Source organism: Ornithorhynchus anatinus, chromosome 6 (genome assembly GCF_004115215.2).
Source record: "Ornithorhynchus anatinus isolate Pmale09 chromosome 6, mOrnAna1.pri.v4, whole genome shotgun sequence".
Taxonomy (NCBI): Eukaryota; Metazoa; Chordata; class Mammalia; order Monotremata; family Ornithorhynchidae; genus Ornithorhynchus; species Ornithorhynchus anatinus.
In genome coordinates, this window is record NC_041733.1 from 24,760,109 (window position 1) to 24,831,267 (window position 71,159).

Genomic DNA, 71,159 nt, shown 5'->3' on the forward strand with positions numbered 1-71,159 from the left:
TGGGAGAGTAATAATGTATTAAGCTCTGTGTGCCAGGTACTGTTCTAAGCTCTGGGCTAGATACAAGTTAATTGGTTTGGACACAGTCCCTGTCCCACAGAGGACTCACATTCTTAATCCCAATTTTACAGATGAGGGAACTAAGTCACAGAGAATTTAAGTGACTTGCCCAAGGTCATACAGCAGACAAGTGGCAGAGCTGGGGTTAGAACTCAGGTCCTTTTGACTCTCAGGCCTGTGCTTTATTCACTAGGCCATGCTGCTTCTCTTCCAACAGAGTTAGTAGACACGGTCCCTGTCCACAACAAGCTTATAGTCTAGAGGGGAATACAGATATTAATATAAATGTGTAATATAGGATAGTTTAGTCTTCCATGGGTTCTCTTGGCATCCTGTCCTCTTCATTGCCAAGAAAGTACATCCTGTAGACACACACAGTTCATTTCTGATGTGGCATAATGACCATTTAAATACTCTCCTCTCCTTTGAAAAGCAAAAATTGTGCTTCATACAGCCTTCCCTGACATTTTAGCTGTGACTTTCTGCAAGCTTGTCTTCCCTCCAGCCTCCCCAAGTTCACAGTCTTATTGGGGTATATAAACCCTACATGACAGGGGCCTATACTGGTTAGTTTGCCAGAACCCTGTCTCCCATTATGGTCAGTCTTGCCCCCATTTCTTCACTGTGGACCTCCTAGTGCTATTAGCACTGTGGTGGATTTAAGATAATTAGATTAGACACAATCCCTGCCCCACATGGAGTTCACAGTTTAAGTAGGTGGGATTGGCATTTAGTCATTTTCAGTTGAGGAAACTGACACAGAGAAATTAGGTGATTTGCCCAAGGTTACATAGCAGACCAGTGGGAGAGCTGGGACTAGAACCCAGTTCCTCTGACTCCTGGACCTGTGCTCTTTCCATTGTACTAAATGCTGGGGTAGATACAAGATAATCAGATCTGATGCAGCCCTTTGCCCCACCTGGGGCTCACTGGTATCTTCAATTATTTATTCCAATATATTTTGGTATTTCTTCTTCTGCTTGTAATTTGGACTGCTTTTCCCTATGTGCAGTACCTTCTCACACTGAAGGCTTTTGGCAAAATTGTAGCCTCTTACCCAGCTCTATGAGGCCTTGGCAGTTTATCCCTATCTGTGTAGCATATTACCACCTGGAAGTGTTTGCCATCTTCCAACTTGGATTTTTTTTCTAATGGTATTCAACTGCTTAATATGTGCTAGGCACTGTACTAAGCACTGGGCTAGGTACAAGATAATCAGGTTGGACACAGTTTCTGTCCCACATAGAGCTGACAGTCTTTTACAGGTCAGGTAACTGAGTCACAGAGAAATTGTGATTTGCCCAAGGTCACAGGAGGCAAGTGGCTGAGCTGGGATTAGGGCCCAGGTCCTTCTGACTCCCAGGCCAGAGTTTTTTTTTTCCTAGGCTTTGATGTTTTGCTTTACTTTCCCCTTTTTCACTTACGCAGATTAATTTCCGACATGGAGTCCTTGCATTGTTTGCTGGGAGACCCCAATGTGTATACTTCCTAAAAAGCACCTGTTTAAACCTATTTTTTTCTCTCGGCCAATTTTCTACCTATCCCAGAACATTCCCTCTAATCCCATGAGTACTCAGAATTTTCTAAGTGACAAAGTTTCATACCAGAAGCTGAGACCTTTTAAAAATCTAGATATATTATGTCTGTTGGTTTCTCCTTTGTATTCCTTTAAAGAACTCCATCAGATTGGCAAGATATGATTTTTCCCTTTTCATCAACCATGTTTCTTTCCCCAACAGGTTGTTTTTTCTGTGTACTCACTGATCTTAAGTTTGATTGTAGAACCTCAGGAATAGAAGTGAGACTTGCTGTTAATAGTGAAGCAATGAGGCCTTATGGTAAGAACTTGGGTCTGGGAATCAGGATCCCTGAGCTCTACTCCTGGCTCTGCACTTGACTGCTGTGTGACCTTGGGTAAGTCAGTTAACATCTCTGTGCCTCAGTGTACTCATCTATTTGATGGAGATTCGATGTCTGTTCTCCCTTCTCTTTAGATAGTGAGCTCCATTTGGGACAGGGTCTGTGTCCAATCTGCTGATATATATATATATATACTCTCCAGGATTTAGTGTAGTGCTTGGTTTATAGTAAGTCCTTAACAACTACTGCAGTTATCTTTTTTTAATAGTATTCGTTAAGCATTTGTGTGCCAGGCACTGTCCAAAGCTCTTGGTAGATAGAAACTAATCAGATTGGGCACAATCCATGTCCTAATTGGCTCATAGTCTTAATCCTGATTTGACAGATGAGGTAATTGAGGCCCAGAGAAGTTAAGTGACTTGCCCAGGGTTACACAGCAGGCAGGTAGCAGAGTGAGGATTAAAACCCAGGTCCTCTGACTCCCAGGCCTGTGTTCTTTCCGCTAGACCACACCGCTTAGCATTAGTAGCCCTCGTAAGCCCTCACCAAACTCCTTTATGGCTCACTGTCTTTCCTGTTTGCACATTCCTACCACAGTTTCTGGGTTTTCTTCCTCAGAGTTGACCATCTTGCAGAACATTGGACTTCAGCACTTGGTACAGTAGGAGAAAATGACACGGGAGCTCCACGAGGAGCTGTTAGCAAGGGCACAGGCCTGTGGGATGTTGCAAGGAAGGGAGCAGGAGAACAAACCCAAAGACCTTGTTGTCCCACAAGAATTTGTAATCTCTTCTCACTCTAAGGTTTTCCATTTTTTAAAGAATGACCTTTTCTCTAATGACCCTCCAGTGATCTGTAAAAGGTTTCATTTTGGCCACCTAGTTTTTTGTTCTGTGGCACATATTTCACTTGGTCTTCTCAGATGGTTTTAAAAATAGCTTTCAGGTTTCTAGGTTTGTGACAGCAGAGATGCCCTGCCATTTCATACCACTCATGACCCTGCAAAGCTGGGGGTCAATGGAGAAGTATGTTCCCCAGGCCCATCCCTGCTACCTCACGACTTGAGGGTAGCATTATGGAGCTCAAAGAGAGGCTTGTAGCAAAGAAGGGATGGGGTGGTCACAGGGACAAAGCTATTTTGCGTGTTTTTTGTTTTGTTTTGTTTTTTATAAAGTCCACTATACCAAATAGACTGTGAGCTCGTTGTGGGCAAGGATTGTGTCTGTTGTACTGCACAGTGCTTAGTACAGTGCTTTGCACCCAGTAAGTGCTCAATAGATATGGTTGAATGAATGAATGAATGGATAAAGTCACACAGGGCAGGTTCAAGGTTTGGGGGTATCTGGGACTGACTCAGGCCAGGGATGGTATTGAGAATAGTCCCGGAGATTGTGTGAGCGGGAATGAGGAATGTGTAGGGAAAACAGCATGAAGGAAAAAAAAAAAAAAACCTGGGTAACAGGTGGCAGCTATAGGGCACCTGAGGACAGCAAGCAAACACAACCTCACACTCTCATCTGTTGCTAGTAAAGTAATTTAACTACTTATTCCACCTTTTTCTTTAGGTCAACATTTTTGGGAGTTCCTTTTTCTAAAATTACATGTCCTTATGTTTGGTTGCTTTAGCTATTGCCCCTCTCCTTTTTCTTTTCCCCCCAGCAACTATGATAAATTTCAGTGAGATTGAGTCACCCTTTCAAAGTTACCCTCCCCTTTTTGTTACACCCAAGCCTTTTTTAATGTGAGTCTTGCATTTTTGAAAACCCGTACATTAAAGAGAACTCACACTGTGGCACTCACCTGTTCCACATGCAGGCTCAGAGGCACACAAGCCATTTTTCCTGACACCACAGTGTGCTGTGTCCAAATGATTTTGTTTTGTCAGACAAATGTTACCTAATTGTGACAGTCTAGCCAAAACATGTAGTGAAAATATACACTGGTGAAACTAAACGTAGCCAGAATTAAAGCCAGTATATCATCCTTTCTGATAGTTTCTAGGACTAGCTGTTCCAGAAACCATTTATCCAATCCAAAACTTTACATCCGCTTCTCTTCCTGATGAGCTTACGGTAGGAACTGTGTGAGCTAATAGTAATGATAGTGTTTACTCAGTGTCTGAAGGCAAGACACTGTACTAAGCACTTGGGAAAATACAGCAGAAGAAAAAACATATGTTCTCTGACCATAAGGAGCTTACGATCAAATGGAAGAGACTGATCTACAATATTACTTGCAATTAATAAGAGCAGCAGGAAGAACAAGGATAAGTACTAGACCAAAAATGCCAGGAAGAATATCAAAATACATTGGAATAAATACTTGAATGTACCAGTGAGCCCCAGGTGGGGCAGAGGGCTGCATCAGACCCGATTATCTTGTATCTACCCCAGTACTTAGTACAGTGAAAAAAGCACGGATCTGTGTGTCAGAGGACCTGGGTTCTAATCCCTGCTTGGCCACAGGTCTGCTATGTGACCTTGGGCAGGTCACTTAATTTCTCTATCCTGCAGTTTCTTCATCTGTAAAATGATTAACTGCTGCTCCCTCCTGCTTAAAGTGTGAGTCCTATATGTCCAACCTAATTACCTTGAGTCTACCACAGTGCTTAGAACAGTGCTTGACACTGAGTAAGCGCTTAACAAGTGTTTGTTGGACAGAGATCAGTCAGAGGAGCCGACAAGCCTAGAGCCGTTGATGGCAGCTGGTGGAGGGAGCGCCAGTCTGAAAGGGAGGCACCAAGAGATTCATTGCGCTGTGCTAGGGAAAACCTGTACGGCTCCGGCTCCACTCCCCCAACCCACAAGAACAGCTAAGAAGCCGAAGCCCAATTTGGGGGCCAGAGGTCGGGAGGAGGGGTGACTTGCAGTGACTTGCTGGAGTGCACAGCTGGAGGATAAGGTTGGCCAGGCAAAGAGCAGTCTGAGAAGCAGGTAGGTGGGACAGAACAAGCCAGCTCCTGCTATTTGGGACAAGGGGACAATCCCGGGACCTGGTGTTCTGTCATCTGGAGGGTTTCAACTGGATCCTTGGTCATGTTTGCCTGCTCCCCTCTTGCTGACGGCAGTGGCGCTACCTAGTTTAAGTTGATCCCACATATATCACTGGTTTTTAAAAGCTACAGTCAGGGAAGGGGGCTAGTAAGAGGAGGAGGAGGTCGAGTTGAGGTTGCAGGAGAGGTCAGCAAAGCTTTTAGGATCAGGAGGGGAGGCTGGGGAGGAATTTTTAGTGTATCTTTTACTTACCTGTAGGACTCAGCAATCAGGTTGGGGCTGCTTCTGGGACAGGACCCAGTGAATTGCTAGTTAATCTCAGGAAAAACTCCCCTGTGATATGGCCACATTTTTGAGAAAAACAACTTGGCTGTATCATAGCGTATACCTATGCCTTTCATTTTTGGGTAGGTGCAGGGTGCCCCTTCAGTTTGTGAGGGAGCAAAGTTTGACCACTCTAAAAAACTTCTTTGGCAAAAACAATTGATACTGTTTTTGGAAGGTAAACTTTAAATGGGAAGTCGTTCTTTTAAAGCACTAGAAAGTGAAAGGCTAAGTTGAAGCTTTTGCAATAAGCTTCCATTTGAAAGTGTTGAGGACCAAGTTTTCTCTACTATTCAATAAAATGAATAAAGATTTTGCAACAGGAAATTGCTGAAATATTTACCTTCTTTTGAAATATGCCTGATTGCCCAATACCTGTTAGTTGTTCCCATTTGTACATTTGATGTAGCTTGCTCTCTATATGGAGACATGTTAAATGTGAAGGGACTCTGAGAAAAGTTGTGATTACTCAGTACAGTTGAAAGGTTTAAGAGATGAACTTAGTGAAGAATGAATTTGGCTTAAATGATAGCATGCTTTCATTTTTGTTTTATTCATTTAGTTGTTTTCATTCAAATTTAGGCTACATCGTTAAAGGATAAAATATGTAGCTTCTGTCTTTCAGGAACTTCAGATGTAATTTAAATTTTGATAGTGATAATATTAGGGAGAAGAGTTAGAAATTCATATTGTCTGTGCTTTCTGCTATGAAACTGAACAGTACAGAAAAAAACTGAATGCAGTGAGGTGAAGGCTTGAGTAATGCCCCTTCCAGCCGATCCAGTTTAGAACAGTGCTTGGCACATAATAAGTGCTTAACAAATACCATTATTATTAACCTATGAGTACAGCACTTCCTCTCTGCTAATTCCCTTCGTGAGTTTCGGTTCTCTTTGCCCCTCTGAGACCATAGCCTCCAAGATCACCAGTGATGCCCTTCTTACTAAATCTAAAGGCCTGGATATCCTAACCTTTCTCAACCTCTTGGCTGGTTTTGATACTGTGGACCAATCCCTTTTCCTGGAAACACTATCTTGCCTTGGTTTTATTCAGAACAATTGTCTCCTGCTTTTCTTATTTCTCTGACTGCTCATTCTTGGTCTTTTCGACTAGTTCTTCCTCTTCCTCCCACCATCTAATTGTGGGGATATGCCTGGGCTCTGTTGTGGGTTCCCTTCTCTTGTCACTTTAAACTCATTTCCTCAGGGAACACATCCATTCCTGTGGTTTCAACAACATATCTGTGCAGATGATGCCCAAATCTGCCTTGCTAGTCCTGACCTCTCTCCTCTGTAATCTCGTGTTTTTTCCTGCCTTCAGGACATTTTACATGAGTGTCCTGCTGACATCTCATGCTCAGTATGTCCAAATCCTCTCCTAATAATAATACTTGTGGTATTTTTAAGTGCTTACTATCTGCCAAGCACCGCACTAAGTAGTGGGATAGATACACGCTAATCAGATCCCACATGGATCTCACAGTCTAAGTAGATGGAAGAACAGGTATTGAAGCCCCATTTTGCAGATGATGAAACTAAGGCACAGAGAAGTGAAGTGACTTACCCAAGGTCACACAGCAGGTATGTAGTGGAGTCAGGATTAGAATCCAGGTCCTTTGACACCCAGGCCCATGCTCTTCCCAGTAGGCCAAGGCCACACTGCTTCTCCTCAGCCAATATTTCAGTTGAAATCACACCGTTCTCCCTGTTTCAGAATCCCACATCATTAGCATTATCCTGGGCTGCTCCCCATATCCAGTGTCACCAAATCTTATCAAAAAATTTCCAGGTGCCATCCCTTCCTTTCCATCCAAATGGCCATTGCTCTGGTAGTAATTTGCTTATTGCATTCATCGCTTCACTAAACTCCCTGCCACATCTCTCCCCTCTCCAGTTCCTTCTTCTCTCTGATTGTTTTTCTAAAGTATCATTATGCCCATCTCCTCACTCCTCAAAAAGCCCCAATAGTTACCCCTTCCACTCTGACCATTAGTTTTAAGGCACTAAATCTACCCTTTCCCTCCTACCAATTCAGTCTTCTCTCATTATCCCCCAAGCTGCACTCTTCATTCTCCTCAAACTAATCTATTCACTCTGCTTCATTCCCCGCTTTCCCATCACCATCCTCTTGCTCACACCCTCCCGTTGTAGAAGTGGAACTCCCCCTTCTAGAGATCTCAATTACCCCCATCTTCAAACACCTTCTAGGAGGCCTTCACTGATTTATCTTTAATCTCCCAGGATACTCATTCAATCGTATTTATTGAGCACTGCCTGTGCAGACCACTGTACTAAATGCTTGGGAGAGTACAATACAACAATAAAGAGTCACATTTCCTGCCCACAATGAATTTACAGTTTATATCACCCCCAACTACCACTGGAGCACCTCTGCACCACCTAAGCACTCGCATATTCACTACCCAAACAATTATTAAAGTATTTTACATTTCCAATTACTTAAACACTAATTCACGTATATAATCCCTTTTTCTACTTCCTCTTAATCTGTAAATTATCTTCGTGTTTGTCTCCCTGGCTTGATTGTATAGATTGTAAACTCTTTGAGCTAGGATCATGAACACTAATTATTTTGTGCTCTCCCAACCGGTAGTACAATGTTCTGCAGGCATTTAAATACTATTGATTGAGGGTTGTTTTTTTTTTTAACCTTGGCTCTGCCCCGGGATTATTGAATGGCCTGGAGTCAATCCAGGTCCCTTGAAATAGCAAGTTTTGTCAATCAAGTGAAGCTTCCAAGTCCAAAGATCAAAAAGGGACTGGGAAAAACACAATTTTCAGCTCCCGGCCCTTTTCAATCCATTATTTGCCACTTTGGTCAGTTTAGATATTACACTTGAGCCCACAGGGTCATCCCGAAAGAAACGGTTAGAGAGTTTAGTAGGTAGTGTGGGATATTATGCCAAAGCGGGTAATGAGGATTGAGTCCGGAGGACGCTGATGGGACAAAGGGGGCAGGGACGTTTGGGAAACCCGAGAATGATTGTAAAAGGAAAGGATTTCGGGTATGTAAGTGTGGGGGAGAGGGTGGGCGGGTGAGCAGCAGCCGGTCAGCAGGGCCTCCAGCCCCGCCAGGGGAATCCCCGCGTTACCCCGGGCATCTCCTCCGTCCCTCCTTGAGGAAGGAAGCAGGAAAGGAGGAAGGAAGAAGGGCAGGAGAGTGGTGGGGGAGAGGGCGGGCGGAGCTTCGGCCCAGTGGTGAGCAGGCGCGAACACCGCCCCCGCCCCTTCCCCTCAGCTGGCGCTCCGCTCGGGCTGCCCGCAGCGCACCGTCTGCACCTCCCGCACCGCCATGGCGGCCCTCAGCCCCAGCATCGTGGTGAGTAAGGACCAGTCGGGCGTCGCTCGGCGGGTCCGGGCAGAGAGGCCTCGGGGGAAGGCTCTCGGGCGGAGCGGGGGATGAGGAGGGGGAACTCCCCCGGTGTGGGGGAGGCGGGCAAGGTGATGGCCGGGAATCCCGCCGGCTCCAACAGGTGGAAGCGTCGGTTGAGGAGGGGCAGGTAGACCTGGTGGCCTGAGGAGAGGCCTGGGGCCCATCGTGAAGCCTCCGGGCTCGCGTGGAATTCGGGCCCACAAAACCCACAAAATCCCCTCCCTAAATCCGCCCCTGACGCCCTTGGGGGCCCTGCCCTATGGCGGCAGGAGGGGAGCGGTCGACTTGGGGCAAAACGAGGCGTTTTTCGCTTTAAACGCTTTAATTCCCCCCACCCCTCCTCAATAGCCGGGGCCGCTGGAAGCCGAATTGGCGATGACCTTTTTCGTCCATCTATCGACCGTATGAACCCTCCGAGCGTGGTGGGGGTGTTGTGGTGGGCGGCTGGCCAACAGTTGGAAAAGAGTCACGCCAGTCGGTTAGGAGTAATGTACTCAAGGTTTATATCCCCAGGATTAAAGAATGCAGCCCAGAATCTTCCATCGTGCTTCGGCTCTGGAGGCACGCACTAGAGAAGCAGCGGGGCTCAGGGGAAAGAGCTTGAGAGTCAGAGGTCATGGGTTCTAATCCCGCCTCCGCCCCTTGCCAGCTGTGTGACTGTGGGCAAGTCACTTCACTTCTCGGTGCCTCAGTTACCTCATCTGTAAAGTGGGGATTAAAACTGTGAGCCCCACGTGGGACAGCCTGATCACCTTGTATCCCCCCAGCGCTTAGGACAGTGCTTTGCACCTAGTAAGCGCTTAACAAATACCACCATTATTATTATCACTCGTGGTTTATCACTAGTTTTAGGGTTCAGTGAGCCTTACTGATGTTGGGCACGTACATTAGCGCATCAGTAGTTCAGTCATTCTACAGTTTTTGCTGAGCATCACACTCAGCGCGTGGGAAAGAATAGTGGAATCAATAGACAGTTTAGCCGCCCTCAGAGAGTTTACAATACAACGGAGGACTACCGTTAACATAAATTTGGATATGAAGAGGGTGGTACCGATGTTATATTTTTTTCACATTACTAGAGGTGCTCAAATATCGATCTGGGGAACACATACTGAGTGTGCAGCATAGCATTCAGTCTCTATTGCCTCGGGCCCACAGATACACTCTTGGCAGCTATTAGGTTTAGTCATTGGGCGTTTTGGGAAATTGTTTTGTTTTCTGGCTAAATACTGTATCGCAGACAAGCCAGACGTAGGCCTGTCGGAGAGGGCAGAAGCATTGCGGAAAACCAGCCCAACAGGAGGGAGAAAAAGCTTGCACTCAGAAGAGAGAGATTCTTTAATTTTGCATATAGGAGGCAGCATTTCTAGAAGAAAAGCCATGGCCTACAGAGACAGATAAAAACGGATTTCTGGTCTGTAATCTGTACACAAGGGCTTAATGCAATTACTACTAATTGTGTAAACATCCGCAAAAGACAGGAGTCACAGGTCTAGTGGTTCCTTTTACATAGATTTCTTCACTCTTCAAAAACAGTTAAATGAGAATTTCAGCCTATTTTGAAGAAATTAAAATGCCATTTTCATCATTTAACTATCCTCTGACTCAGTTTCCTCATCTTTAAAATATCCTTTCCCTCTTACATTGTGAGCCCCTGGTGGGGCAGGGAACTGTGTCCCATCTGAGTATCTTCCATCAACCCCAGCCCTGAGCATAGTGTCTGGCACATAGTAAGTACTTAACAGATACAACTATTGTTATTATTAAAATTACTGATAGCCTAATTTATATTTAGAATTACAATTGTACTTAGGGTTATGTACTTATGGGGCTCTCTTGCCATGTCCTACGCTCTCGAGTCATCTCAAACCCATAGCGACTCCATGGACACATCTCTCCCACAACAACCCACTTCCACCTGCAGTCGTTCTGGTAGTGTATCCAAAGAATTTTCTTGGTAAAAATAGGGAAGTGATATACCATTGCCTCCTGCCATGCAGTCAACTTGAGTCTCCGCCCTCGACTCTCTCCCATGCTGCTGCTGCCCAGCACAGTTGAGTTTTGACTTGTCGCAGATTGCCTTCCACTCGCTAGCCACTGCCCAAGCTGGAATGGAATGTGCATGCACTAACTAAAGTTTGCTCTATGTGTCAACCCACTGTGCTTTGTTTATGGTATTTGTTAAGCACTTACTGTGTGCCAGCCACTATACTAAGTGCTGGGGTAGGTGCAAGTTGATTAGGTTGGACACCATCCCTCTCCCATATAGGGCTCACAATCTTAATCCCCATTTGTTGAGGTACCTGAGGCACAGAGAAGTGAATTGACTGGCCCAAGATCACACAGTAGACAAGTGGCAGAGCCAGGATGAGAACCCATGTCCTTTAAATTCCTAGGTCAATGCTTTTTCCAATAGGTCATGCCACTTCTAATATACTCTGTTATATTGTACACTCCCAAGCGGTTAGTACAGTGGTCTGCACACAGTAAGTGCTCAATAAATACTACTTTTGGTTGATGCAATGTATTGCACAGCACTTAATAAGTTCTAAGGATTTACCAGATATGGTACTGTCAGATGATCTACTGGTGATGTGGCCTATAGGATAGAACGTGGGCCTTGGGAATCAGAAGGATATTGTTTCCACTCCTGGTTCCGCCACAGGTCTGTTGTGTGACCTTGGCCAATTTCATCTCTAAAATGGGGATTAGGACTGAGGCCTATGTGGGACATGGACTGTGTCCAACCTGATTATCTTGTATTTACTCAGAGCTTAGTACAGTGCCTGGCACATAGTAAACTCTTGAGATACCATAAATAAATTCCTACCTATGAAATTAAATCATTAATATGTTATTAAGATAAAATTAATGGGTGAAAATATAGGAGTTGATGCAAGACCAATATGACTACTGAATGTGTTTTTTATTTAATTTGATGTTAGGGTTTTTTTAACCTGGTCCTTGTTTGTTAACAGGATTAAAACTTAAGATTTTAAATAGTAAATTATATGTTTAATATTTTGAGATAAAAATAGTATTTTAATATCATTAATCCAGATGAGAGTTTATGATGCCCCAAATCATCCAAAACAAGATTTGAGCTTCTCCTTATGGACAGAGACAGTACCTTCCAATTGTGCTATATTGTAGTTTCCCAAGCCCTTAGAGTGCACTGCACACAGTAATAATAATAGTAATAATAATTATGGTACTTGTGCCAAGAAACGATCTAAGGGCTGGGGTGGATAAATTAATCAGGTTGGGCACAGTCCTTGTCCCATATGGGGCTCACAAATCCCTGGAGCCCCCAACTCAGAATGGAGCATCTTTAAATTGGCTGGTGAGTCAGGATGCAGAGGCTCACAAGTGCCAGGCAGTGTGAGGGCAGCAGGTGATACCCGTCAGGCTCTGCCCTGGCACATGGAGGTGGTGAATGCTCAATAAATATGATTGATTAAGCAAGGTGTTTATCAAATTCTCTAACATTTAGAGTTCCAAGATGAATTTTGATTGCTAAACTGCAAACTCCCCTCTCTAGATTGTAAGCTCATTGAGGGCAGGGAATGTGTCTGTTATGTTGTACTCTCCCAAGCACTTATAGTGCCCTGCACACCGTAAGCGCTCAATAAATATGATTGATATATGTGAGTGCAGGCACTGAGAATCTTAATTTTAGGCAAACAATATTAAAAACAATTGGACATTAATTTTTATGTTGGAAAAATTTCTACAAAGCAAATATCCACTTATTTTCAAATGCACAGTGTATGTGTAATTATCTTGGTTCCATTTTCTAGTTTATGTTTTTGGAAGTGGGTTCTAGGATGTTCTGATGTTTTAAGTCTTTGTAAAACTAGACAAAACAACAAAACAAAGCCTTTGTGTTAAGTGTTTGGTTTAGAATTTGGAGCAGGTAATATCAGACAAGTAATGTGGCCTAGAAGGAAGAGCATGGGCTTGGGACCTGGCAAGTGGACCTGGGTTCTAATCCTAGGTCTTCCACTTGCCTGTTGTATGACCTTGGGCAATTCATTTACCGTCTCTAAGCTTCAGTTTCCTCATCTGTAAAATGGGAATTCAATAGCTGTTCTTCCTCCTACACAGACTGTAAATTCCATGTGGGACAGTCTATGTCTGGGCTGCATGATCTTCTATCTAATCCAGCAATTAGTTCAGTGCCTGGCCCACAGTAAATGTTTAACAAATACGATAGTTGTTGTTGTTATTAGAAATTAACTTTGGGACTGTATAAAATAAATTGCAATCTAGTTGTCAAGAGGATTAAGAAAATAGTGATTCTTTGTAGCAGAGGTATTTAAATACCCAAGGATTGTTAAACTTCTGAGGAGACTTGGAGTGGGGTTATCTTTATTACTGTTGCTTAATATTGGAGTAGACGAGTATGCATTGCCATTGCAGTAGCCATTGTATATAGTTTCAGTTCAAAGATATGATCATTAACTTCCAAGGATATACATAAATTGTCCTTTATAAAATTGACAAGTGTAAAGATGATTAGTCTGGTGGCAATAGCAAATAACATTACTTACCTATGTTACTTCTCTTGTTGCAGCCTTTGTACTTTATACCAGAACTTTTCCAAGTTACCAATAGGGAATTTTGTACCTCTTGAAATTGCCCCTTTATATGTAGCTTGAATTATTCCCATTCTAATCTTCTAAATTCCCTTTTCAGATTGGAGATGATGAAGCTGGTTATGACTTAGATTTATTTTGCATTCCTAAACATTATGCTGAAGATTTGGAAAAAGTTTTCATTCCTCATGGACTTATCATGGACAGGTTAGTGGCAATTTAAAATCTCTGAAAGTTGATTTCATAAAAATGTGGGGCTTTTGCATTTTTAATACAGATTTCTTCAGTTGTTGATATTTTGGTTGCTATTGTAAAACAAATGTTGCACGCTGTTTTATCGTTAGAAATGTTGTTGGTCATTAGATGTAGCCTGTGTTTAAACTCTCCTCAGCAGAAAAATCACACAATTCTCATTACAGGCAGGGGCAGCTATAGGTGGTATGTGAGTGAAGCAGTCACGTCAGGGCACAACATCAAATGGGGTGGCAGCATGGCAGGATGGGCTATATGTCTGCTCATCGGAAATGGCACCTCTTTGAACAGGAGTCTGGGAGAGGAACACATTAGCTGTGGAGCAACGGAGGGAAGATTCAGGGGTCGCCCCAGTGACACATACTAGATATTGGAGTTTAAAAATGGGATGTAATATGCACCCGCACCCATTGTGATGTAATTATGCTACCCGGCATGGAACCGGGTGGCAAATGTTTTCCTAAGGGTAGCCAAATGCCTGAAACCGGTCCTGGCTGTAAGTCGTGGTTCAGTCGTAACCTAAAGGAGATGGCATTAAGGAAATTGGGGATGTGATGGTAAATCATCAAATCCAAGTCCCTTTCTTTTCTCTCCTCTCTGAACAAAGGGGGAAATGGGATGAGACTGCCAAGAAGAAAGAGCTAGTTTTCTCCTGTTATACCCACTCAGACTTCTTTTTTTTAAAAGAGATTGCAAGACCCAGGTGCTATTAAATCCCATATTTCAAAAAGTGTCTCTCATTTTAAGTAAATAGAATATGAAAATCCTTTAATTCTTTGCAGGAGGGAATGCTTAAGAAATGTTTGTAAAATAGTTTAAATATGAGAGCATTTTAATTTCATTTTTCTCTCTGTAGGACAGAACGATTGGCTCGAGATGTTATGAAGGAGATGGGAGGCCACCATATTGTAGCCCTCTGTGTATTGAAGGGTGGCTATAAATTCTTTGCTGATTTGCTTGATTACATAAAGGCACTGAACAGAAATAGTGATAAATCTATTCCCATGACTGTAGACTTCATTAGGTTGAAGAGCTATTGTGTAAGTATGTTTGGCATTGCCATTTGGTTTTACATTGAAACTACAAGCCCATTTTCTTTGAAAGTCTGCTGAAATTTTATGCTGTGGTTCTCAGACATTTAAGTCATGCTTCTGGAAAATTGGGGGTAGACTCTCTTGTCAGAGCAAAAGTAGTAAGCTAGAAAGGCTTAAAATATTTCTCTTTAAAGTCCTTCCTGGCTGCAAGAGCACTTTGGATGAAGGACGGGTATTTTGAAAAACCTTGTTTCTTACCCTTAAATATTTTACCTTGTTATACCTTAAAAGGTGATTTATACACACCAGTTATATACATTTTGTCAAAAATGTAGCTTTATTTAATTTTTAAAATTAAAAACACAAGGAAAATAGATTATTTTATAATGTTTATATAGTTGAGTTTCTAGGAAATTGAGGCATTCTTTGCATAAAATTAAGTGGCAGAAAAAGTTGAAATTTTCTGAAAGAACAAGAAAAATAGGCTGCCGTTAATACTTAGAGACATTTCCCCAGCTCATTGATGACATTTTTTAGATTAAGGGGAAAAAAAACTTGTTTGGATTGCCTGTCAGATTCTCTCGAGAAAAGTTAACATTTAAAATATTTTTTCAGGGTATTAGTATACACTATCAGAGGATTTTCCTACTCCAGTTAATGCCTAAGCTATTTTTGAGTAGGGAAGAATACCCGTCTAGTGTGCACACAGAAAATCAGTAGAACTTTACAATTTGTAAATTTAATAAGATTACAATCAATCATGAAACATCTATTAAAATAGCTCCAGTATTGAGATGTTAATGATAGGAGGATGAAATAAATCTGTACACTGAGGTTGACTTGCTGAAAGAAATTTGGTTTCAGAAAAATTAAGTACAAAACAGCCACCTGCCCTATTTATTAAGAACTCTTCAAGAGTTACTAAATTTTGCTTTGACATGCAAAGAAAAAAATCATTATATTCCTGTGCTTCCTTACCATGGTGAGTTGATTTATCCCTCGGGTCTCCTTCGGGCTGAAACCAGATCATGAGAGTAGAAAGTAGAGATCATGACACTGTATTCAACTCTATTGACAAACTCCATGAAATCCTCCGTAAGATCATACCTAGAATTGCAGGGCCCCATATTTTCAGAGGGTGTGGTGGTCCAGCATGGGATAGGAGCAGGGCTGGGCGAATCAAACCAGAACTTGTCTCTGGTAGTTCCTCAAGGAAGATGGGCCAGTTTTCAGAATCCATATGCAGGGTGAGTCCTACACCACTAAATGTGGGTGTATTGTACCACTCAAACCCACAGGTAGAAAGCTGATTCTTCTCCAACCCAGGCCATTTGAACAGAGGTTACAACTGTGAACAAACAATATGAAAATGGAGAAATATATTAAGGGATACAAGACATGTAAACACATCAAGTTCTTAAACAAACACTATTTACTGCACTATGATATGTAATTATTTAATTTCCATTAGACCTGGATGCAAAAATTAAAAGAACTGGTGAAAATGCAATGTTTTGCCAAAGTTGGAAACACTTGAACATTTGATGATATAATGAATCCTCTGAGTTACATCTCATGTGATTTAAGCAATCATATAGGGATTTAAGAAGTCATGCTAACCCACTTGTCCAGTTCGCTTATCAACTGGGTGGTTCCCAACACCCAATATCTCAACCTTAGAGCTGTGGGTATTACTCTTCAAAATTGGCAGCTAGCCTTTGGAGTTTTAGCACATTGTTCTTCAGTTTTAGTTGAAAAAATAGAAATGTGTACAAGTAAATGGAGATTTGCAAATTTCTGAAATTGCAGCAGAAATCCACTGTGTTCTTCAATATTTTTTTTCCATTCCATATACAGCCTTCAACGGCAGTTCTCTTTCCAAACCTCGAGGCCACCGTCAAAAATTCCTTATTAAGTAGCTTCATTAATTTCTAATTGAAACAGCCACTTCTGTATTTCTGCTAGGATTCCATGCAATTGCAGAAAAATGGGAGCAAAGAGATACTGGGAAATGTATACCATTTCCCAAGGGCCAGGGAGTTTCAGGCTGGAACCTCTGGGTCTGGGCTAAAACCAAACCAGCTTCCAAGATTAAGAAGATTAGATAACTCTTGGATTACATCTAGATTTAGGATCTGTACCCTGTAAGCACTTGATATTCCCCCACCCTAAACCCCACAGTCCTACTGAGCATATATGTAACATTTATTAATGTTATTTATTAATGTTAATGCCTCTCATTTCCCCCATCCCACCCCAAATTTTAAGCTCATTGTGGGCAGGGAATGTGTCTGCCAATTCTATTGTAGTCTCCCAAGGGCTTAGTACAGTGCTCTGCACACAATAAGCACTGAATAAATACAATTGGTTACTAACTTTTGCCCCACTCTTCACCTGACTGTGTTTAACTCAGGGCTGACTCCTAGTCTCTATTGCAGGCATGAGGGGTAGTGGTAGTGGAGATCTGGGTGGTTCTTCTGTGGCTCAGCAAGGACTTGGGCTTGAGGTTGCTGGTATCCTGTCTCCCTCTCTGGAGAGGAGGTTCCTCCAACCTTCACGATCCTTTTAAAGTATAGAGTGTCTTGGGATCTTGTACTCTCCCCAGTGCTTAGTACAGTGCTCTGCACATTGTAAGCACTCAGTGAATACTGTTGATTGATTGAAAGATGGCCAGATAATGACCTTTTAACTAAGTATCCATTGTTGTAGTCTTCTGTTGAAATTTTCTAGCTATTTGCCCCCAAATATGACATAGTTCTTTTCTGTGGCTTATAGCATCATATCCAGTCTAGAGTTAAACAGCTATTCATTTCTAATGCTTTGTCATCTGATAATTTCTATATTTATATTTTTTTTCTCAGAATGACCAGTCAACGGGGGATATAAAAGTAATCGGTGGAGATGATCTCTCAACCTTAACCGGAAAGGTATGTATCATGAAGTCTAAGTAAATGAAACCTCTGTGCCCTGCATGAACATTGTTTTTTCTGGGTGGGGTTATGGGCAATTGTGGGCCAAAAGTCCAAACCATTTCAAGGTGGGCAGCTATAGGTTAGCATACAGAGACATCCCATCTGCCCCAGTTCCTGAGTTCTTGATATTTCTGTTGCTGGCCTACCTCCTGGGCTGGACTGCCAGGACCCTGGGATTCTGTGTTGTCCCTAGGCACAGGTAAGCAAGGGAGAGTGGCAGAGGACTTCAGAATGATGGTAGAGTCCTGGAATTTGTCCAAACACATGCTGATCAGGGAGGAATGGTGTGCCAGCATTCTCTGAGACTCATGCTGATCCCTTCCCTGTACTTACACTCAGTAACTAACAGTATATGCACACTAAATATTAGGGATCATCTAGTTATAAAGAATTTAATATTTTGCAGCACTAGTACCTACAAGTGCATTGAAATTAGTTGTTTTTATTTTTCCAACCAGCTCTAAAAAGTAAGCAGTATTTATTGAGCCTCCAAAATGAAGTACACTGCACTCACGACCATAGTAGAAATAGTATGGCTCCATTCTACAGAAAGAGACTGGAAGGTTGAGGAGCAAACAGAGCGAGGATTAGAAATGTAGAGTTTCCAAATTCCCACTCTGTCCCTTAGCTTTCTGAGCTGTGCTGTTTCTCTGAGCAGCAGTTTGGAAAGAGTATAGCAGGAGCACCAGCTATTCTGAATTATTATTTTTAAGTGGATGATCTGTAAGAAGCATAAAGAAATGAGCAGACTTCTTTTATTTTTATTTCCATATTTCTAAGCATTGGTTGAGCGAGTGAATATCCATGAAACAGTTCTATTTCTAATTACATGTGGTTTCTGTTCATATTTCTTTGTTCTTTCCAGCACTTTAGAAATGTTTGCAAAACAGTAATCTTAAAATATTGCATTCTATTCTTAAATTTGCTAGTGATTCTAAGAACTACCTCAATAGTGACCTCCTGTTGAAACTAAACTGAACAAAACAGGGATGGCCCATATAGTTCATTTCCTCAAGAATAAAGTGTAACTAAATGGTAAAATAAAATACACTAATCTACTTAGTCTAAAAATGTAAGTGAATTCTGGAAATGAAGGTCAATTTTTAGGACAGTGGAAGTGTTCAGCATGTTAATTCACCTATTTCTTATCAGAGTTATACATTTTGAATATTTAATTGCCTAAATTATGTAATACTTTTCCCAAGTAATGTAACTAATGTGACTTTTTTTGTTTCTAGAATGTCTTGATTGTTGAAGTAAGTTCTGCATTTCCTTTTACATTATTTGCTTGCTGATTTATAATCTAGTATGCCTCTTGTTGCAAGATGAGGTAGGTAAAGAAATAGATTCCAGTAAACTATAAACTCCTGGTTATTAATGGTCCTAATACTTTGCACTCATAATGACAGTCAGTCTAAAGCTTTGTCAAATGATCAGGAGTAGCAGGGAGGTGCAGAGGGAGCAATTTTGGGGGTGGTTGTAGCCACAGGGGAAGCATCAGGTTAGGTGACTGGAAGAGCCAGCCCACAAGAGTTGCAAGGAGGAGAGGTTGATATGGTTTAACTGCCACATTAAATCGTGTTTGAAATTGAGGAAAGATAGTTTGACCCTAATTTGCTTGACCCTAGGTATTGTGCAGTATTTCTGAAGAAAGATAATTGGGGATATTGCTGGATTTTGAGGAAGGCTTTTGTTGTGACTTACATACTTTTGGTGGGTTCAATTTATAGTAGTCTCCTGTTTAATCGCTTTGAATGGCATATATTATATTTGAGTGACTTGAAAATTAATCTGATTTTTTCACTGTAACATTTATGTCTCTCTGAAGGTGGCTCTGAAATTCTGTAATTTCTTTTGCCATTTGAATGTATTTTCTTTTCTTTATTAGGATATTATAGACACCGGTAAAACAATGAAAACCTTACTTTCTCTGGTCAAGCAATATAATCCCAAAATGGTAAAAGTAGCCAGGTATGTAGTCATGCTACAAGATACTTTTAAATACAAAAGAAAAAGTATTTTCCTGTCATCTAATTGCTTTCTAAAATATGATTTTTTAGAAATACATTTTTCCTTAGTCAATCATTTTCTCTCTGCAAAGCGCAGTTTATCAATAGAAACTTAATAGTAAATGCTATTTGTATATGAGTTTATTCAAGCACCTAAAAAATCCATTCTAGTCCATTCATTCCATTATTCTGTCTCTCATAGTGGTATCAAAATTTAGGTGGAGGATCAGTGTGATAAGTGCCCTTGACTTCTATCCTCATAATTAAAGATGTCCTATCAATCAGTGGTATTTATTGAGTGTTTATTGGGTGTAGATCACTACTAAGGGCTTGGGAGAGTACAGTACAACAGACTTTGTAAACATAATCCCTGCCCACAAGGAACTTAAAGTTTAAATGGTGATACAAGTCATTGAAATAAGTTATAGTTACAATAAAAGTGCTGTGGGGCTGAGGTGGAGTGAATGTCAAATATTTAAGGGGTACGGATCCATATGCATAGATGATAGAAAAGGGAGAGGGAGTAGGAGAAGTGAGGGCTTAGGGAAGGCTTCTTGGAAGAGGTGTGAAGCTTTGAAACTCTAACTTTTCCCCCTTTATGTTGAGGAATTTGTCTAAACCCTTCTGGGACTCATTTGTCTCAGCAAATACCCTATGGTGATGAATTCCTTCAATACCTCTTTCAAGTTTCAGTGGGTGATGCTAGTTCTGATAATGTGGGATTTGGTGGATTTGAACGTTCCTCCTTTCTGCTCACATTAGAGCAGGCTGGCCAAACTAAGCCATATTAACATCTGACGCCTCCTGGGTCTGGAGTAGGTCTGGAGCTGCTTGGGGCTATAAACCACAATGACACAAGGAACCACCTTATACATCAGCATCCCAATTACCATGTGGCCTCTTCTTTTCCCTCAATTCCCCTAATTCATCCTGAAAAGGGGGTGAGCTACCAGAGAAACTTGAGCTTTTTTTTGGGGGGGGGAGCAGGCTTGGTGTACTTAGAACTCTTGTTCACACATGTACCCTTGATTATTTTGACTGATCAGTGCCTTACCTCCTCCTCCCTTCCCTTCCCAACTTTCATGTTTAGCAGAGTAATTTAGCATAGTAAATGTTTTTGACCATCCCTAATTCTCACCCTCTAACTGTAAACTCTATGTGTGCAGGGAACACGTTTACCAACTCGGTAACACTGTATTCTCCCAAGTATTTAGTACAGTGCTCTGCATTCATTCATTCATTTATTCAGTAGTATTTATTGAGTGCTATGTGCAGAGCACTGTACTAAGCGCTTGGAATATACAATTCGGCAACAGATAGAGACAATCCCTGCCCAATGACGGACTCACAGTCTAAACGGGGGAGACAGCAGAACAAAACAAAAACAAGACAACATTATCGAGATAAATAGAATAAAGGGGATATACACCTCATTAACAAAATAAATAGGGTAATATATACAAATGAGCACTGTCCTGTGGGGGGAGGAGCAGAGGGAAAGGGGGCTCAGCTGAGGGGGGGGGGAGAGGGAGGAGCAGAAGGTGGAAGGGGAGCAGAGGGAAAAAGGGGTAGCTCAGTCTGGGAAGGCCTCTTGGAGGAGGTGAGCTCTCAGTAGGGCTTTGAAGAGGGGAAGAGAGTTGGTTTGGCAGATGTGAGGAGGGAGGGCATTCCAGGACAGCGGTAGGACGTGGCACTCAATAAATACCATTGATAGACTGGAAAATAGGCCCAAAATTGTAAAGTAACTTGAAGTGAGCCAGTTGTAGAGTTGTCCATTAATCCCATATTTTCTGATTCTGCCATGTTTTATTTTAAGCCACTTCAAAGTATCTGACAAGCCACATTTCAGTGTAGCATGTCCAACCTTGATAACAGAATCAAGACAGAGCAGTGGTAAGATGGCCGGGGTGGTGAGTGGTAGCCAGAACAAGGGGTAAGCTCATTACGGTCAGGGATTCTGTGGTATTGTAGTCTCCCAAGCGCCTACTATGGTGCTCTGCACATAGCAAGTGCTCAATAAATACTACTAATTGACAGGCAGGATTGTCTTGTTAGTAAGCTTAACCAGGTTGGGGACTGAAAAAGAAGAATTTTTAAAGTAATAAACTCTTTTGGAAGCCTCTGAGCCATCTTGACTTCATTAGCAGGATATTAAGAAACATGGCACTCTCCTGCTGGTTCTACTTACTTTTTGTTTTTAAAAATGTCTTTTTGGGGTAGAGAACATATTCCACCCAGTATTCAGTTGCCTCTCAATTGAGAATTGAGCCTTTGAGCCTTTACTACCCACTTTATCATGCCTCCAAGAAATATTACATGTGTAAAAATTGTATTCATAATGGTGAAGACTGAAATTCATAAGAATTTCTCAAAGATAAAAGTGTTTGCTTGAGAAATCCATTTAGGATATTTAATTTCGGTTTCCACAGCTATTAATAATAGACATTACATTGTATGGTATCCTTGGCTTTTGTATTTGCTTATGTGTGTGGTTTTTTTTAATTAACAGCTTGTTGGTGAAAAGAACACCTCGAAGTGTAGGATATCGGCCTGATTGTAAGTATTATTAGTATTAGATGTAAGTATTAGAGGCAGCGTGGCTCAGTGAAAAGAGCACAGGCTTTGGAGTCAGGGGTCGTGAGTTCAAATCCCAGCTCTGCCACTTGTCAGCTGTGTGACTGTGGGCAAGTCACTTAACTTCTCTGTGCCTCAGTTACCTCATCTGTAAAATGGGGATTAAGACTGTGAGCCCCACGTGGGACAACTTGATTCCCCTGTGTCTACCCCAGCGCTTAGAACAGTGCTCTGCACATAGTAAGCACTTAACAAATACCAACATTATTATTATTATTATTATTATTATTTAGTGAGCATTAATAATGCAACATAATAAAAACCACTATTATTTAAAATGCAGGAATAATATTTGGAATATATCAAGCTGGCATTTTGGCTAGAAATATGTGATACTTTTAAATAAACTTTCTCTCTTTGTCTAAGTGATTTTAATTATTTCATTTTAGTTGTTGGCTTTGAAATTCCAGACAAATTTGTTGTTGGATATGCCCTTGACTATAACGAGTACTTCAGAGATTTGAATGTAAGTAGTGCTTTTTTTTTTGTAAGGTTAAAAAGCAAAATGCAGGGGAACAAAATTCTCTCTCAGCCTCCCGTTATCCAAACTGAAGATTTTGTACACCAGTCTAGTGACTTCATTAGCCCCATAAAAGGCAGTCAAGAACAGTTCATTCAATCAGTGATCTTTGAGTGCTTACTGTGTGTCAAAAATTGTACTAAGCACTTGGAAAAGTACAGTACCACAGCATTGGTAGACATGTTTCCTGTCCATAAGGGGCTTATAGGCAGGGGGAATGGAACTGAAATAAATGGAGTGCACTTTTTGCTGTCTTGAACAGTTTAAACATTGTATTTGAAACTTATTCCTCCTCCTGTTATTCATAAAATTAATGTGATCCTAAATAAGACAGCCCAAGCTCTAGCTTAAGGATTTTCATTCACTATTGTTCAGATTCTTCAGTCACTGTTTTCAAGTGGCAAATAGCTTTGGATAGCTGCATGAAAAGCACTGAAGAGTAGAATACTTAAATGTAAACTTATGTTGTACACAAGGTTTTATTCTTCAACTTTGATTAGAAATCCCTTGTTTTCTAATGTTAATTTTTGGGCTTTCCTTTCCAGCATATTTGTGTGATTAGTGAGACTGGGAAAGAGAAATACAAAGCCTGATTGAGGAATTCCATTGCACTAACAGTTGAGTTTTGAAACTTTCTGGGTCCTTCCCTTTTATCAACTTCAAGTCTGAAACACCAGCTGAGATTCTAGAATGTTCTAGTGTCATGACCATTTGCTTGTTAGAGGTTTTTGCATGCACAATATAAAAATCCTGTCAAATTTTATATTTTACAAATGTCAGGCCACTGCTACATCCTGCACTCTACATTTTATTTGCACTATGATCCTAAAGACTATCAGCTACCCCTGGATGGGTTTTAGTGTTTAAATCATCATTTGACTCCTGAATGGTAAATTTCTTAATCTGCATCAAATCTGAATTAAAACAGTTAAAGATTATAAATGAAAGAGACATTTTAAGATGAAAATATATTAATTTTTTAGATTGGTAATTTAATTTTGTATTTCAGTGAAATAAATGGAAGTATTTGGATATTGACAGTCACACTATAGAGGTGTTATAAAGCTAGAAGAGCAGTCAGTTACATTATCTGTTAGAGACCTGTTACAAGATCCAAAGAGTTTGATTATGTTCTGATAACCAAATCTCCTAGAATTGCTTTATCATTGTTTTAGCAGGGAATCTAATAGTGTGTGGAAAACAATTCATTCTACCTCTTATCTGGGAAAAATGAAAGACATAAACATTTGGACCAAACAACCCATTTGAATGTTTGTCTGTCCCCTAGTTGCTTTTAAACAAAAACCAATATACAGTATCCTGGAAATACTACATTTACTTTTACAACTTTACAATGCAAAATGTTACAATAAAGGCTGTCTCTTTAAAATAAACTGTGTGGATGCCATTTTTCTCTAAATTCAGCTATCTTCATTCACTTTTCTATTTGCTATTTTTTATTTATCTCTCTCAAAGTTGTCTTAATGTTTAACTTATTTGCAAGCTTTCTAAACCCTATTTATACTGATTTATTAATTACATCCAGTCCTGTCCAAATGCATGTCTTCACTACACATTTCAGCTGGAACACAGGAAAGCGAAGAAATGTCTGCCTCACAGTGCAACCCTGTTTGGACACAGGACTGCTGTGTTGGAAGAAGTGGTTGTGGGTGGCATTAGGCACCATAAGTACCGCCTGAGTTTTTCTTAACAGATTTTTGCAAGAACACTCCCTGTGTTTTAGAAGAGCTGGTTGTATAAGCAAGGAGTGGTCAAGGCACACATGGAAACCTCGCCTCTATTTTTAAACAAATGGTGTGCTTAGATCGTGAGCCCCATGTGGGACAGGGACTGTGTCCAACCTGATAAAAGTGTATCTACCCCAGCAATTAAGCACAGAGGAGAACCACAGTAAGCACCTAATTATTATTACATTTTTGACCATTAAATATGAGTCCAGAAACACAGCTATTTCCCAACACCAAGGAGAGCTTGGGAAATACGAGAGAAGTGAGGTTTGGACGTGGGAGGGGATTGTCAAATAAGAAGTGAAAAATCAAAACTCTTCAACATTCCAATTATCTATATTTCAAAAAATTCAAGCTAAATACCTATTTAACAGATCCGTCCAATCCACCTGATGGGATGTTGACCCGAGTTCTACTGGATCCAGAGAGGCTACTCTGAATAGTACAGCCCTCTCCACTGGGACTGAACCAGTTTGGCACCACTTTTCACTATGACAATTGCTTTGATGATTGAGCTGCTGCTAACTGATTGTTGATAGGACTAGACCAGGCGTTTGCCTCCCTGGGACTCATGCCAGAGGGAGCCAAGCCAATCCCTGATACATGTACTAGGTATTGCTATTTTTGATTCTGAGGATTCTGTGCATGCTCTAGAACTGTGTAATGCTGCCCAGTCCAAAGGAGTCTTGTTTACATTACACTAATTTCCTCGGTGTGGGAATTACAAAGAGCAATATGTGTATATCGAGCAATTTGCCTAGATCTTGAAAACCTATTTGGTCTGGGCAAATTGCTCGATATACACATATCGCTCTTTGTGTGATCAGTTATTGGTATCGTAAAAGAAGCCTTGAAAAATTTGGAGATCAAATTAAGGAGGTCACGAGGACTTTGTAAAATCCAGTGTTAAAATTTTACCCTTGAATGAGAAAAACTTCTTGTTACAATCACTCTAGCCCTGTAAGTGAGGGATTCAAATCACAGTTCCTTGTAAAAGACGGTAGGTTTTTGAACTAAAGTGTAGTCCCAGGTAAATATGTGGGACTTCAATCATATTTACTGAGCACTTACTGTGTGCAGAGCACTGTACTAAGCGCTTGGAAAGTACAATTCAGCAAGAGACAATCCCTACCCAACAAAAGGTTCACAGTCTAGAAACAAGTTCTTCATAATTTGAAACTACACAATGATTGTCATGTTACATCTGAATTAAGGATTTATACTCATTGGCTTGGCATTTAATCTGTGTGGTACCACTACGCTCCAGAATAGCAATGTTTTCTTATTAGAAACTGATTGCTGTTGAGGGCCCACCACTATTCAGCATTTTTGAATTTTATGGAAGATATCGCCCTCTGCTGATACCATTTGTAAAATGACTTAGGTTTGGTGGTGAAAATGACATGGCCAAAACTACCCAACTCTCAAGAGCATTTAATAATAATAATAATGGTATTTGCTAAGTGCTTACTATGTGCCAAGCACTGTTCTCAGCGCTGGGGGGATACAAGGTGATCGGGTTGTCCCATGCGGGGCTCACAGTTTTAATCCCCATTTTACAGATGGGGGAACTGAAGCACAGAGAAGTGAAGCAACTTGCCCAAAGTCACACAGCTGGCAAGCAGCAGAGCTTGTATTAGAACCCATGACCTTTGACTCCCAAGCCTGGGCTCCTTCCACCGAGCCATGCTGCTTCTCATTTATTTTCTCAATAGACATGGTTTTTCATAGTTGACTGTATTTACCCTTTTTTCCCCTTCAAATTTTGGGGGAGGTGTTAGGTGAAAAGCAGCGTGGTCCAGTGGAAAGAACACAGGCCTGGGAGTCAGAGGATCGGGGTTCTAATTCCGACTCTGCCACATACCTGCTGTATGACCTTGGGCAAGACATTTAACTTCCTTGTGCGTCAGTTCCCTCATCTGTAAAATGGGGATTCAGTTCCTGTTCTCTCTCCAACTTAAACTGGAGGCCCTGATTATCTTGTGTCTACCTTTGTGTTTGGCAAAGATTGGGTTTAACAGATACCACAACTATTACTATGTTGGATCATCTCACAAGTCCTTTAACAGGTATTTGGTTAAGATGCTTCAGTGAAATCGGTTGGTATTTAGAAAATTTTCATTCCATTATTGTGTTTTGGGATTCTTTTAATTTGCTCCTCTGCTTTTTAAAATATATTTTTTTAAACACCAAGCGGAAGTTAGTCAAAAATTTTCATTTTAGTATTAAATTATTTGGTTTTATTCATTCAATAGTATTTATTGAGCACTTACTATGTGCAGAGCACTGTACTAAGCCCTTGGAATGAACAAGTCGGCAACAGATAGAGACAGTCCCTGCCGTTTGACGGGCTTACAGTCTAATCATGTACATTGCTGTCAGCTGCACACTCATTAGAAGCCAACCGCTTTGCTAGTTCAATTTTTAATCTGCTAAAAGCCCCCAAGGAATTGACCAAATGAAGTATATTAAATTATCTGCTCACGTTTCCCTTTTTTTTCCTGCTTTATGCAGTAATTTTTGCTATTTGCATTGATTTAAATCTCTGCATTCTTAAGATTGGGGGGCACTTCCGAATAAAGTGAATGGAGATAATAAATGTACTCTTTAATCCCCTTTATGTTTTTACTGAGGTACCTCATCTCACTTTTGGGATATAAAAAAATTACCTGTGGAAGTGGGGATTCAACATAGTTGTATCCTTTCAGAGACCTGAAGGTAACTTGTTGAGCTCTCCATGCAAAGTGGTAATGTTGAAATGGATTGTTTCTTTCCTTTTATGGGAAGATATTCTAAGAATTGTTATCCTAATCCACCAGTGCATCACTTGACTATCAAGGACTCAATCTTGTTATGAAGACAGCTCCTGGGATCCAGCAACATCGCATACTATCTCCTTAAATTAAGTAGGATTATGCTATCTGGAACATATTCACTGAATGCACTTGAGAATTGAAAAATGTATTTAGAAGCTGTATGAAGAGGAAAAAGAGAAAACGTACATAGGACATCAGGTTGTTTCAGGTGTATGCAAATCTGGCCAGTAAAAGCAAGGATGGGTGTAGGCAAAGAGGATTTGGAGCAGGCAGAGAAGTTTTGACTGACCGATAGAAGAAAAGTTATATTCAAAGTGGTTTGTCTGGCAGAAATGGTCACAAATTGCACCTGTGGCCAGAATGTCTTTTAAAAAATACACAGCCTACTATGTGAAGCTGCATTGCCTACTGGGACAGTATGGCCTACTGGAAAGAGGACAGGATTGTGAGTCAGGAGATCTGAGTTCTAATCCTTCACTCGCCTGCTGTGCAACTTTAGGTAAGTCATTAACTTCTCTGTGCCTTGGTTTTCTCACCTATAAAATGGAGATGAAATACCTGTTCTCCCTCCCTCGTAGATTGTGAGTCTCATGTTGGTCTAACAGTGCTTGGCACATAGTAAGAACTTAACAAATACAATTATTATTATTGTGGCACCTTTTTTTCAAATCAGGATGTTGATTCAGGTCACAACTGGAGCACCAGTTCAGGGAGGCCATTAGCTTCACCCAAAAGGCTTTGGGGGCAGATTGGGCAGCTAAGGTTAGCCCATCTGGATTCTTTGATTAGGGTGGGCCAGCTAAAAGCTGGAGCTGTAAAAGGGCACTAGGACCACAACAGGGCTTAGACCACAACCAATAGTATTTATTCAGCATCTATTGTGTATAGAACACTATTCTAAGCATTTGGGAGGGTTAGAAGACATGCCTCCTGCCACAAGGAGCTTAGTCTAGGAGTGTAGAGGGATGTAAAATACAGATGAAAAAAGATAAAGGAAAAAGTATATGTGTGTATGTGTGTTCAATCAGTTTTATTGAACATTTACTGTTTACAGAACACTGTAATAAATAATTATGGTAATTGTTAAGCGCTTACTTTTTGCTAGGTGCTTTATTAAGCGCTGGGGTGAATACAAGCAAATCGGGTTGGATACAGGCCCTGTTCCATGTGGGGCTCATAGTCTCAATCCCCACTTACAGATGGAGTAACTGAGGCCCACAGAAATGACAAGGTCACACAGCAGACAAGTGACAGAGCTAGGATTAGAACCCATGACCTTTGGACTCCCAGGCCCATGCACTATCGATTAGGTCATGCTGCTTATCTACTAAGCACTTGGGAGAGTACAATATAACAATACACAGATACATTCCCTGCCCCAAACGGGGTGGGTGTGTGTGTGTGTGTATGTGTGTGTGGATGGCTTAGTGGAAAAAGCACGGGTTTGAGAGTGAGGTCATGGGTTCTAATCTTGGCTCTGCCACCTGTCAGCTGTGTGACTTTGGGCAAGTCACTTAACTTCTCTGGGCCTCAGTTACCGCATCTGTAAAATGGGGATTAAGACTGTGAGCCCCACATGGGACAACTTGATTACCTTGTATCTACCCCAGCCCTCAGAACAGTGCTTGGCACATAATAAGCGCTTAACAAATACAAGCATTTTTATTATTATAAAAAAGTGCTTTAAAATAGGCCTCCTGGCTCCAGCCTCAGCTAGGAGTGAGTTTTCATGTTGTGCCTTGAAACGGGTGCCCTGGACACTGTCAGGTCCCTGTTGCTTTTCCTGTTTGAGCCCAATCCCCTATCCTGTCTCTCAAATATCTTTGCTCCCCACCCCAACCCTGTGTGTGTCTGAGTTCCCTCATTTGGAGATGTGGGTGTATGTGTGCGCGTGTGTCTTATTTTCCTAGGATCTCCTGCCAATAATTCATTCCTGCATTCAAAATGAAAAGTTGGCATACCTGTCAAATCCTCTACATTATCCACTATTTTGGACTCTGAGGAGTTATATTGGAAATTGTACAGTCAATAATCCTGGATGAAAAGAGGAAATGCAGTAATTTTGGGTGGGAATAGATGGCCAGAAATCTTAGTACGCATTAGATCCGAGTTCTTGCTCTGCTTAGACACTATATTTAGTTTTGGGTGTCTTATTAACTCAATACAGACTAACAGTCATTTTCAGGCAAATAAACGTTTTATTAAATTGCTACTCCTATTCAGGTGACACCCAGAACCACTTCACTTTGCTTATGCTGTTTCATCAGCCTGGAACTCTCCCCACTGCTGCCCCATCCTAACAGACAAGTGTACCCATTTTCCCCTGTATCAAACAGAGGATCAAAACAAAGGCTTCAAGGATTTCCACCTCCACTTCATTCTTTATCTTACCTTTCAGTCCTCTTTGTCTACTACACCCTAACCCTCTGTTTGTCCCAAGCTTTACCTAATTGTGCCCCATTCACAACTATTCATGCTTTCCCCACCTTCCTAGACACCTACTCTTCATCCTCCAAATCCACCCGCCTACAGTTCTCCCTAACTTCAAAATCCTCTTAAAATCCCACCTCCTCCAGGAAGCTTTACCTAATTCTTGGTATTCTATCAATCAATTGTATTTATTGATTTAGTACAATTGTATGTATTGATTTAGTACAGAGCATGGTACTAAAAACTTGGGAGAGTACAATATAGCAGTTGGTAAACACATTCCCTATAATCCCATCAGCTACCCCTAGCACTTATGTTATTAAACTATATATTCAATTATTTATTCTATTTCATCCTGACTTTATACTGCCTCCTATTATTCAGAAACTTATTCATTAATTCAATTGTATTTTTTGAGTGCTTATTGTGTGCAGAACACTGCACTAAGTGCTTGGGAGAGTACAGTACAACAACGACACATTTCCTGCCCACAGTGTGTTTACAGTCTTGGGTGTGAGGGGAAGAGACATCAATACAAATTAATTACAGACTTACAGTCAATTTACAGTCAATATTACAGTCAATAAATAAATTACTTATGACATTTCAAGTTGACTAACATTCTAAAATCTCCATTTCAGCTTTCCAATCAATCAGCATTTATTGAGTGTTTACAGAGCACTCTATTAAGCACTTGGGAGAGTACAAAGTAACAGAGTTGGTAGATCTGTTCCCTGCCCATAACGACCTTACAGTCTAGAGGGGGAGACAGACATTAATATAAATGAATAAATTACAGATATGCACTAAATCTAAAATCTACTCTGATTCAACTTTCCAATTAATCGTATCTATCGAGGACTTACTGTGTGCAGAGCACTGTACTAACCACTTGGGAGAATACAAAATAGAGTTAGTAGGCACATTCCCTGTCCATAACGAGCTTACGATCTAGAGGGGTAGACAGACATTAAAATAAATTGTGGATGTGTACGTAAGTGCTGTGGGGCTGAGGGAGGGGTGAATAGAGGGAGCAAATCCAAATGTAAGGACAATGCAGAAGGGATTGGGAAAAGAGGAAATGAGGATTTAGTCAGGGGGAGATGTGCCTTCAATAAGGTTTTGAAGGTGGGGAGATTGTTGGATATGAATACATTTATTTCAGCTTTACACTACAAACCTCCTTTATGGCCATAGCTCCATAGATACAGATGGTGGGAATGCTCATGGGAGCCAGAGGGAGTTAGGGAGACCAACTGAAAACTTGCAAGGGGGTGGTGGAGAAAGGAAAAGAAAATTTAAAGAAGGCATGGGGTGAAACAGGAAGAGCCGGGGGTAGGGGATAGATACTTGATTACCAGGCAGAGTCACCTGGGAGGGTCAAAACAACCATTTTACTTCCAGTGAAGTAAAAGTCAGCTACCCTATCCTGGAACCTTCTTGACTCAATGGAAGTTAATTAATGTAGCAACACTGTCCTGTCCTATGCTGTCGAGTCGTCTCCGATCCATAGTGATGCCATGGACACATCTCTCCCAGAACGCCCCACCTCCACCTGCACTCGTTCTGGTAGTGTATCCATAGCATTTTCTTGGTAAAAATACAGAAGTGGTTTACCATTGCCTCCTGCCATGCAGTCAACTTGAGTCTCCACCCTCGACCCTCTCCCGTGCCGCTGCTGCCCAGCACAGGTGAGTTATGACTTGCAGCAGATTGCCTTCCATTGGCTAGCCACTGCCCAAGCTAGGAATGGAATGCGTATGTCTCTGCTTGACTCTCCCTCCCTTAGTCAAGACTGGTAAAGCCCTGGAAACTCTCCAGGTGCAACCCTAAGAGGGGGTACCAATATTACTCATCCATAATTGAGTATACAATTCTGGATAATGTGGGTAAAAAATGAGGTATCTAACCTTGGTTGAAGAACCAACCCGTGCCTCCCTCCCCATTTATAGCATCGATCCTATAAGAAAATTGGTTCCAACTTTAATTTTTTTGATTTGACATGGTTTCCAGGAACCAATGTCCTAAGACCCATGATCTTTTATATCCATGTACTTCCTCATGCTGCCACTATTTCTAAATCATTTATGTCTGTATCTCCCATTTGACTGCATGTTTCTTAAGAGTAAAACATGTATTTTGCTTCTATCATACTCTCCCTAGGGCTTTGTAGTGTTCTGCATTCAGGCCCTCAGTTAATCCACTGATTGATTTGGAGGTGAGACTGAAGAATGCAGCTATTTCATGTCACATTTTGAGAAGTGTACATCTGGCTTTTTAGTTGCGTCTTGCTAACATTTATTTAATTTACAGTTCAGCCATTCTGAAGGTAAACAGATGCATCACCAAGAAATTATAAAATGCAACATTACTGCAACTTAGCAATTGACCTACAAGTGACTCTAATATTTCTGAGTTTTGCTGTGCAGATGTATAGCACTTATTTTCTCTCTTGCTAATGTTATCACAATGCTATTGGTGTTCAGCCCTGTAAACAGCTACTTTATGAGGGGAAACCAATTTAGTGCTATTGGATGCCGGTAGAAAGAGATGCAGACAGATAAAAGAAATGTTGCAGGTGGATAAGTAATATGGCCAAAGAGTATAATAAAAATATTTTTTGAGAACAATCAGGATTGTGAAATTACCCTGAAGTCTTTAAAAGGGCAGTACAAGCAACTAGGCTGGTCAGTCTAGCTTTCATATCTGAATAATAATCTTACGGCCCTACACTTGAGACTCAATTATGCCAAGGGAATAGACACCAAGATGACAGCCACAGATACCTACATTGGAGGCAGGGAGGCGGGGGGAGGGAGCAGAAGAGGGGATGCAGTCATGTTGAGTCCTGGTCCAGCCCCATTGTCAGCTTAGCCTTTGATCCTAACCCACTGGTCCCTATTGCAAATCAAGTGAGTATGAAGCCTCACCTGCTCCAAAAGAGGATGAGGAAAGTAGGCATCCTGGTTCTGATTAGTTAAAATTCAAAAGGTTTTGTGAAGCCTTCCTATAAACCCACCTTCTCCAGGGGCCATTCCCTACCAATTTCTAACACCCCTAATCACGTCATTACCAACAGCCACCACCCATAATTATAATGTTGGTATTTGTTAAGCGCTTACTATGTGCAGAACACTGTTCAAAGCGCTGGGGTATATACAGGATAATCAGGTTATCCCACGTGAGGCTCACAGTTAATCCCCATTTTACAGATGAGGTAACTGAGGCACAGAGAAGTTAAGTGACTTGCCCACAGTCACACAGCTGACAAGTGGCAGAGCTGAATTTGAACCCATGACCTCTGACTCCCAAGCCCGGGCTCTTTCTACTGAGCCATGCTGCACCCATGTTCACTCAGCTCTGGTTTTTTTCACTACTTTAGACTACAGGCTCTTTGAAGGCAGGAGGTCATATACATTAATGGTAGTGTACTCTCCCAAGGGCTTAGTATAGTGCCCTGCATGCAGTTAGGTCTCAATGAAGGCAGCTGAAGAGAAAACCTAAAATAACCACTCCTCTTTCCTGCTTCAACCCAAATCAGATAGGAGGAACCAACTGCTATGTGTTCGGACTTTGTCACCTTCCCACCTCCATAATAAGGTAAGAAAAATATGGTCTAATTTACTTTTTAGAGGTCCTGAACTGGTTAGAGTCATTCTCACTTAAAAATGCCTGGGGAATAATCTTGAGTTTTAGCAATTTCACAAGCATCTGTCCTGGAGTCTAGTACTAGGCTCTGCTCACCGTATTAATTACTTAATTAGGAGCAGCATTTAGTGAGCAACTACTATTTTATCATTATTCACATAAGAGAAAAGATTGGGTGTTCATTAAATTCAAAGATGGTTAATTGGGGAATTACTAGCATCTTGGAGAAATGGCTTACAATTCAACATTATCTTGAAGTTGACTGCAAGAACAAACTTTTTTTCACTTAGGGAGAAAAACAAAAAAACTTTTACATTTTTATATTTTTGCTTCATCTTTCCTTATGAGTCTTCTGCCAACCCCTTCCCTCACTTATTCACTCGTTAGCTCCTTGGGGGCCAGGGACCATGTCTTTATCTCATTCACACACTTTTTTTCCCAATGTACAGTACTTTGCACATAATAAATGCTTAATGAATATTACTACAACTACTATTACTGCTATGCAGATATTCAAGATGGATCCTGAGTAGCTAGAATATTTTGGCAGAAAAGACTTTGGGGTCATTTGGGACTAAAAAGAACTGAATTAGAGTTGAGTGCGAGTCCACAGTGGAGTGCTTTATATATGGTTCTTTCAAATTTAAAAGTGCTCCCTCTGAAAGTGAAACTTCCTGAAGGATGTGAGTGTGGCTGAAAGAGTAATTATAATAGCAATTAATTAGTAACCTCTTGGAATGCTGTATTGTAGTTGGTGCTTGGGAAGTTTTGAAAAATAAAAGAACACACTCCTTGCCCACAAGAAGCTTACACTCTAATAGGGGAGACTTCCATAAAAATATTCACAACACTGTCAAAATAAAGAAATTGAGCAGATATAGAATAATAGTAGTGGTACTTGTTTAGCATATACTAAGCAGCCAAGCACTTTACTAAGTGCTGAGATGGCTACCTTACTATTACGGGCTCTCGTTATATCCCGGCTAGACTACTGTGTCAGCCTTCTCTCTGACCTCCCTTCCTCCTCTCTCGCCCCGCTCCGGTCTATTCTTCACTCCGCTGCCCGGCTCATCTTCCTGCAGAAACGATCTGGGCATGTCACTCCCCTTCTTAAACAACTCCAGTGGTTGCCTATCGACCTCCGCTCCAAACAAAAACTCCTCACTCTAGGCTTCAAGGCTCTCCATCACCTTGCCCCTTCCTACCTCTCCTCCCTTCTCTCTTTCTACCGCCCACCCCGCACGCTCCGCTCCTCTGCCGCCCACCTCCTCGCCGTCCCTCGGTCTCGCCTATCCCGCCGTCGACCCCTGGGTCACGTCCTCCCGCGGTCCTGGAACGCCCTCCCTCCTCACCTCCGCCAAACTGATTCTCTTTCCCTCTTCAAAACCTTACTTAAAAATCACCTCCTCCAAGAGGCCTTCCCAGACTGAGCTCCTCTTCCCCCTCTACTCCCTCTGCCATCCCCCCTTTACCTCTCCGCAGCTAAAGCCTCATTTTCCCCTTTTTCCTCTGCTCCTCCACCTCTCCCTTCCCATCCCCGCAGCACTGTACCCGTCCGCTCAACTGTATATATTTTCGTTACCCTATTTATTTTGTTAATGAATTGTACATCGCCTTGATTCTATTTAGTTGCCATTGTTTTTACGAGATGTTCTTCCCCTTGACGCTGTTTAGTGCCATTGTTCTTGTCTGTCCGTCTCCCCCGATTAGACTGTAAGCCCGTCAAACGGCAGGGACTGTCTCTATCTGTTGCCGACTTGTTCATCCCAAGCGCTTAGTACAGTGCTCTGCACATAGTAAGCGCTCAATAAATACTATTGAATGAATGAATACAAGATACAAGTCAATTCACAGTCCCTGTCTCACATGATTTTGCTGGAATGAAACTTGGACAGGCAACTCCCCAATAAGAGAAGAATGACCCCAGGTAGACTTGTATTTTCTGATTGAGATTATGTTAGATGGTAATTGCTGCCTTCCCCGCTCCCCCCACCCCCTGCTTGCCTCTGCCACAGTGGTCAGAGCTCAAGCTGAATGGATGGGTGTCAGAAATGTCACAGCTGGAGATTAATGCTGGACCTTGGTGGCAGTAACCTTTAATGCTAAATACTAATTGTACTGTTTGTTAGGCATTTACCGTGTGCCAAGAACTCTACTAAGCAACAGTGTAGGTACAAGATAATCAGGTCAGATACAGTCCCTGTCTCAGATAGAGTTCAGTTCAAATAGGAGGGAGCACAAGCACTGAGTTCTCCCTCTGTAGATTGTAAGCTTATTGTGGGAAAGGAATATGTCTACCAACTCTAGTATATCATACTCTCCCAAGTGCTTAGAGGATTGATCGATTGAGTCCCCATTTTACGGATGAGGAAACAGAAGCCCAGGTAAATTAAGTGACCTGCCCAAAGTCGCACAGCAGGCAAGTGGTAGGGCAGGTATTTAAGTACTTATGATGTGCCAAATGTCATGCTGAGTACTGGGGAAGATTCAGGATATTCGGATACTCCCACAGGGAGCTCATAATCTAATCTAATCATAATCTAATCCCCATTTTGCAGATAAGAAAAGTCAGAGAATGAAAAGTCAAGTAACTTGCCTGACATCAGACAGCAGGCAAATCTCAGAGCAGGCAAGTAGTGGTGGCATGATTGGAACCCAGGTCCCTGGACTGGGAAGAGGGACTCAACCCAGGCCTGGAGCAGCAGGTTAGCTAGACTTCCTCTCCTAACTCATCTTTCAAAATCCAAACTGTAGGTCCAGGTAGGGAAGTGGCCTCCTGGAGGCTTAGTGCAGCACTCTGCACAGAGTTAGTGCTCAATAAATACCCTTCATTGATTAATTGATTGATAGGAGGCAAAGAGTTTACTATGGAAAGGAAATAGAACTTATCCTGGAAGGGGGAAGCCCTTGGTCTCTGGAGAAAGAGCTAGGTTAGAAACAGAGAGGGTTAAAATAATACTGACTAGGCCCTGAAAGTCTTATTAAATAATCACCTATTTCCCTACACTTCATGTGTTTCCCACTCTCTTTATATGGTTTCACAGGTAATTTACAGTATTTCCCCAATGCTATGGTAATTATGAGGAACAAGGGAGAACAAGGGTAAGAACAGTCAAACTGGTTCTGTATCAGACGGCTAGCCAGAAAAGTGGTTCTGCCTGACTTGCATTTCTCAATTTCATTCAATGATCCCTGAGCAAGAAAAATTGACAGGAAGCATGGGAGCAGAGCTGCTTTTTGAGGGTGGTTGATGCAACACATGCCAGGTACCATGCTCTCGTGGCCCCAGGTTAAGGCCAGCCACAACCCTTGAGAGACTAAACTTGACACTTCTCAAACTCAGACCAACCTATGGGTCTGGAACCTAACAAGTCAGTAAGCTTCATTCGATCTCACAGAAAAGAACACGGCCACATTCAAGCAGGGCTCAGTAGGACTAGAACAGCCCCAAGTATCACTCTCAGTTATGGTATTTATCAAGTGTACCATGCACTGCGCTCAGGGATAGTGTAACTATATCATCATAAGATCATTCTGTCTTGTTTGGGGCTCACAATCTGAGGGGCGCAGAGAGCAATGTTTTCTCCCCATCTTTCAGAGGAGAAAACTGAGGCACAGAGAGGCTAAATGATTTGCACAAAGTCACACAGCAAACTAGGGACAGCTCTTGATGCCCAGCTCCATACTCCTTCCACTAAGCAACACTGCTATACTTAATAATAATAATGTTGGTATTTGTTAAGCGCTTATTATGTGCCGAGCACTGTTCTAAGCACTGGGGTAGACATAGGGGAATCAGGTTGTCCCACGTGGGGCTCACAGTCTTAATCCCCATTTTACAGATGAGGGAACTGAGGCGCAGAGAAGTGAAGTGACTTGCCCACAGTCACACAGCCGACAAGTGGCAGAGCTGGGATTCGAACTCATGAGCCCTGACTCCAAAGCCCGTGCTCTTTCCACTGAGCCACGCTGCCCTTGCCTCTCTATGTTAGGAAAGCAGTGGCTCTCTGAACCACTTCTACCCATCACTGCACATGTCCAGTAGAATCACCTGTTTGGAAGTCACGCAATCCCTGGGAATGTCAGCGAATGATGTCAAGTACTTTTGATGACTACACAAGATCAAACATTGGAGACATCTGAAATGAGAATAATTTATAGCTTTATCATCCTTATCTTTTTAAATGTCATGGAAGTATTTAGCCTAAAATATAGTTCTTTGCCTACTCAATGTATTTGAACTAATTTAAAGAGAAAAAAAAAAAAGGAAAGAACTGTTGAGATCTCTCAACATCAGCTCCTGATGTAGATATAATGAAATCTAATTTTCTCAGGGATTTCAGTTGTACACATTTTGGGATGTAAGCTAATTAGGAGAAATAATGAATGTGATGGCTAAGAGATTAAGAGGCTGTAACAGTAGCGTCATAAATGAATTTGTCCCAGGAGTGCTACTTTTAAAAAAGACCACAATCAAATGAAAACAAGATTGTATCTTGCTTGCTTTTGACTTTCACTGAGTTCCTTTTATTAGATCGAATGACTGAATGGTTAGGCAGACATTGTATTGTTTATGGCATTGGAAAAAGGATTGTTGCCTAGTAGGAGAAAAGGTATTGATTGAGCTCTCACTACTGGGTGTAATGCACAGGACTAAGCACTTGGGAAAGTACAATAATAATGATGGTATTTATTACATTCTTACTATATGTCAAGCACCATGCTAAATCAGAAACCGTCTCTGTATCACATGGAGCTCACGGTCTAAGGGAGGGCAAAGAATTTAATCTCCATTTTACAAATAGGGAAACTGAGGCACAGGTAAAGTGACTTACCCAAGACTATAGAGCAGTCAAGTGGCAGAACCAGGACTAGAATCTGAGTCTCACAGCTAACAGACTCATGCTTGTTTCACTAGGCTATGCCACTTCCCTAACAGGAGACATGTTTTCTGAGCCATAGTGAGTTTACTGTAATTCTAATGTGGGAGACAGACAAAAAAATATTTAAAATGGGACAATCAGATTAAATAAACTGATTGTACAATCGATTATATACGCAACACACACACACACATAAGGGCTGGAGAAAGGGAGGGTATAAACAATGAAAGTTCACTCAGTGTTATCGGCTCCCTTACCTCCTTCCTTTTAAATAGCATATTTTTTTGTGAAACCATAGCATTACTAGCATTAGCACATTTATCATTAATTTTACCATTACTTGCATATGTGAAATGCAAACAAAGATTAAGATAACTAAGCATTGTCTACCTGGAGCAGTGAGAAGTCTGGAGAGTCCCATCTTTAAGGCATATTTTCTACTAGTCTTAAAGTTTATCACTTTATTGATTCTGTTTGCTTATTATTGTCCGCAATCCATCATCATCTTTATCTTTATCTGCCTATCCCCAGCTAGATTGTGAGCCCCATGTAGGACAGGGACTGTATCTGATCTGTTTTGTTGGAATCCTCAACACTTTGCATAGTGCTTGGCATCTAGTAAACACTTAATAAACCCCATAAATAACTAAATGCAGAGTTATAATTCGTTATGAATTATCCCATTACAAATAGACCCATGATTCAACACGTGTCTATTCTATAGCTGATCATTCCAGCCACCAAAATAGCTGCTAAATGGTTTTTAAAAATAATTCTTCCATTTCCGCCAGTTTTTATTCTCAGATAGTCTTTCAATTCCGATCATTCAGGGAAACATTTTTTGCTTGTAAAATGAAATATAAAATGTGCTTATATTTCAAATTATCCTGATCCCAGAACTGTAGGGTAACATTCCATTATGACTTCCCTAACTGTTATGGGTTTACTGAAGAAGAGCAGCTTTTTCCTTCCCTCCATAGTCAGGATGGAACTGTTTAGTCAGGACCCTGTTTGCCTTTGGAGACTTCCTTCACTAATGACTATGAAGGACAAAGGAGTCATCAAATCTAGCCCCATTGTTTTTAGTGGAACCTGTTGGGAAACAAGTCCTAATTTTCCCCTTGTGAGCATTTATATTCACATAAATGAGCACATAAACACTTTTGTATCCCATAGATGAACATTTAACTACCCCGGATGGCATGTTTTAAGTGAGCCAATGAGGACACAATTTCACGAGAGGGGAGATAAGAATCCCAGGGTGAAACATTGATGCTCACCTCATAACTTAGTTTCTCAGGAAGAGTTCTGCCGTTTGTACAGCCTCTCCTCAATAGTTACTGCTTGCTAGACACCGCTGCTCAAAAGCAATGGGTAATCCATCCAGGGCATCATCTATCGATCTATCACACCAAAGTAATCAATGCCGTAGGTGTGCGTGTGTGTTGCCACGACACCTAGACTCTGGAAATACGTACGTATTTCTAAACTCGAAATTGCCTGCAACCTCCGACCCGGTAATTTTTTCAGTCCAACTATGTTGGTGAGTTTCTTCTCTTGGAAAAAAGGAAACCCAGGTTTAAACAAAATTTGAAGTCTAAACATATTTTACCTAGGAAACCTTTCCCGAAAAGTTGCTAAGACTCAGAGAGATGTTCCCATTCTATGTAAATCCTAGAGTAGAGCTTCTGGATCTCTCCCGTTCACCCTGGACAATGGAAGCGCCCGTCAGGCATCCTGACATGGTCCCGCTTGGAACGGCTTCCAAGCAAAAGGGGAAAGTTTTCCCCTGGAAAACCAAAGCTTCCCTAGCAGGGACCAGAGAGCGGCCGAGGTCCGGGATGAACCACGACCCCGATGACCTATGCCTCCGACCTGGCTCCCAGGTGCTGTTTTGGTGATTGGACCGAGGCCGGTCTTGGGTTGACCGGTAAGCGCCCGGTGACTCTCAGTGCTCTGCACATAGTGAGCGCTTAACAAATACCAACATTATTATCGATTGATCGGTATTACCACGCGTCGACTCCCTCGCAGCTCCGGGTGGTTCCATCGATCAGTGGCAGCGGCCAGAAGGGAGGGAGGTCGGTGTCCGTGGGGACCGGACGGGAGGGACGGTCGGGGGGTGTCCTGGAGGGGGAGAGGGCGGGATCTGGTGGGTCGGGGGCTGTGGCTGCCCCGCTTGCCTGAGCCCCGCCCTGCGCCCACCTTAGTCGCCCTGCCCCGGCCCTACCTGCCCACCCACCGTGCACCCGCTCCGCCCGTTCGGCGCCCACCCTGCGCCCTGGTCCTACCTGCGCCCGGGCCGTGCCCGCCGGACTTTCCCGCCAACGCGGGGACGGATGCCCCCGCCCGCCCAGGCCGAGTCCCGCCAACAGGGAGAGGCTTTTCCCGGGAAGCCTCGGCGGCGGGCGGCTGGAAACCGTCCGTCCGTCCTTCCAGCGGAGCGGCGGGCCCGGCGGGCGGGAGGAGAGGACCCCGGGGCGGAGCAGGTCCCCCCTGCGGGCTCGGCGCGGAGCCCGGGGGCCCGGCGGGGGCGGGGCGGTTCCCGGGGAGGGCGGGGGAGCCCCGCCGGCCCGACCCTTGCAGGAAACTTTTCCTTCTGGCGAAGCCGCCGAGCCCAGGCCGAGGCCCTTGTGCGGGCCCGGAGCCCCGGGGCTCCGGAGCCAGGTGCAGGTGCAGGCCCCCCGGGGACCCCTCCGGACGGGCCGGCTTCCCGCCGCGCTCCCTCCCGGGATCTCCTCCGGTCTCCCGCCGCGCTTCCCCCAGCCCGGATTCGTTCATTCCTTCAGTAGTATTTATCGAGCGCTTACTATGTGCAGAGCACTGTACTAAGCGCTTGGAGCGGGCAATTGGGCAACAGATGCACAGGTCCCTCCCGGGCTCCCGCCGCGCTCAGCCCTCGGCCGCCGGGGCCCGGCTGGCAGCCCCGCTTGCAGCAACCCTTGGCCGGGGCGAGGAGCCCGGGCGGTGCGGGGGTCGGCCGGTCCCGGACCCGCCTCCCCACCGCTTCTCTCGCCGCCCAGCTCCCACTCATTCCCCGCCTACCATGCTCCCATTCCTGGTCGGGGCAGAGGGCGCGGCCTTCCTTAGCCAAGGTGGGTGCTCAAGATGCCCCCCTCGCCTTCGTCCCCCCACCAGTGTCGTGTCCCACGCCCTCCTCTCCTCCGCTCAGCTCTGCGGAGGATCGGCCCGGCTGCAGGAGCTCATCGCAAAACTGCAGCCCACGCCACCCGTGCCACCTGTGCCCGGGGAGGGGCGACCCTCGCCCACCTCCCTGGGGCTCCTTGGCACCTAGCGGGCAGCCGGGCTCCCCCGGCCGGGTCCGACCGCCTTTCCGCAGGTCGGCATCGTCGCTCCCTGGGACTCGGCAGCGAGAGGGCATTGGGGTATTGCAGAAGCTCAAGGTGGCGCACACCCCTGCCAGCCTCGGGAAAGGGAAGCAGCCTTGGGGCGCTGTTTCTCGGCCGTCTCTGGAAAGCGGTTTCGGAAAACCGCTCCGCTGGGTGCAGGCGACCCGGGGGATTCCTCCCGCGGGCAGCGGGCACCGGGCAGGCCGGCGGCTCGGGCTTGGCCCGGAGAGAAAGCCCACAAAAACCGTAGCACCTCCAGAGACCTTAGCACAAGATGCACCTTGGAGAGGTCATCTAGTCCAACCCCCTGCTTTCGGGGCAAGGCCACACTTAAACCATCCCAAACAGATGGGAGTTTCTCCGGGGTTTAGAGGACTCTCCCCGCCCCCCCGCCCCGAAATGCAGATTCCACATGTTTTCCAATGACCGATGAGGCCCTGGCCGCTATTCTTTACACGGCAAGGTTTTCCAGTTTGCTTACTGGAAAACCCTTCTCATGGAGAGTTGAATCCATCCCAGCAGCCCGGCCGTCCACTCTCTCCCTTGAGCAGTCCGGTGGCCAAGAAGACCCAAGGCCGCACTAGGCCGGTGGTGGTGACAGGATGACTTTCCAGGCCCACCGTCGAGGCCAGCAACTTTCTCTCACCTCCTAGGTACCTTGGCATCGCATATTCGGCACGTAGGTCATGGGTTCTAATCCCGCCTCTGCGGCTTGTCTGCTTTGTGACCTTGGGCAAGTCATTTCACTTCCCCTGTGCCTGTTACCTCGCCTGTAAAATGGGGATTCAGATTGTGAGGCCTATGCGGGATGGGGACTGTGTCCAACCCGATGACCTTGTATCTACCCCAAAGATTAGAATGGTGCTTGTTAGAGTAAGCGCTTAACAAATACCATGATGATGATTATTATCTAAAGACTAGCCCCTCTTGGAGAGGGGGAAATAAGATGACGATGGAAGCGAGGGTCGCTTCTGGAGGGCCTTCCAGAAAAAGCGTTCCTCGAAGCAGGGATGGAATCCCGCAGTGGGCTTTATTGGTGAACATCCTTTTTTGGGTGGGCACGCGATAGATTGGAGATGTCCCAACTCCCCGCACAACACTTGAACGCATCCTTCTAAATCCGGTCACCCTGGCCGACGGGACCTTTGAGCCGATGTCACCGGTCACACCCCATCTTAAGCCGTTTTTCCACATCGCGGGGCCGCCCGGGATCAGGTATGCCGGGAAAGCAGTTCGCTCCCTTTTTTTCAACTGGGATAGAACTTGGGAACGATCGCCAGTGGCGAGGCGAACGGCGGGGCCTTCCTTTCCACCCCCGGAGGAGAAGCGCTGCCCTCCTCCTCCTTCCGCAAACGGGGTGGGGGGAGGGAGTGGGGTGTCTCTGGCCGCGCCGAGAAGGTCCGCCAGGTCCGGGGGGTGAAGTTCGCCCCGAGCGCGGCCTTCCAGGACGCGGCCCAGGCTCCCCGCGAATTAAGAGGCCGCGCCGACGGGACGGGCTGCCTGTCGCTCCAGGCGTCCCTTAGGACTGTTTTGCACACAGTAGGCGCTCAATACGATGCAGCTACGGGTTCGGCCCCCCCCGCTCCGGCCCTTCAGGAGGGGTTTGTATGGGTATGTGTGGGGGGGAGGGGGCGTGGGCGGTCCCGGGGCCTCCCTTTCTCTACCGGTGGGTAGCCCGGCCTCCCCTCCCAACTCTTTCCCCGGGCTCTGGGCTGGCCAAAAGCCGCCGCCCGAAGCGACAGCAGCAAGCCTAACCCCGTCTGTGCCCCGCGGCCGAGGGGCGGCCAAGTGGTGGGGAGGGAATCCGTCCGGGCCGCCGGCGGGAACCCGAGCAGTCCCATCGGAGGGCGCAGCACCCCGCCTTTCAAGTCACGATTAGATTGGGTTTCTCCCCTGGCACCTTCGTTGTCTTCGGGACATTCCCAACTCTCCCACGGGACCAAAAATCAGTTTGGAAACTCCTTTTCTTTTTATCCTTAGCCCGGTCCCCCGTCCCCGCCCCCGTCCCGCCACCATCGCCCCGGAGAACCAAACGCACAGACCCGTTTAATGAGTCACAACTCGAACGTTTAATGAATGAAAACATAACGGCAGGTAGATGCTCGGTACAGATCATAATGGGAAACACAGCAAAAAAAACCCCGATCCCTGCGAGGAAGCGGACTTGACTCTGTCGGGTTGGCAGGCGGCGGCGCGGAGGGTCCGGCCTCGCTCAAGCAGCAATGCAATACTGGAGAGCAACGAGGCATCCCCAAACTCCAGTATTTACGTGCTGCTAGGGCACGGCCGACACATCGAGCCGGGCGGGGCCTCGCTGTCCCGGCCCGCCGAAGCTCCCCGGGACCCACCGGGTGGGCCCAGCCTTTGCTCGACGCGTGCCCCGGGTCCATCCTGACCGAGCCCGGGCACCGCCGCCTCTGCCCACTTACCTGCTGGCTCGGCCCGGGCTTCAGCACCCCCCTCATCACCACCGCGCCGGCCGAGCTCTCCCTCCCCCGCATCGCCGCATAAACGCCCCGGCCCAGTTCTCCCGCGTTCTCCTTGGGGGATTGAGGCAGCCCAGAATGGTCTGTATCTCCTTGTCCCTACAAACCATGATGTGCTGCTACAACCCCCTCAAGGCTGCTCTGTGGGCGCGCCTTCCAAAGGCCGAGGGAGGTTCGTCAGGACCAAACATCGAGCAATCGCGGAGCTGGGTTTTGAACGAGAAGTGCAGGCAGATCACTCCTGAGACACGCACATCGGCAACATGCAGTTTTGAGATAAAGCAGTATTCGGGGCCAATAGTTTTAAAACCTTCGAAAGCGCTCCGTGGAAGGCCATTTTATTTAGGGCGAAATTTTAAAAGCTCATAGCATCAAAAACTTACTTAGGATGCTTGTTGGTAGAGTTTAAGCACTCGAATTTTTGAACCACCCGGAAATAACAGCCATACCACCTGTTCAGGAAGGAGTGAACTGCAAAAGAGTGAAAAATTATTCTCCCCCGCACAGGTAGGGATAATTCACCAAACAGCAGAAAATTATATTTTACAGTCCGACTTGGATGCCTCCCTTTTCCCCCGGCCCTCCCGGTTAAAGAAACCCCGGGCCGCTAAAGATGCTTGACAAAACCCATCTAACCGAATCATGCTCGATTAGACTGTAAGCCCGTCAAACGGCAGGGACTGTCTCTATCTGTTGCCGACTTGTTCATCCCAAGCGCTTAGTACAGTGCTCTGCACATAGTAAGCGCTCAATAAATACTATTGAATGAATGAATGCTCTCTCGGGTTGGAAGTTGGGTGGGGGAGGGGAGGGCTGGGGCTTTGACGGGAAGAAGCAAGGAATCGAGTGACAGCAATAGCGAAGGGGGATCGGGAGGGAGGGTTTAAAGGAAAAGGTATTTTCACGGCCGGCAGGTTTTTACTTAGAAGGGAGCAGTCGGTGCGGCAAATACCTATGAGAGGAAACCGATCATGGAAGATGCCCACCGAGTCATACAAGCCAATGATTAATTTGCATTTTTTTCACTTTCAGATTGAGTTCACTGTAAATGTCTTGGCATTTTTATTTCCGCTTACTCACCTCGACGTTAGTAACGGTGCATAATGTCAGTGGCCAAAGGAACTAGAATACAACAAAACAAGTTTAAGTGCACTTTTCAACTGACAGCAATTCCTACTACACTATATCGATCGGGCTTGTTGGTATTACGGTCTCGGCACACTTTCGAAGCACTTTAAAAGAGGGAAACAACCTAAGTCTTCAAACGCATTTGAACTTAACGACCTGGCTGAAGAATAATTTCCCATGACCGTCCCCTGCCTCCCAAAGCAGCAGACACCTGCTCCCAAAAATCCCGTCGGTGTGGAGAAGTGTCAATAAACAAAAAACAAAACGAAGAGGTGAACGTTAGAGAGTTGATGCCGAAACACTGCCTTTGTTTCAATCATAACAATATACCACGGAATCCGAACGGACAATAGCCAGAAGTATGTTGAGGGACAGTTACTTTGTTTCGTTTAGCTATTTTATCTTTATCATGGAAGTGACTCATAAAGGCTCACACAGTTAACAGAAATACCGATGTCGTTGTAAATGTTAATCTCGGCTCAGAGGGTCTTTCTGAACAGGGGCAAGATCTTTAACATTTCTCTGCAGAACCAATCGGACGAAAATTGTATCGGGAGCCCAGACCACCATAGTCTCGAGAAAAACTATATCGCGCCGCCTGTATTTCTCCTTTTCCCCTTTAACCCTCACGTGCTAGAGGATTCATCTAACATTGCCAGCTGCGGTACTAAATCCTCGGGTGCCTATGTTAGCAATATAAGGAAGACCGAGTTTTCGAAGAATTTTAGCCTCCTCAAAATGTCATTAGGGAAAGGCTTTCCTCGCTCAGGCTGGAAGCTAGCTACATTTTGAACTAATCCCCGGCAGGAGGCCACCCGAAGCTCCGGGCCTGTCAGCACCTGAACGTTATCTGACCCCATTGCTAATAGGTCTACATGCCGTTTGCATACGACGTGACATTTGCATAAACTGAAACCCGGCATTCAAAACGTGCCAGGGCCGTGAAATGGCAACCCGCTTCCCATTGAAATAACTCAGCGTCTACAGTGATTCCGCGATTGAAGTCGAAGAAAACGCATTTCCTAGAAGTTCTCTCTCTCCTCTACTTTCCACCAATTGAATTTTGCAATCGGTGGGCTGACATCATCTCGGAGGTTTGGTTCCGTTCAATCTGTCTCTACCCCATCCCTCCAACGGGGGAGATTCAACGCGAGTCCGACCCGAGTCGGACCCTCCTCCAAGGGTCGTGGGGGGCGAGGGGGGACGGGGGAGCGCCCGCTCTGGGGATCCGATGATGCTGTCGTGCCACCCCAAGGGCGCCCTGCTCTCCTCTCCCCGCCGCCCGCGCCCACCAAGCTGGGTCGGGCCCCGCGGAACGCCCGCAGAGGGCATCGGGCGGGGCAGGGCGCGGTCACACGTGCCTCCCCGGGCGCCTCCCCGGGCGCCTCCCGGACTGGTCGTACGGGCGCAGTTGGGCGCCCACGTGCAAGTGGGGCGCCAGGGAGGGGCCGCCGCCTTCACTCGAATTGCGCCGCCGGCTCCCTGGGTTGGAGGGGGGTGGGGGGTGGGAGGGTTACCAGGAGAGCCGCGGCAGAACCGGTCTGTTTCGAGACCTGCAGGTACGACAAAGGCAAAAAAGTGGAAAGCGACAAACCCGAAGCCACAGGTTAGTGACACCCTGACCCGTCTGCACCTGGGGGAGGCCGGGGCAGCTTAAAGAAGGGGTGGGTAACCCCCCCCCCCACCCGTCCTCCGAAAACGTATGTGGAGGGGCGGGGGGAAGGGGATTTCGCAACGATGCTTGACGCTGTGCGGGCGGCCGGCCCGCTCCACGGATTTTCGGAGGGCGGCGGCGGTCTGACAGTGCGGGCGGGACCCCGCCAGGTGTTCTTCACCTACCACTCGCCCCCTCCCTCCCCCTTCTGCGGCGGGGGCAGCGGGGAGGCCCCTGCGGCGGAGGGGCGGCCCTCTTTCTGCGGGAGGTCAGCGGGCGGGGGCCGCGCCGGCCTGGGCGGTGCGGGGAGCGGGGGCGCGTCCCCGCCCGCCCGGCCCGCAGCCGCCGCCCGCCCCTCCCCGGCCTCGCGGGGGCGCTCTAGGCCGGGCCCCGGCCGCCCCCAAGGCCGGCAGGGTTGGGAGCGGCCCTGCTGCCCTCCTGCCCTGCTGCCCTCCCTCCGCCCCAAGGCTGCGGGGCCACAGGCGGGAGGGAGGGAGGGAGCCTGGCACTTTCTTTGCGGGGCGGGATTGGGGGCGAGTCGCTCGGGCCGGCGGCGGCCGTTTACCCTTGCTCCCCACGGCGGCCAGTGGCCCTCAAGGCGCCAGTCCCCTCCAACCCTGGCAAGGGGGGCCCCCACCTCCTCTCCTGGCATCTCCCGCCTCAGGGCCCGGGCGATGCCCAGGGGGAGGGAGAACACCAGCCATTTCTGATTTGGTTTCCAGGAAGTGGGAGAGAGGCAGAAAGGGAAGGGAGAGGGGAGGAACCTGTAAAAACGGTTATTCGGGAAATCTAGACTAGTCAGGGTTCTCAAGAAGAAAGCAACCGATCTCCAAGAAAGAGCTCCAGGCCCCCCCTCCCCCCCCGAGTAGGGCGTTTTCTACCTTTTAGCCCAGGTACGAGAAAAGGGGTAAAAACAAAGCTAAAAACTGTGACTGGTCCAAATTATAATCCACTTCTGGATACATCGGTGAGTCACCTATCGGGCTCTTTCACCTCTGTTTTAGTCTGAACAATGGAAATTAAGGGCTCTGCAGCATATTTAATAGGCACAAATGTGGTTAATAGCTAGAAATCTACCAGTGGTTGATAGAGGGCTGCCATGTGTTTTCAGCTATTGAGTTTCAGAAGTGGCTCAACCCACAAAAATGCCGTGATCGAGCTAAGGATGCACAAAGAGCAGAGCCGTACCTGTTACAGTTAACCAAATTTTTGTTCAGAATGCAAGGCCTTCTTTCAAGCGTGTCTATCATGCATGCAAAACTGTCAGTTCCCAGCCATCACCAAAACTGTTTTCCCGATTTGGGGCTTTTTTTTTTTTTGCCCTTCTCGAGGCTGTGCACAAAAGAAAGTGAATCATGGTAAATAACGATTTATCAAGTTTGACTTGCCCTTATAAAAAAGCAGTCCAACTAAAAGTTTACAATGGTCCTGAATACAAAGCCGAATTTTCCCCAATGGTTAGAAATAAAGCAAAGATTATGATTAGGCCGTAAATGCATTAGAGTTGTTTATCTTTCAAAAATTAACATACTTTATAGCTTGTTAGACCACAGTAAGATTCCCAGGCTCCACAAGTTTTTCCTCAGTACTCTTGACCTGGAGGGCAGTACGGTGCTGCTTAGAACTTCTTTTTTGCCACAGGCAACTCATCCAACTTGCAATTAAACAAGGAAAGGACGTGGAAGCTGAACCCTAGAAACATTTGGTAGTGAAAGAACAGAAGGAGGTGGGATGTGGAAGTAAGGACAGGGAGGAGAGAAACCAACCTTTGGGTCGGGGATGATCGATATTACTTAAAAGCACAATGAACAAGCCCCGGTTTAATTAATTTGTCTACATCTGGATCACTTTACCAGCCCCGGAGTTACAATTAAACTTCCCTCCTGTTGCCCTGTGTTTACTACATGTTTACATCACCGTTTCAACTTAGTTCCCCATCAGAAACAATTTTTTTTTCTTTGCTTCCTACAAAAACAGATGGATGATTCTTTTGGTACATTAAGGATGAACGATGAAAATTTGTCACCTGGTTTCTTCAGCTCTTCCTAAGACAGAAAGGGGCTGAATATCTATATATAGTATCTCTCGGGACATCAGAAATTGATCTTAACAAACCGAATTAGCAAATGCTATAACTGGTAAATTATTCTTCACCCATGGCTATTTTTTTCAGGGGGTGGGGTTTACATCTGATCATTTTATATAGTTCAAATCATTTTTAACACTTACACATTAAACTAATTACTCTCTCCAAACTCCAGTAAGTTTTAAGTATTATAAATGACCCCTATCAAAACATAAGTCAGGGGTTTAAATACTTGATGTCAAGTCACTCTATTTCCTGTCTACAGCCACCCCATAGAAAACCATTACATATAATGCTCTGAAGTCACTGGCACTGTATATAGTCCTAAATCATAATATGAACTCACTAAATACAGTTTTTTTCTAAGAGGAAGAAAAAGGATAACTTCCAACAACAGAATGAATACACTTTTTCCTCATGTTTCCAATAAGTATTTAAAACCATCTTAACGACAGCTAGGGTTTATGCTTCAAAAGTTTTATGCAAAAAAAAAAAGGCAAGCCAAAGCAACACAAATCCCCAAATGCCCCTCAAACACCTTTTATTTTTGAATATGTCCTAACTTTGATTTTCAGAAAAAAGCAAAAAAAACATTTTATAGTTAAACATGCCTAGAGTGGGAAACGTCGAGTTTTATTGCAAAAGAGGCAAATCGGTACTTCTGAATCTGTCTTTAGTTCAACAGAAATATTAAATGACCGTTGTTAATAGAACAGCAAGGTAAAATGAGAGAAAAACTCTAGTTATAAAAACTGTTACACTAGAAGCTGAAAGCCCGCATTAATATGCATACCATTATATGCCAGAATTATACAAGGCCTCTAAAATAATACAAATTTCCATTTTAAAGGAGGGGGGAAAAAAGCCTCCCCCCCCAAAATCACACAGTGGTACCATTAAACTTAACTGAATTTTGTCCCGATTTCGCTATTTTATTTACAAATGAATGGCTAGCAATGGTTATATCACGACATACACATTGTCGAACACCTTTAAAAAGAAAAAAACACATATGAGAACAAATATACGTTAAATATAGATGTCTTCACCACCAAACCCCCCTCCGAATTAAATCATTTACATCAAATACGAACACCATTCGGGTGATGAGCCCAGAGTTTAACTTCCCCCCCTAAACTTTAGCCCCCAGTTTAACGCTTCCTTATTGACTGCTCAGAAAACAAAAGTAGCATTGAAATGGCAGTGGGGTTGAAGGCGTCCATATGCGGTGAAGTTCCCCTTCCAATCCGCTTTGCAAACTCAGCCACTTGTATCGAATTCAATTGTACCTTTCACTTAACCCCTTCCTTCTCGTCCCTCTGTAACTTTGTAACGGTTTGTCACCCTAAAAGGCCTCCTCCCCCTAGGTTATGGGTTTCCCTCTCGACTGCTTTTCTAGTGAAACAAGGCTACAAAGTGCCTTCTTGTCACTTTTGAATCTGCGTCATTAGCTGATACAATAGACAAGGGATCGATACTTCTCAAGTGTCACCGGTTGCGCCCCCCATCCTCCCCCCCCCAAATTAAATCCCCAAACCTGAAATCATTCAAGAGTCTCCCCCCAAAAGCAACTTCTCCGGTTTCACCTTTTCCAAGGTTAAAGTACTAAATTTTCTGATTACTTAAAAAAAAAAATCTTCCCTGCAGCTTATACACTTTCTTTACTTTCCCTTTATAAAATTTACCTTCCCCCATCGGATTGTTACAAAACTTGTTTACTCCCCTAATGTCCAATTTTCACTTCGGAACTCAGAAAAAAAAAAAAAACAACCTAGCGAATTTCAGTCCTGGAGGAGAAAGACCCATGAATCGCAATTTTTTTTTCCATATTTAACTCTTTGCAAATTTAAGTTATTTTGACCCTTTGAGGTTTTTTTTTAAACCCATCCGTTTACATATTGTCAAAAACAATTGCAATCCACCCCTCGACAAAGCTGAAAGTCTAACATTTTCCCCTTTCCTCATTTTCTCCTTTTCTCCCCTGCCCCCTCCCATTAATATTTTTTCACCCCCGCTCCTTCGGGTTTTCTTTGCCGCACCTATTTACTAAGCACTTTAAGGGTCTCCTCTGCTGCCCCCCAAACGCGCTTTGCCACCCGGCGGCCAGAGAGAATTTTTTTGAAGATTTTTCCAATATTTTTCCAGGCTGCCATAATCAATGCGGCGGGGGGGGGGGGGAAGAGAGAAAATCCTTGCAAATAATTCCCTCGAAAAAAAAAATCCCTCCTCACCTCTCAATCCAATCGAAAATGGCGCCGAAACCTAAAAAACTTCTTAAATTTCATTGTAGGCTTTTGCAAGGGTTTCTGGGACTTTGCTGTGGGGCTGCTTCGGAGAGAGAGAGAGAGAGAGAGGAGGCAGAGCGACGGAGCGAGGAAGGGGCTGGGAGGAGAAGTCCGCCGCTGGGAGGGGAAGTGGGGAGGGCGGGAGGCAGAGCGAGGGGAAGGCGCGCGCGCGCGCGCGAGACAGAGAGAGGGCGCGCGCCGGCTCGAGCCGGAGCCTTGGGCTCGCGAAGGCGCGCGCGTGCCACCGAACGGGGGGGGAGGCGAGAGCGCGGGGGGGGGGAGAACCAGTGCACGCGCCGCCCCCTCCCGCTCCTCCTCGGCTCCCCCGGGGCCTGGGGCGGGGCGGCGGCGCCACCGTCGCTGCCGCCGACTGGGAGGGGAAGGGGGGGGAAGGAGAAGAAGGGAGCGGGACGGGGAAACTTAACGAACAGTCGCCCGGGGGAGGAGGAAAAGAGGGGTCCGGTGAAAGCGCGAAAAAGCAGGGCGAAAGGAAAATTAAAAAAACCCAACCCACCCACCCCCGGCGACCCAAACAGGGCCGAGGTGGGGGCGATGCCCTGTGGTGTCCTGTCCGCCTGAAAAACCTCGGCGTTGAGGGAAGTTTGACTTGGCGGGGGAGAGCGGCCGGGGCCGGGGAAAGGAGCTCCGGGAAACGCGGCTGGTCCCCGGCCGAGGCGGAGGGGCGGGGGAGACGGGGAGGGGGGGATAAACCCACGGCTTCTTCGCCGCTCGGTTTGAAAAGGGGGGGAGGAGAAAATAAAAAGGCGCCATGTTGTAACGCTCCTCCGAGGGCCGGGTCCGGCCGGTCCTTCGGTCCCCGGAGTTTGCAGTGCCCCAGGGAGCGGCCTGCCTCCTCCAGGGGACTGGGAGGGGAAAAGTTTTCCCCGGACGAGCGGGCGGGGGGATGGGATAACGAGGGGGGAGGGAGATGGCGAGAATCCCGCCCGAATAACAAAGCGGCCGTTTCCCCTCCATCCCTCCCTCCCTCCCTCCCTCTGTGTCGGCCCGCACTCCACGGTTAAGAAGGGAGCGATGTGCGGGGAAAGGCAGCGGGCTCTTGGAGGTTTCGGTGCCCAGCAGAGGGTCGCGAAGGGAGAAGGAGGAGGCTGCCTCCAAGTCCTTCCTCCCAGGGACATGCAGGGGGGAGAAAAAAGGCCGAGGCCCGGGGTGGGAGCAGCCCAGACCGGGTGGAAACGGCCAGCGAGGCGGGGAGGGCGTGTATAAAAATGGGGGCATTTGTTAAGCGCTTCCTAGGTCCCAAGCGCTGCTCTAAGCGCTGGGGGATCCAAGGCGATCAGGTGGGGCTCACAGTTTTAACCCCCATTTTACAGATGAGGGAACTGAGGCACAGGGAAGTGACTGGCCCCCAGTCACACAGCTAAGCGGCAGAGTCGGGATTAGAACCCGTGACCTCCGACTCCCAAACCCGCGCAGTTTCCACTGAGCCACGCTGCTTCTCAAATCAGTAGTGGCATTTGTTAAGCGCTTACTATGTGCAAAGCGCTCTTCTAAGTGCTGGGGGATCCAAGGTGTGATCACCTGTTGTCCCACGTGGGGCTCACAGTTTTAATCCCCATTTTACAGATGAGGGAACTGAGGCCCAGAGAAGTGACTTGCCCAAAGTCACAGGGCTGGCAAGCGACGGAGGCGGGATTAGAACCCACGACTCTGACTCCCAAACCCGGGCTCTTTCCACTGAGCCACGCTGCTTCTCTATGTGTTGGGGGGGTGGTATAGGAGGGGGCTGCTTTTCGTGACTCAGTGGAACGAGCCTGGGTTTGGGAGTGAGAGGTATCGGGTTCGAATTCTGACTCTGCCACCTGTCAACTGTGTGACTGTGGGCAAGTCACTTAACTTCTCTGTGCCTCAGTTGCCTCATCGGTAAAAGGCGGATGAAGACTGGGAGCCCCACGTGGGACAACCTGATGACCCTGTATCTCCCCCAGCGCTTTGAACAGTGCTCTGCACATAGTAAGCATTCAACAAATGCCAACATTATTATTATTATTTTCCTCTTCCTCAAAGACACCCCCCCACCGCCCCGGCTGGCCGCCGCAGTTTCGTGGATGCCGGGCTGGCATCGTGGCTCAGTGGAAAGAGCCCGGGCTTGGGAGTCAGAGGGCATGAGTTCGAATCCCGGCTCTGCCACTTGTCAACTGGGTGACTGTGGGCAAATCACTTCTCTGGGCCTCAGTTTCCTCATCTGTAAAATGGGGATGAAGACTGGGAGCCCCACGTGGGACAACCTGATTCCCCTGTATCTCCCCCAGCGCTTAGAACAGTGCTCTGCACGTAGTAAGCGCTTAGCAAATACCAACGTTATTATCTGTGGGCAGCAGGCGCGCTGTGGGGTGCCCGACCCGGTACCCCGCCGAGCCCCGAGCGGCTCCCCTTCTCTCCCCCACCCCAGCTCCCCTCCAAAGGGTCGAGGCTGCCAACCCCACCCCCAAGAGCAGGGCCTCCGTGAAGCCCCTGGCCGGTGAGTTTATGTCAGCGCAGTCCCCTGGGCCGAGGACAGAGCAAACAAGGCGTCTGCCCTAATTCAGATTATTGTGACCCGGCGGCTGCGAGGGCACAGGGGATGGTGGGTTGGTGGGATGTGCCCGGGGCCCATCGCTGCCCCCTTCCCTGGCCCCTGCCAGGGAAGCATCCCGTAGGTGAAGGGATCGGGCACAGAGACTGATAATAATGATAATAATGTTGGTATTTGTTAAGCACTTACTATGTGCAGGGCACTGTTCTAAGCGCTGGGGGAGATACAGGGTCATCAGGTTGTCCCACGGGAGGCTCCCAGTCTTCATCCCCATTTTACAGATGTAGTAACTGAGGCACAGAGAAGTTAAGTGACTTGCCCACAGTCACACAGCTGACAAGTGGCAGATCCAGGATTCGAACCCATGACTGTGATAGTCCTCCCTCCCCACATCCAGTTTGGTTTTTTTTTGCCTTCTGCCTGTTCATTTCACCGTAACCTCCAGCTGTTGGGGTCTGCAGTCTCTCCAGCAGTTGAAGAGGGCCCTGAAAATGAGCACGATTCCCTGGGGCCAGGAGCCTGAAAGACATTAGGCGGGGACTACAAGACATCAGCCTTCACATAAGTACGAAATTCATTTACTTCACCTCTCTCTTCCAAATAAGACCCAAAGAGTGTTACACTTTAAACATTCAGGCACCAGTGCTCGGTGTCCTCAGATGCATCAACGTCTGACGTGGCTTGTAATTTTTTTCAGGCAGATAAATTTTAAAAAAATCCCCTTTGCTTGCAAGGCTGATTTCATAGACCAACGGCTCTGTGCACACACATCCTTCCCACCCCCCCTCTTTTTTTTTCTTTTTGGTTCCCCAGAGTGAGCTTGTCTCTGGGTGAGAGTTTTCCAGTGTCTGTCAAAAAGTAGTTTCTAAAAGTCAACAAACAAAAACCTTTCACATGTCAGACTTTTCCTTTGGGATGTGGTCTTAAAATCACAGGAACTTTTTCTGCTTTAGGTGTACACGAAAGATCCCAGCAGTAGGCCATAATTTTTCCTTGACTTCTCTCAAGACTCTTTTGGATCATACTTCAAGATTGCTTAGCTGCACTGGGAACTCAATCCTGTAAATAGTTTGTAAAGTTCTGTGGGGCAAATCATGCTACCTATTGCTTTACTCTGGGGATCAATTTTGTGTTAATCCAAGTGCAGTTATGCACATGAATTCAGTTTCTAATCTCTAATAACAAAAGCATAGGGAGGCAAGCTCTGCTAAAATGAGACACGAAATGCCAAGTTCCATCTGAAGACAAATGCAAGTCTTCTTTATCAACCCTTTTTTGCTGCATCAGCAAATTGAAGAGTCAGTTGAATATTGATGGATTCTTTGAGCATGAGTAATGGTAATGGGGTTGAGGAAGAATGAAGTGTTTACTCAAATGAGTAACCTAACTTTCAAGTATGTTTTTCAAAATAAATCCCTAAATATTTTCATCACGCCAGGCATAAAAAAATTACCAGTGGACATTTGAACTTCAAACAGCTTCTGCTTTAGTTAGCCCTGCTAAGCCTGATAAAATGCACATCTACACAATTTTTTCTGAACTAGTCTAACGTGAGAATGCATTTTTTGGGAAAGGAGGCTCGAGTGATGTGAAAGTAACAAGGTGAATGTGCTTGAGTGGTCGAACTGGGATTTGTAATGAAGATAAATGATGTCTAAACAGGCCCTAAGGAAGATGCTGGAGCGCCAGATGAAAGATTTGTATTGACTCATGCCTAAAAATGCTCTTTTCAGTGTGCATTATCTGCAAAACTGAAGAGTGAATTTTTTCATGTACCACCATGTAAAATGCAGATAGCCACTGTGGATTTATGTTGGGGTGGTTGAATATTTAAGTACTAGCAGCAGAGCTGGAAAGGGGGAGAAGTCTGTAGTAGCCAACAGAGATTGTAGAGATCTGAAATGCCAGAGTATGGTCAAGGAGCAGCAGGACATATGAAATAGATCTAAATAGGGAAACTGGAAGTATTCAGGGAGGAAGCGAGCTGATGCTTGGTTGCTTGTAACTTTTTTTTTTAATAGAAATGTTTTCTGAAAAACAAATGTGGATGTCTCGCTGGAAAGGCCAACAAGGGTCACAAGGGAATTGGGTAGGTCTGAACATTTGCTTTTAAATACAAACAAAAGTTTTGGAATCTAGCTTTTTCGAAAAAAAATTAGAAATACCTTTGCGATTAGTAGGTTTGAAGCTGAGGGGGGTGGTAAAATATTTTCTTTTTGTGGTAAATATTCAGAAGTCTTTGGAAAGATAAAATCAGAATAGAGTGGCAGATTTAACAGAAAGAAAACAACTAGGATCTTGTTATTAAGATGTACTCTAACTTCCCCTATCTTTTTTTTTTAAGACTTTTGTGTTACCGTCTCTAGTTATCAGCAATTGTTTGAATATTCTGGGTAATATCATTAGAAGATAAAGGAAAACTCATTTTGAAAGTTTAGTTTTATTTTACAAATATAATGATGTTGATTAACATCGTGGTTGCTAACTAAGTATATATAAGCTTCCATGAAATAATTCAAACTTGGCCCACCAAGACCCTCCCCTTCCAACTCCACCTCTCCTAAGAAAACTTGATTGGGGGAAAAAAACCCAACACAGTATTCATAAGCCCTTTTTATTTCTACTGAAGAAGAGTCCAGTAAATTGCTGATGGCTGCTGCTTAAAGCTGTTGATTTACAGGTTTCTCTTTACTGAAAGGAACACAATCATCACCACAAATTCTGGTGGGACTTCTTTAAGAGAATTATGTTTTTCTTATTGGATGTGTACTGTTATTTTCTTAATTACTCCTGGATTTTGCCTATCAAACCAGAGACTTTCTCAGATGACAGAAAACAATCAGTCCTTTTAACTGAGCTAATAATAAGATGCCCGTAACAAAGAGTGTATGTCCTTTAGGCTCTGAAAGGATCTCATTGGCCAGCAGTCACTTCTCCTCGTTCAAGGCCTTGGTCATCATCCTTTGATCCTCAGGCTGGGATTTGATGGCAGTAGAATTTTAATTAATCCGGTTCCTGAGTTGCCCTCATCATTTGCTAACTTTCTAATCAGTGTGAATTGAGAATTCAAAGTTTAAGTAGGCATGGAAATGGAAAACTCCCTACTGCAGGGACGTTGCCTGGGATAGGGTTAAAGAATACTGACAAGGAAGCTTAGGCTGTCTGGACCCCAAAATTCTGTGAATTTCAGTTTGCAAGGCTATCAGGCCAGCACCTCTCCTGAACCCTGACTTTAAAAACAAAACATAAAGAATACTAGAATGTCATTATACCTTTGGAAGCTTCTGCACATTTGGCCAGCTGGTTGCACCATTTAAATCATAACTCAAGAACAGTGAGACTCACCAAAGAGGCACTGGAAAGCAAGAGTGTTTGCCAAGGTTGGATTATGTCACTGTTTTATGATTATGCTTTGAAAAAGAACAGTCTTGAGGGAGGATAACGTTTTGGGGGTTGAAGGCAGAGTGGGGGTTGAAGACAGAGGTGGCCACAGGAGGCAGAATGTGTACAGCAGTAATAAAGTGAATGTTGTTAGGAGCTGGAAGAGGAGAAGGAGCATTTGGGTTTTTCCCACCCAGATATTTTTTATCCACTACCTTATGGCCAAGTGAGTACTAGTGTGTGGGTTTTCCAAACGATTAAAAGCACTGCATTGCAAATGGGACAGTATTAAAGTCAACCGTTCATGTAGAAGATTCATTCATTCAGTTGTATTTATGGAGCATTTACTGTGGGCAGAGCACTTACTAAGTGCTTGGGAGAGTACAGTACGGCAATAAACAGTCACATTCCCTGGCCACAACGGGTGTAGGGTCTAGAATGATACTGAACTGTTAGTCTCAAAGCCAGTTCGCTTTCACCTTCCTGCCCTTAATAATTCTGGAATAAATGTTTTGATTTCTGATATTGGTAGGAAGTGTTCTTTCTTTTTTTATTCTTAGAAAGATGGATTGTATCTAAGAGTATTTTTGTTCAGTTTTTTAATTGGTCTAATGCAGGGATCTACACTAATTAGGTACTTGATTACATATTGTTGGTGACAATAATGGTGAGAATTTTCTAGGATGTCAGGGACGGGACTTTTTTTAAAAAAGAACTGATAGGGCAAGGGGAAAGTGAAAGAGATGAGGTATTGTTTTTCTTTTATACTGTTAAGATTAAATAGCATAAAGAAACTTTATGGTGTTTTAAACAGACTTCCGTCTTGTAATGTAGCATTATTTGGTTTTTAATAGCCCTTATAGGGCCCTTGCTAAATTTCCTGTGCTATAAAGTAAAAATTACTTCATCCCAGACTAACTTTTATTAAGGACCAATTCACACCAATAGACCATTTCTTAGAAAAAATAAAGAGCAAGCCACGGGACTCAATTATTGATTAAAACCTGCTTCTTGGACTCAAGCTTTTAAAACTGCTTAGGATTTGATGTAAATAGAATCTGCTTTCTCCAACCTCTGCGTTCAGAATAATCTAAAGGAAGAAGTATAAAGAATATGTTGGAGGTTATGAACTATTTGGCATCTTACCAAGAGAGCCTTTTCTATATGATGATAGAAAGCAATGAATTCCTTGGGAGGGAAGGGTACGGGACAGAGGGAGAGGAGAAACCTGGTTGGTTTTATTCATTATTTTGATCTCGTGTTTTGAGATCCATTGGAAATTTAGTATTTTCAATTGGTTTTAAAACATGTAAACTAATTAGTGAACTGTTTTAAGGTCCTTCTAGACAAAAGGCCTTCATACCAGGTAGGGTATCTTCCTTATGAAGGATTTCATTATGGAAGAAAAAGTCACACTCCCCCTAGAACTTATTCAGGCTTTCCTTCCTTTACACCTGCCTGTGTTTTGTAGCCTTTTGACACTTTTTTTCCTTCTCAGTTTTCTACTGGTTCTATTTTCTTTGGGGAGAAGACTATTTCTCATACCTTTCTCTATTCTTCTGGGTATTTTAGATTCATCAACCAGTGGTTTTTTTTGAGCGCTTGCTGTATGCAGAGCACTGAACTGTAAGTGCCTGGTAGAGTACAACATAATAGAGTTGGTAGACATGTTCCCTGCCCACAAGGAGCTTAGAGTCTCGAGAGAGAGACAGGCAGTGTAAATATTTATGCCAGCATTTCAGGCTGTGCTCTAAAATTTGGGTCTGGGGAAGGAGGGGAGTGAGCCCCCAGTATGACCCTGAAATGGACCTATTGCAACTTCCCCCTAGGTCCTACTAAAGTTACAATGTTTAGCTCTGTGTCTACACTTCCTTCCTGGGCTCCTCAACCTCCTGTAGCAGGTGAAGCAGCAGCCGATTGCAGGGCATATTTTGCCCCTGCATAACTGGGTCTTCCCTGGAAGGGTGTTGATGATGGTGGGGAACAACAGGTGGTGGGAGGGTGCCAAGAAGTGGCCACCCAGACCCTCTTCAAAAATGTGGGGATCACATTATATGAGCCAGTTGAATTGCCCCATGATCTTTCTGAAAGTCAATTAGGTTTGTACTTTCACTGGAGCAGCTAAGAAAAAAAAATAAAAGCAAGGTTACCTCCAAGAAGCTTGGAGACTGTTTAAAAAGCACCATATTGAAGAACTAGATAATATGGGTGTCACAGAACATAAACCAACAATCAAGCAGCCTTATCTAATATAGGTAAAGTTAAAGGGTCATTAAAGGAACAATAAATTCTTCAAAAAAAATGGGAAAGTTCCCTTGAATGAGAACAGGAAAGGTCATAGAGTGGCAAGTCAGGTGGAATTAAGAAGTTAGATGGGTCAAAGAGGGGTGTCAAACTTCTTCAAATATATCAATGTCTGGAAAATAAACTAGGGACCCTTTGATCAAAGGGTTGAAAAGGGCATAATTTGGTCAGTACTGAAGAAGATACTAGGGAGATTTCTCCGTCCAGAGTTTTTTTATTTTATAGTAGGCAGATCAGAGAAATGATCACATTGTGATAACTGGGATGTATAAGACCAAATTAGTAAACTAAATGTAAACAGTAACAATTGTGGTGTCTGTTAAGAACTTACTATGTGCCAAGCACTGTACTAAGGTAGGTTCAGTGCAGTCAGATTGGGCACAGTCACTGTCCCACACGGAGCTAGAATACTGGGACTTGTTTGTATTCATCCAAGAATTCTCTAAATTGTGAAACTCCCACAACAGTGTAACCTGTCCTTACAAATGGCCCTTATTCCATAGGCTTGGCAGAGCCCTTCTAAACTCCCACATATAATAAGGGTTTCAGAGGAAATCTTGAGATTTACAGACTGATAAATACCATTTCTTTACCTGTTAAATTAGTAGTCACTACAGTCAAGTTTAGGATCAGGGAACAATCAAGGAAATGCAACCTGCCGGGTTAAGACAACATGGATTACTAGTCTACTAGACTTCTTCAGGAACCAGTGGACATGATATATTTACACTTCCAAAAGACCTTTGACAAAATTCCATAGCAATCATGGAATTGGAGAGAACATCATGTCACAGAAAACTGACTGATAGGAAATAAAGAGTAGGGAGTAAAGGACACTTTCCTAGATGGAGAAGTAAAAGGTGGGGCCACCAGGACTTGATGGTAGGGCTGATTTTAATATTTTCATAACTGATCTAAAAGAGGGGAGTGCACAGTGAAATATCCAAGTTTCAGATGACTCAAAGTTTTCCAGCCTGATAAAGATAAACTGCAGGAAGACCTCAGAGAACTGAGTGGGTAGGAAAGTGACAAGTGAGCTTCAAATTGAGCACACATATGGTAATATATTTAGGGAAGAGTAATTGAAACTAAAAAGTGACAGGCTAAATACTGTCAAAATGCAGGAAAGGGATTCAGGTACTATTATTGGTTGTTCTCTCAAATCAGGGTTGGGCATCAGCAAGGAGGGTGTGGAAAATAAGCGTAATTGGGTTAGTATGTAAAAAGTGGTATGTCTGCCTATGGTGTAATTTGTGTGCTGTTTTGGTTGCATATTAGGAAGGACATAACAGAGCTAGAGAAGTACAGAGAAGATTAAAGTGATCATGTAGATGGAGCATACAAGAATAGACTGAAAAGGCATGGTCCTCCTGTCTGCATAGACAAAGGCTGAGGGGCAGGATGGGGTTTACAGAACCATGAAGAGTGTGAACAAGGGATTTTTGGTCAGAGCCCCTTAACCCCAGGGGACTAGGGCCACCTACTGAAGCTTGAAGGTGTTCAGTTCAGAGCAAACAGAAAAATCTTTCCTGACATGGGGTGGTAAGGACATGGGATGTGATACCATAAGAAGTTGTGCAGTCAGAAAATACCAATTTAAGGAATAATTTAGATAACTCCATGAATGAGAGGTTCACAATGGGCTTATTATGCTTGTAAGTACTGTACTTTATGCCTTTATACTTCAGGTTTTTTCAACTCTACATTTGACTCCTGGCAAAGTTTTAATACCCCAAACTGATTTACTTTGACTTAGGTTCTAGATAGCTTCTAGATAGCTAAGTCTCTGCTTGTCCTGAGCTGGGGAAGTTTTCAATGAAGAATGATGATTTTCATTTAATTTGCTTTTTTGCCATAAGGCTGTAAGGATTACAGGCCAGAAACATTTTTATAATGTTCTAATATATTTATCCCTGCTTGCAAGTGTGGCTCAGTGGAAAGAGCCCGGGCTTTCGAGTCAGAGGTCATGAGTTCGAATCCCATCTCTGCCACTTGTCAGCTGTGTGACTGTGGGCAAGTCACTTCACTTCTCTGTGCCTCAGTTACCTCATCTGTAAAATGGGGATTAAGATTGTGAGCCCCACGTGGGACAACCTGATTCCCCTGTGTCTACCCCAGCGCTTAGAACAGTGCTCTGCACATAGTAAGCGCTTAACAAATACCAACATTATTATTATTATTGCAAGAAGTGCGTGGTAGTATTAGGAGAAGTGATAGGAATAATATTTACTGAGTGCCCAGTTGGTGCCGTGTACACTATAAAAAGCATTTGGACAATATAAAATGTCTGCTGTGTGACTCTGGGCAAGGCACTTAACTTCTCTGTGCCTCAGTTACCTCATCTGTAAAAAATGGAGATTAAGAGTGTGAGCCCAATGTGTGCCCAAAATAAAAAAAAGTCTACCCCTCTAAACTATAAGCTCACTGTGGACAGGGAATGTACCTGTTATATTGCTAGGTTGTACTCTCCTAAGTGCTTAGTACAGTGCAGTACAGTAAAGGGGGAGGGAGACATAAAAATATTTCCAATAGTCAAAGTAATGGAATGTACAAGTGCATAAATATATACACAGAAGCTCTGAGGATGGGTATAAATACTTTTATCACTGCTAGAGTTGGTTGGTGGGCATACACAGTTTAGAGTCCTGGGAAATTAAGCTGAGAAAGGTGTATGATAATAATAATAATTGTTAAGCACTTACTATGTGCCAAGCACTGTTTTAATGCTAGAATGAATAGAAGTTTAATCAGGTTGGACATAGTCCCTATCCCACATTGGGCTCACACTCTTAATCTCCATTTTTTACAGATGAGGTAACTGAGGCACAGAGAAGTTAAGTGCCTTGCCCAGAGTCACACAGCAGACAAGTGGTGGTTCTGGGATTAGAACCCATGACCTTCTGACACCCAAGCTTGTGCTCTGTCCACTCCACTGTGCTGCTTCTCAATACATCCTTATGGCTAAACCTTTCTGTGTTCAGAGGCTTTCAGAATAAAAATTGGGCAGGATGGGCGTACCCTAGGATTGATTTTTTTTTCCCCTTGTTCCCAGGCTCCATAACTTCTCACATTCCAGACTCTTCGGTTCTCCAGCCTTGACGTATTGTCATGAGAGGACTGTGATGGCAATGTAATCAAAGAAGATGACTGCAGTTGCTGGTGTTGTTGATTGAGAATGATTATAATATATAGACCATTTTAGCCAATTCAATGACAGCCTTCATATTTTTCACACCTGAGAATTAGTTTTTGCAGTCATATTGTATTTATCCACACACCTGTGTATTTGTGAGCTGGGACTGCACAATCCAAGTGAAGTGAAGGAATGACCACTTTTCCTTTTGATTTATTCCATACATTTGGCCAAAACCCAAAATTCAGGCTTTATAATAGATTATTTTTGGATGTAATTAATATCCAGGTGGCTCTCTACATGGAAAGTCAACCAGATAATTGCTCAGCCCCCCACTTTACTTGGGTTATTTAGCCTAGCTAGTATATTACTAATGATTACATAAAATAATTCATTACAAGGTGCTTCATATTCCATACTAATTTGGTTTTCCAAAAATACTGACAAAAAAGAAAAAAATGATCTCTCGTGACATAGCATCATGGAAACTTCTTTCATCTATTTAAGCTGGGAAGAAAGATCAAGGTAAGAATGGTGGCTACTTTTAATGTCTCTGAAGAATCTCACTAAGAAGATAGCTTTACCGCATCAGAGCCAGTAAATTGTCTAGATTTAACCTGAGAAGGTGATGCTTTTGTTGGTATTAGGTTTCTAAATGGTTGGGCCAACAGATTGGGTTCGTTGCCCACCCCCTTATCATTTGTATGCATAAATATAACTGCAGAAAGGTTGCTTGGTATGTTTCTGGGTTGGCCATTTTTTAAAAATGATATTTGTTAAGGGCTTACTATGTGCCGGGCAATGTACTAAGTGCTGGGGTAGATATACGCTCTTCTGGTTGGACACAGTCGATGTCCCACGTGGGCCTCGCAGAATTAATCCCCATTTTACACCTGAGGTAACTGAGGCACAGAGAAGTTAAGTAACTTCCCCAAGATCGCATAGCAGATAAGTGGTGGCTTGGGGAGTAGAATCCAGGTCCTCTGACTCCCAGGCCCGTGCTCTGCATTGCTTCCTTCAAGAATGAGTACTAGGAAATATTCTTGTAGATATTTTAGTGCTGCACATAACCAAGACTAAAGACTATATTCTACCCAATGTCAGTGATATTTATTGAGTGCTTACTGTGTACAGAACACTGTACCAAGTGCTTAGTAGAGTACAATGAAAGAGATTTGGTAGTCATGTTCCCTGCCCACAATGAGTCTACAAGTTGTGTGTGTTGGGTGGCTACTGTAAATATACCATATAGCCTTAGCCATAAAAATACCCATAAAGATACCATGTGTAGCACTGCCTCTTCCTCTACCTGAACTGGTTTCCTTAGGTTAAATTAGTTAATCCTTAAGGCTGTATCAAATCACTATTGACTTTAAAGTACTCAATCACCTTGTCCCCTCCTACCTCAACTCGTTACTCTCCTACTACTACCCAGCCTGCGTATTTCGCTCCTCTATTACCAACCTACTCACTGTACCTCGATCTTATCTATCTTGCTGCTGACCTCTTGCCCACATCATGCTTCTGTGCTGGAACGCCTTCCCTTTTCGTGTCTGACAGACAGTTACTCTCCCACACTCCCTTCTGCAACGCCTTGACTTGCTCCCTATATTCACCCCCACCCCCAGCACATATTCATAATTTATTTATATTAATGTCTATCTCCCTGTCTAGATTGTAAACTCAATGTGAGCAGGGAATGTGTCTGTTATATTGTTGTGTTGAAGTCTCCCATGTGCTTAGTACAGTGCTCTGCATATAGTAAACACTCAGTAAATACAATTGATTGATTGGTCTGTATAAGCCAGCAATTAGGCAGGTACTTTCTTTATCTTTCAGTTACTGTTTCAGGGCAAGGTGACTCTCCCTACCAGGAGAGACTGGTCACTGCTTTATAACTAATCAGCTAGTGCAACTAGGGGAGAGGTAGTCACAGGCGTAACTAGGCCCAAAGACTATTGGGGTACAGCCATCCCATGTTTTTACTCTGGATGAACATCTCAGTATATGCCACTTTCCCATTATTACTCCCAAGAGAGTAAGACATTTGAATTGTACTTGTTTGAAAATTTAGTAACACACCTTTTCAGCAATGATAATAGACTCCTAGACTGTAAGCTCGTTGTGGGCAGGGAATGTGTCTGTTTATTGTTGTATTGTACTCTCCCAAGTGCTTAGTACAGTGCTCTGCACACAGTAAGTGCTCAATAAAAACAACTGAATAATACATAACTTGGTGATATTTCACCTGAATATATGAGAATGAAGCCATCTGAGCTCATTTTAACCAGTAAAATGAGCCACCTGTTTAAGAGCAATCTGGAGAGTTTTAAACCTAAAATCCTGGGTGAAGAATATCAGCTTTAAAAGAGAAGCAGAGAACAAGATCTGAGGCCAAAACTCCCTTTGTGCAGTTTGAGGTAGAAGGAACTGAAGGAAACCAGTAATTGGATATGGGCCAAACCAGACTCTGGAGTCATCCAAAAGATCCAGAACTTTATTATGCACTTAAACATTTTACTAGCTGAAAGGCCCCCATCAAATAATGGGGGTGGGAGGCAGGAGAAGAAAAGGGAGCTGGGAGGAGGCTGTGGTAGCTGGAAAAAGCAGGCTAAGGGTTGCTTTGGAGAGGAGGAGCAGGAGGCCTGGGAGGTATCTGTGGCTAGGGGACAGGCAAGACACACTCCAGGCCTCACCTCTGGCCTCTAAATCTCCCAGCCCCCTCACCACTCCTCACCCAAAGCTTTTCTACCCTTTTCTCTAGGTTGTAAGGGAGCACAGTTGTGAGTTGGTTAATCAGGAACCCCTGAGTCACATGCAGAGGTTTTTTGAAAATGACCACCAGTGTAGCTTTAGTTTCACAGAGAAGGCACAGACTTTGCGGAGGGAGAATCATAGCAGGGTAGCAGTAGCTAGGGTGGAATAGGAGTCCTCTGGGGAGAGAGTTGGTCTAAGGGGGCTTGGGGAAGGAGAGAAGGCAACAAAACCCAGATTGGCCTTCCTCTCAATCAATTAGTAGTATTTATTGAGGGCTTACTGTGTGGAGAGTGCTAGACTAAGTGCTCACCTCCTCTTCTCTGTCCACACTCCCCAAAGCAAGCTCTCTCCCTGCTCCTTATGCAGTTCCTCAGGGGTAGTGGCAGGACACATGTTAATTTGCTGGAAACTTTCCTGATGGATACTCAAGATTTTCTGATAACCAACCAATAAGACCTTTCCACATTGAAATAGTAAAGATAAACTACCTCTAGAGTAAGTGTGAAAATCTTGCCTCTCCCCAACTCCCTTGAATGTACTAATCACTTTGTACTCATTACCTTTGTTTTTACTTGGTTCCAAAGGCTATAGTTTTGACTGAATCTTGCATCTTATTGTTGGTGGTGTAGAATGGGAGAATATAATGTAAATCTATAAAGGATCCCATAGTATTCATTACAATTCCCATCCTACTGATAGAAAAGACCTTATTTTGGAAGATTGCAATTTAAAGAAGAGAGGGCCAATAAAAATCTAATAAGGAGTTTTGGAACTTCAAACTAAAAATTCAGCTAGAGACTTGTTAAAATTGTACTGTATTTACCCATTTCATGATCAATTGAAGAGTTGTTTTTTTTAAAAAAACTGACAAAGTATTACAACAGTAATGTACATTGAAAGATGCCAAAACCCTGTGGTGTCTGAGCTGAGCAGCATAAAAGATAATTGTTTCAGTATTGAGGGTAATTCTTACAGTGGCAGATTAGTAAATTGGAAAATATTCTTTTCCTAAGCCATCTCAACAATTTAGCATAAATAAAATGTTTTTAGGAAGTTAAAAAAAATGAAAATAGTTTGGGGTTAACTTAAATTGCAATCTAAATATAGCAGTGATTGATGGTTTACAAAAACTCAAGTGAGTCAGTTTTCAGAGGACTACCCTGATGGATGGATTTGTGAGGAATAAACATCTGAAAAATAAATTCATTTTCTATGCAATATGGACTGAGACATTTATAACTCACTTCAAAGGAACCATCGCTTGAAATAAATTACCCTCAAACGAGAGGGTAGAACTCAGGACAGGCCCTTCCCTCTAGCACTGGACACTGGGCAAGGGACAGGGGAGGCAGAAAGAGAGGAGAGCAGGGAGAGGTTAAAGTCTCAGAGGCCCAAGGTCTATTAAGAGCCACCTAATGTGCATACTCCAGGTCTGAACCTGGAATTTTGGGTACTTTTAGAACTGCTCCAGTGATCACATTCTGTGTGGCACGGAGCCAGGTACTTCCTTAGATGAAGAATATACCCTCCTTTAGTTGGCTTGAGTTAGTCGTTCTATCCCTTGAAGGGATCAAGGAATTAATGAGGCTGAAACAAGTATACCAAACAAAAGTTTTTTTCAGTAATCAAAAGGAGACATTGGCTCCTGGTCCTGTCTCTCTACTTATCCAATCGGATCATCCTTTTTCTTCTCTGCCAGCCTAGGACCTGCCATTCAGCCCCACCTCTTTCAATCCAAGTTTTGCCTCCCTCTAGTTGGGTTCCCCCCCAGCCCAGAAGATTCTTCTGTCTGTTTAGGCAGCTTCCAGAGGCCCCTTCATTGTTGAGCACTTGCTATGTTCCTGTTAGAAGTCTATGTCCTCAAGTAAATGGGTAATTCTGAGCTCAGAATGAATGGACACATGACATGGGGAATCAAGAGAGGCTCCAGGAGAGATGAAGGATACACAGCAGCCCTGAGCCCAGCTATAGGCAGGCCTGGTAGGTGGAGATTCGGGGAGGTGGGATGGATCATCCCTTCCCATTTTTTCCTTTTTCTTTCACTCCCTTCTTCTCCACTCTTTCCTCCTCTCCCCTTCCTGGCCGCTATCTTCTGCCCAGGTTAGTGGAGGTGAATACTGGAGATGGGTCATTCCTGGGCAGTGCAAAGTACAGACACCTGCCTGGCTCCTTCAGAAGGGAAATGAGAAATGATTGGTTTGGGCTCCAGCTTCACTTTTTTTTGTTGTTCTTTTTTTAATGGTACTTATTAAGCACTTACTGTGTGCCAGGCACTGTATTCAGCACAGGGGTAGATTCAAAATAGGTAGGACAAAGTCCCTGTCCCACAAGGAGTTCACAGTCTAAGTTGGAGGGGGTTGAATAATTAAGTTGGAGGGAGGATGAATAATTAATCCCCATTTTATAGATGAGGTACCTGAGGCCCAGAGAAGTTGAGCGATTTGCCCAAGTTCACGGAACCGACAAATGGAGGAGCTGAGATTAGAGCCCAGGTTCTCTGGCTCTTAGGCCTACGCTCTTTCTTTGAGGCCATGTTGCTTCCCACTTGACAAGCATATTCCTCTTCACACTGGCCTCTGCCAGCTTCCTCTCTGGGAAATGCCACGGACATTTTGGATGCTGGAGATGAGGTTGATGCTTTAGAACAGTACAGGGCTCTGGAACAAGGGTAGAAGAGCATTTATATTATGAAGAATTTTATGGAACTGATCTTTTGCTGATGTTATAACTAAGGTGGCTTCTGGAAATGTAATTACCATGGGGATGGGGCTTCCCTTGTAATTGGTGCATTTTTGGGTCTTGAAATATCTCAGCACATTTATAAAGTTCATTTTACATTGTGAGTACTGTTTTTAAAATCACTTACTAAAAATGCCTTTTTTAAAAAAAAATAGATGTAGACATCTTTAAGTAGAAGTCCTGATGGAGATGACTCAAACCTATTTTGGTTCTCTCCCCCAAAATAAATGAAGCGCCCTCTTAAAAAAATGGCAGGTGTATGTTAGAGAGGCAAATTTGTGTGTTGCTGTTAAGTACAGTAGGTATGGTGGTACAGAAATGAATTATATCTTGGAGACTGTAATCTGCAGAATGTTGGCCCTTGATGGCAGGTGCCATTTGTTTGGGGACATGGGATTTAGGGTGCTAATGGGTTGCCTTGCACTCTTCCAGCCTCTTTCCTGATCCGTATAAGCCTTTGAAAGCTGGGATCCCTTTCATAACTTCACCCACTGCCAGGGCCGATGTTCTGCAGGTCTCCGTTTCCATGGTGGTATCTTGTCACGGGACCTGTGTGAAATGTCATGCTGCCTTAGAATGTGTGCTTTCCTTGCCAGGGTCTAGGCTGTAGACATTCAATAAATTTAACCACAAATCTGCCACCCCATGTTCTAGAAGTGACTGAAGAAACGGGTACAGATTCAGCTGGCAAACCCTGGAGAAAAGGGAAGAGCAACCCCTCACAGTGAGGGAACCAGAAGGAGGAACCCACAGGGCAGGAGTCTGCATGCCCATACCACAGTTATAGGTCCTTCTAGTGCTGCTGCAATATCCATTATGAGTGCCTTCCATATATTTATTTCCTTCCAGGAGATCAGTGTGCTTCACAGTACCATCTCACCTTATTCACTACTGCCCTGGGATTTGGTTGTGAGCAAAGCAGATCTATTACAGACCTAACAGCTGAGGGGGTGTTTCATGAGGAAGCAGACAAGTATATCTGTTGTTTCACAGTTGTGGACAATTGCTGTCTGGAGGAAACAGAGACTCAAAGGAGTTAAGTGACTTGCCCAAGGACACACAGCAGGCAACTGGCAGGGCTGGATAATGCATTAGAAGAAATATAGCTAGAAAGGCCTGATTCCAGAGCAGCACTGAGACTTCTTTCTGAAGATGGCCTGGCCTCTTAGGACTGAAGGTGGGTTAAAGGGAGTGGCTTCTCCCTGGAAATGTAGAAATTCATCCCATTGAATAGCTCTGGGAAATCGTAACTCCTCTGGTGTCTGATTCTTTTAAGAAGGAAGCCAACTCATTTTGTAAAAATAATCCCCCCAGATCTGTAGTTTTAAAAATAAGAACTCTGAGTTCTCCAGGGGTAGCCTAAAAGGCTCTTTGGCTCTCCAGCCATGAGCCACAGTGAGGAGGACAAAGTGATAAAGGTAGTGGCCAGTAACCTCACAAGTTCCAACAATCACTTTTGGGCTAGAAGGTTATCAGTCCACACCCAGGGAGTATATTATACCTCCAGCAGAGTACTTCACAGCTGCAGGCAACAGGTGAGTGGGCTTAGATTAACTACATCCAATTAGAATTGTTACGCTCTCGTGCTACATTGTCCCCAGACTCGATGGGGTAAGGAAGTAGACTCCGGACTGGTCAGATCACCAAGGGGAAGTGGCTACTACAGGAGGTGGTGAAATGGTATGTTTTCTTCATTTGACTATGTAATCAAAGGTCACTGCTTTGTCAGGGGTCATGTCATCAGGAAAAGACAAAATTAAGATCCTAACAGTAATTATTTAAGATTCCATTGCAAGTCTGTGAGTCCCAGGTGGGATATGGACTGTGTCCAACCTGATTAACTTCTATCTATCCCAGCACTTAGAACAGTGCCTGGCATATAATAAGGGCATATCAAATGCCATTAAAAACAGTCTCAGAGGAGGGGAGATTTCAAAATGGCATTGAACTGGAGTTCAGTCAGTTCCCTTGTTAAATTGTCTCTCACTTCAGAGGCTTAAATTGTTTTTCACTCTTTTCTAAATGGCTACAGTCTGTGGCATAGCTCTGTACAGCATAATTAAAATAGTAGCCATGATCTACCCTGGAGGGAGCTGCTTATTTAAGCAATGGGTGAAGAGGCACATTTGGAGTCCCATTTATATCCCAAGAAGTGTAATTAGCATTTCAGAGCTTCAGGTGCAAAGTGTAAAATATTGTATGCTGTTTCAAGTTATATTCCCACCAATCTCGTATGTTAAACAATGTTGAAAGTGAGCTCATTGAGCAATGGCGCATGTAGCTGATATCTGCCAAAATGTCAAATGTCACTTTTTTAGGATTTTCAATGCAGCAGTTAGGCTAGTATTATCTCATTAGTTACTGAAAAATGATTCCCACACCACTTGTTTGGTATGCAGGGACCTAATCAGCCACTTTTGGTAAACAGAATTGGTGCTGTGGGATGAACCAAATACCTGGTTTAAAGTGCCCTTCACAGTTTAATCTTTTTTAGTTGGAGAGCAGTAAACTGTTTATCAAGTAACTTCACCTGGAAAAGCGAGATACATTATTGGACTGGAGTGAAGGACTGTTTTAGAAGTCAGAGCTGCAGACTGAGTTTGGACCGATATACACAAGCTATCTAGAGAATTGGGCCTTAAGATATTCTTTGACTTTTATTATTTTTATATTATAGGCAAATTAAAATACACCCATCTGCCTCTAATAAGGAGATAATTCAAATTGTGTTTTGTGGCATAAGTGGTCTGGCTAACCTGCGTATGAAAACACAGCTACTGAATTTTTTTAAGTGGTATTTGTTAAGCATTTACCATGAGCCAGGCACTATACTAAGCACTGGGGTAGATCCAAGCTAATCATGTTGGACACAGTCCATGTCCCACAAGGGGCTCACGGTCTTAATCCCCATTTTACAGATGAGGTAACTGAGGAACAGAGAAGTGAAGTGACTTGCCCAAGGTCACAGAGCAGACAAGTGATGGAGATGGGATTAGAACCCACGTCCTTTTGACTCTCAGGTCCAGGCTTTATCCACCAGGCCATGCTGCTTTCCACGCTGAGTTAATGGTCTGTGTGTACAGCTAATTCAGCAAGTGATTTGGACCACCATTCAACTTTACTGTAAGCCCGTCAAAGGGCAGGGACTG

The 71,159-nt window shown here is 44.2% G+C and overlaps 2 protein-coding genes, 1 long non-coding RNA gene and 3 other non-coding genes across 7 annotated transcripts; 1 reads left to right on the top strand and 5 right to left on the bottom strand.

The window, feature by feature from the left end:
• The first annotated feature begins 8,549 nt into the window (after positions 1-8,549).
• Positions 8,550-24,043, top strand: HPRT1 (hypoxanthine phosphoribosyltransferase 1). Of its 2 annotated transcripts, none has more exons than NM_001242751.1 (9): positions 8,550-8,576; positions 13,329-13,435; positions 14,337-14,520; positions 17,376-17,441; positions 18,725-18,742; positions 19,375-19,457; positions 22,005-22,051; positions 22,519-22,595; positions 23,195-24,038. In NM_001242751.1, the coding sequence occupies exons 1-9, from the start codon at positions 8,550-8,552 to the stop codon at positions 23,240-23,242; spliced, it is 657 nt and encodes a 218-aa protein (NP_001229680.1). In that variant the 3' UTR covers positions 23,243-24,038. The 2 variants fall into 2 exon arrangements, with proteins under 2 accessions (NP_001229680.1, XP_028922776.1); XM_029066943.1 differs by lacking the exon at positions 8,550-8,576 and adding an exon at positions 8,991-9,032 and having other exon boundaries at positions 23,195-24,043.
• LOC103170001 lies at positions 14,846-40,521 on the bottom strand. The gene is made up of 6 exons (XR_485909.3): positions 40,466-40,521; positions 40,188-40,301; positions 37,343-37,430; positions 15,622-15,862; positions 15,493-15,529; positions 14,846-14,977 (listed from the first exon to the last, which is right to left on the bottom strand). It is a non-coding gene; the product is annotated as an uncharacterized LOC103170001 (long non-coding RNA).
• LOC114813020 lies at positions 31,345-31,482 on the bottom strand. Its single transcript, XR_003760631.1, has one exon. It is a non-coding gene; the product is annotated as a small nucleolar RNA SNORA7 (small nucleolar RNA).
• Positions 40,522-43,569: 3,048 nt separating the features above from the next.
• Positions 43,570-44,036, bottom strand: LOC120638474. Its single transcript, XM_039912460.1, has one exon. It carries the CDS (start codon positions 44,023-44,025, stop codon positions 43,594-43,596), a length of 432 nt encoding a protein of 143 aa, XP_039768394.1. The 5' UTR covers positions 44,026-44,036; the 3' UTR covers positions 43,570-43,593.
• Positions 43,710-43,829, bottom strand: MIR16C (microRNA mir-16c). The gene has a single exon (NR_034651.1). It is a non-coding gene; the product is annotated as a microRNA mir-16c (primary transcript).
• Positions 44,037-44,043: 7 nt separating the features above from the next.
• Positions 44,044-44,159, bottom strand: MIR15C (microRNA mir-15c). Its single transcript, NR_034650.1, has one exon. It is a non-coding gene; the product is annotated as a microRNA mir-15c (primary transcript).
• Positions 44,160-71,159: the final 27,000 nt, after the last annotated feature.

What these genes read in the sequence shown, in the direction of transcription:
- HPRT1 (NM_001242751.1), top strand. Translation starts at nt 8,550, where the DNA reads ATGGCGGCCCTCAGCCCCAGCATCGTG. An exon ending in AAAATGGTAAAAGTAGCCAG is followed by an intron (nt 19,458 to 22,004) that starts GTATGTAGTCAT and finishes TTTAATTAACAG; the next exon opens with CTTGTTGGTGAAAAGAACAC. An exon ending in TGTAGGATATCGGCCTGATT is followed by an intron (nt 22,052 to 22,518) that starts GTAAGTATTATT and finishes ATTTCATTTTAG; the next exon opens with TTGTTGGCTTTGAAATTCCA.
- LOC120638474 (XM_039912460.1), bottom strand. Translation starts at nt 44,025, where the DNA reads ATGCGGGGGAGGGAGAGCTCGGCCGGCGCGGTGGTGATGAGGGGGGTG.